General features: G+C 34.5%; 3 protein-coding genes across 9 annotated transcripts in view; 2 read left to right on the forward strand and 1 right to left on the reverse strand.

Annotated features, from left to right (window-relative positions):
- LOC138306152 (uncharacterized) overlaps window positions 1-14,042 on the forward strand; it is a 90,869-nt gene extending 76,827 nt beyond the window's left edge. For 5 of the 6 annotated variants that reach the window (XM_069246539.1, XM_069246541.1, XM_069246542.1 and 2 more), the window contains one exon: window positions 10,885-14,042. In XM_069246539.1, the coding sequence (XP_069102640.1) occupies window positions 11,552-13,240 (1,689 nt within the window). In that variant the 5' untranslated portion in view covers window positions 10,885-11,551 and the 3' untranslated portion in view covers window positions 13,241-14,042. Of the gene's footprint in view, window positions 1-7,003; window positions 7,106-10,884 lie in introns of all 6 variants that reach the window. The other variant, XM_069246537.1, reaches the window with a different exon arrangement.
- A 20,680-nt stretch (window positions 14,043-34,722) lies between these two features.
- LOC138306153 (probable flavin-containing monoamine oxidase A) lies at window positions 34,723-55,857 on the forward strand. Of its 2 annotated transcripts, XM_069246544.1 has the most exons (12): window positions 34,795-34,930; window positions 36,698-36,819; window positions 37,659-37,746; window positions 38,738-38,912; window positions 39,067-39,181; window positions 41,742-41,899; window positions 44,355-44,444; window positions 46,718-46,805; window positions 47,895-47,995; window positions 49,191-49,370; window positions 49,883-50,067; window positions 52,037-55,857. In XM_069246544.1, exons 2-12 carry the CDS (start codon window positions 36,729-36,731, stop codon window positions 52,314-52,316), a joined length of 1,551 nt encoding a protein of 516 aa, XP_069102645.1. In that variant the 5' UTR covers window positions 34,795-34,930; window positions 36,698-36,728; the 3' UTR covers window positions 52,317-55,857. The 2 variants fall into 2 exon arrangements, with proteins under 2 accessions (XP_069102644.1, XP_069102645.1); XM_069246543.1 differs by lacking the exon at window positions 36,698-36,819 and having other exon boundaries at window positions 34,723-34,930.
- A 3,058-nt stretch (window positions 55,858-58,915) lies between these two features.
- LOC138306154 (BTB/POZ domain-containing protein 2-like) lies at window positions 58,916-66,950 on the reverse strand. Its single transcript, XM_069246545.1, has 4 exons — window positions 66,927-66,950; window positions 65,265-65,525; window positions 64,430-64,802; window positions 58,916-61,748 (listed from the first exon to the last, which is right to left on the reverse strand). Exons 2-4 carry the CDS (start codon window positions 65,519-65,521, stop codon window positions 61,095-61,097), a joined length of 1,284 nt encoding a protein of 427 aa, XP_069102646.1. The 5' UTR covers window positions 65,522-65,525; window positions 66,927-66,950; the 3' UTR covers window positions 58,916-61,094.
- Between the last annotated feature and the right edge of the window lie 5,139 nt (window positions 66,951-72,089).

A 72,089-nucleotide genomic window follows, 5' to 3' on the forward strand; every position in this document is an offset into this window, starting at 1 on the left:
GGGGGAAAGCCAAACAAAATGTTAGTAATTATATAATCGTAATCGAGTTTGAATAGAATATTCTTTGAATATAGATATATAATTGTTAAGATCGAAAGAAGGACGCTATATTAATAAACTTATAGGACGTGAATAATATTGTATGTCGTGTAATTGTCATCATGAACCTATAGCAATATTTAGGAATATTAGGAAGCAATAGATTTAGTTAGTTGTTAGACCTGTTAGCAATAACGACGTATGACAGTATTGCATGTAATTACATTTTCACGTGACGATCATTTTAGAAGTGCAACATTTTACAGAACCAAATAGCTGTTAAGTCTGACTATAGCTACGTATCTAGTAAATCTAATATAAATTTCATGATTCCACATATAACTTATTAAATATGTCACATAAAAGGAAATAAAAATGACAGAAACCTCGGATAATTCACATCAGACCATGCTTTAAAACAGAACGTGGACAGGTGTATGCAAAATTATGCAAATACTACTGATGAATTTTAATCAAATGCCATTACTAATTAAAAGCCTATTTATATTCCTGTACACATTTTTGTCATGTAGATGTTACGTATCGAGACATCACACGATACATAACTCACCTGTAGATTTTACCTGTGTATGTTAAATCTTGTTTTATCTTTTCCTAGTCGTAAAGTGTTTTATTTTTATAAAATCAGCCCTTTACTTTGGTATGCGTGAACTTTGACCTTTACATGCTGACTAGTTTACTTGAGGAAGTTATGGCGACCGGTGTACAGAGGTATTTTACATTCCTAGCTCAGAGTTACATAAACTTCATGACTGTGTAGACCACACCCTTATAGGTACTGTATTCGACCCAATAGGCGCTAAGGCCGCTTTAAATAATGAAGCAAATAAGGGGCGCTTAAAAATTGAATTTAGATATAATTCTTGTGATTTAATCATTTCACCACTGAAATTTCATAATGTAACTGCTCTAGTTCTTCAAGTAGAAAACTCCAACTGTGTCGTCAAGGTGAATGAGTTAATTAAAGTCGACTTTAAAATCCAGTATAATAAATATATTCTACAATTTGATAAAAATGTCGGCTTGGGATGTTTGAAAAGTGGCTATGTTCTGTCATTTCACAAGGTCTTTATATAGAAAACTAATAACTGTGTTTGAAATGGAGCTCTGTACACGGTGTCAATACTAAAATATTTGGCCTATATACTTCTGGTGTATCTGTCTATAGGAAATCTAATGTTACATCTGGTACAGTCGGTAGTCAAGTCAATTAAAAACAGATTAAAATATTTTTTTTATTTGTAAAGCCACCAGGGACAGTTGTGTTTGTTGGCTAGAATTAAGATATACGGGGCAAAATGTTGATTAAATTTTATCCGCAATTAACAAGAATGAATTGAATATATATTATTTTACAGATTTAACAGAGATAGATCAATCATATTTGAAATTATTTTCCGAAAGAAAAAACCAAGATTCAGACACCATTTGATTAAAAAGCAATGACAACATCAATAAAAAACATCAGGTAAAGCCGATACAACAATAGTCAAAAGTTATGTTACATGTAACCTGTTTAACAAATTACTCTCTTACTGTACTCTACTCGGACAAAAGATAAATTACCCTGAATAAGAAATTACCCTCAAAATTTGATTTACTCGGACAAAAGATAAATTACCCTGCTTAAGAAATTACTCTCTAACTTTACTTTACTCGGACAAAAGAAAAGTTACCCTGCTTAAGAAATTACCCTCAAAATTTGATTTACTCGGACAAAAGATAAATTACCCTGAATAAGAAATTACTCTCTAACTTTACTTTACTCGGACAAAAGATAAATTACCCTGCTTAAGAAATTACTCTCTAACTTTACTTTACTCGGACAAAAGAAAAGTTACCCTGCTTAAGAAATTACTCTCTAACTTTAATTTACTCGGACAAAAGAAAAGTTACCCTGCTTAAGAAATTACTCTCTAACTTTACTTTACTCAACTAAAAATAAAATTACAATGAAAATTTAATAAGTGTCTAACGTAGTTCCACAAAAAAACCCACCCCAACAACAATAATAGTATATCCGATTAACAAGTAAGTGTAAAAGTCTAACGTTACTTTACCCTTTCAAATGTAAACTAATTAATTGATGCATATGATACTGTTGAGTGGTGTGAATTTACCTTGTTTTATTTGAGTATCGTATATTTCATGGTATTTCTCAGTATGGTCTATAAACAGCCATACAGTGTGTGGATATGGATATTTAATTAATAATTAAGTCATTAAAATATTCCTACGACTGGCTTACTGACTACCGTTAGACTACCGTTAGAAAGTTTTCTTTATTAATCAAATTAGAGGAAATCTTTATATTTTTTTCTCATTTTCCTTTCATCACAAACGTAAACAGCTGTATATCATGTACATAATTATACATATCTTTTACGTTTTAATAGATCTAATGAGTCACAGAACAGAAAGTCACCCGGTTCATAAAACCTTAATACCGACCGAGTTTTATTCTAATGACTGTTTGGAGTGTTGTTTTATTAAACATCTCTATCCGCTTAAAAAGTTCCAATGCCATAATAAAAAATATAAATATTTTCATAATTAGTCATTGTTGAGGTTGTGTCTATGGCCTACACATAAGCATGATAATAAGCCTTAGCTCCGACTGCATGCCTGATTGGTCAGATTTTTACGGGTATAAATCCTTTTGTACACGTGAAAACTTAGTATGTGTTTGGTATTAGTTTAGTATTAATACACAGTATTCTAATAATGTCGGATTTGTAAAGAATGGATTAATCTGACACTTAGGAATGTATTGACTTTATTGCTGCGTGTCCCCGGGGGGAGAGGGTGTTGTGACTTAGGCGTGTCCCTTGGGGAGGGGAAGAAGGACGATGTCAATGTATTCCCTTTCGGTTGGTTTGTTATATTTATAATTTCTAGACATGATGTTAGATTTTTAAATTGAGAATGGAGTGGTGAAGGGGTAATCTTATTTTATGAACACTAGATTAGATTATCTCCCTTAGTGCAATTTTTCAGCGCTTGGCGGCGCTCGTTTATCCACTATCATAACCTTATACTTCTCATTACTTGCTTCTTACACAACTCGTTGAGCCATTCTCGCATCTTATTCCACATGACATCTCGTGTATATTGAATTTTCATCCTATTAATGATTACGAGAATGTCTTTGTGACGTCACCGGTATAGAAGTCGCTTTTGTCCATGACAGGTTAAGCTAGTTAAATGAATTAGATTTCGCTTCAGTGATAGAGTGAGACGATTGCCTGTTTCCAAAAAAGGTCGGGCGCCGGTTAAAATGTAAATGTAATTCAACATATACAGTATATGACGTCATATGACCTTATTGATTGACCGTTTGACCTTTCGCATGTGAGCTGTATGCGAAACAGGCACCAGTTGCGGATAAAGTGGCGTCTTCGACAAACTAAATTTATGGGTTAGAGAATCGATAATTTAATTAGACTTGATAAGGATTACTAGGGTGTCCGCTGGTGATTAATTAGATTTTTATCAAAGCAGAGTCCGAATGTGTTCAGTATACCAAAGGATGGCTTCGTATTTACTTGTCAGAGATGTGTTCAAATGAGGAAGGCGAATGCACTGTTCAGTCTGTTTACAACATGTTGGGTTGAAAGATAATCTTGCATAAAATGTTTGTTGTATTCTTAAAAAGGAGCATATTGATGAAGATTAGCTGAAAAATATAAATGACTTCGGCAATAGAAGCATTAAGAATACGTGCTTCTTTCATCACCATCCCTCTTTCAGAGTGTGTCCTTGCGTTCGCTCTACAATGTTGACAAAACAGGTTCCTTGGGAACACCTCTATTTTCGTGTTGTGTATAACCATTGCTAATTAATGTTGAGACCGATTTGTATCATGTTTCTTACGTCGTCTGTGCACTTGTTAAAAATAGAATAATTATATTTAATGAAATTTGACTTGACAACAAAACCAAAAATAGATTCTACTTGATTTCTATCATCCCAATCATGCTACTTTTATTTATTATTATGTATTATATGTTTTTATCTAATTTGGTATTGAATTGCGTATGCCTTGTAACAGCATGCATACGCATGCGCGTGCACCAAGTACATCATATTCTCCGCAATGATCTCTACTTTAAAAGGAAATATCTTTATTATTGAAATAAGTAATATATCTTCAGCATAGAGTATACATGTCATTTGCGAGCTTCTATTCGCGGAAGTGTGATTATATTGATTTAAACGCGCGAACTCTATGGGGTGTTGTACAGATGTAATAACGACCGGGTTATTTAGGTTAGCAGGATTAAAATAATCACGCCCTCTAAAGACCGTGTGCAGTGACCGGACATTTTCCTTAAAGCGCCACATACGGGATTAAATGTTGGTCCCAATATAGAGACACGATGGCCCACATCGATCAGTCGATATCTCGGGATTATAAGGCTATCGTGGTGTTGACCTAATATCATCCGTTGAAGAGAAAGCCAACACGTTTCAGGCATCTATCGCCTTGTGTTAACTAATGTAAAATTAGCGATTGCAGCGCCGCCTACATGCCATTATTCACCGTTCATTTCCGCTTTACGCAAGCAATTTTCTTAATAATAGAATCAACGCATAAAAGAGTTGAATATGATATAGAAACACTGGTCAGTCAGACGAAGTTCTAGTTCACTTTCTTTGATAATATTGAGTTGTAACTCTTCAGCCAATATTATGGTTTATATTTCTTTTCGTTGTACCACATTTGTAAGACTATAGGGTTTAGGAACGAAGGATATATTTGCTTTAAACATATTTCATTTATATATTACATATATAATCAAATACAAGTTAACGAACCAATGGTCCGTCTTCTCCCGTTGCTTAGAAGGAGATCAGACAAATTCTATGGACAACGCTAGATTCTCTAGAAAAAAAAACCCAACAATGACATTGTTGTACTTTGAATGTCCGACATATTGAAAAGTACCGTTTACATGTTTTATGACATTCTATCAAGAATTTTTGCTTTCTTCAAAAAGCAGATACCAATAAACATATATATAGCAACTGTACGCATTAGGAAAAGTAGACAATTGTTTATAATATGTATAATAGGGATGGTATATATTTTCCGGATAGACTTGTTAAATGTAATAGCTAGTGGTTTTGACGCGACTTACATGCATATTTGCATTTATTATGAATCGATGCGTACCACATTTATAAAACTTGCTGGTTAGAGGGACAAAGTCCTATCAACTGTTATACCATTCCATTGGCATACTAGAATTTCAAAAGTGTCGGCTCTGGTATTGATTCTAACATGTCATAAATAGTCGCTAATCATCCTTGACCTCGGGGACTGCTATTTGACCATCGGGGAAACAGAAAATCGTTGATGAATATGCTGTATGAAATGTCGATCTATAGGAAATGAAGACTGACTGATGAAGCTTCCCCTTTGCTATGATAAAGGGCATGAATGGTGTCGTGGCTGATGATGTTTCAAAGGCGCAAAATTAATGTCAATTCATATATTCTCTCTTAGATATCTGTTGTGTTATTCCGTTATTACTGGGCATCAATATGTTTAGGCAAATACCAATTAGCTATCCTAATATAACATTGATATTGGAAAAATGAGATTTGTGTTGGAAGAGAATCGGCATATCAGAGAAAAACAAACTTTCGCGACACACTTATTTTTAGGCAAGTCAAAATCTCAACCATGTATATCAACCCACTTCATGAGAATTATTTCATGTTCATCCACTTATAAATACAAATCTCATATCTATCCACTTCATTAAGTACATATCTCGTATCTCCACTTCTTGATGTAATTGAATTTTACTGTAGTGATCCATTCATAATCAAATGTAAAATATTACTTACCAAAAATGTAAATAATGCTTGTTCTATCTAGAATCGTTTGTTTTGTTTCACCCTGTACCTTGTTGTTTATCATAGGTCTTCGCAATTTGTCGAATTATTCGGTTTCCAGATATATTTCCAATTCGAATTAGTACAAACATATTCGAGAATGTGTCTCGAAATTACCAGTTGGCTATTTTCCAGATTTATTTCAAGCTTGAGATAAACGGATTTGAGAACATGTTGGGAGATATCGTCACATTTGTCATGAGGGCTAAATATTTTACATCAGTTAAATAAATAATATATTTATGTATTACGTACTCGTATCACGTGGGACGCGCACGTGCATATTTATCAAGGAACACGTCACTTTCACATTGAGGGAACTGTCAACGTACCGTTAAATGGAAATAGAATCCAATATGGAACGCTTATAACATACATTGGTATGCATTGAAAAGACATCCATGAAAATTACGCGAGGGCTTCAGAGGCCGAACAAACGCCGTTACGAATCTATATGTAGATAGTTTCTATTCTATTTGAAATGATTTCTATAGTGACCTGGAGACCGTCGTCTCTGGCCAGAATACTTATTACCCTGAACAATTTAGGTCGTCTAAATCTAGAGACGGTTCAACTAGAACAAATAATCTGGAAATGAATACAATGTCTACTGCATAATTGACGAACAAGAAAACAATATCATTTGATTGTTCAGCATGATAACAGAGTACTGTTTGCATGCTATTGTCTGGATAACTGAATATCATTTTAAAAAGTATTGATAGTTTTACAGATGAAGTAACATAAAACACACAAAGAATATAAATAAACAAGCAAAAAACAAAGAATTTCTAGGATGCACTCATGGATTTATATCGCATTACAATAACTGTTCAAATGGAATGACTTCCACACCGGTCTTGTTATGAATATTGATCATCATTTTAATCATTTATATTAAATTATATTCATATCAATAATCAACAATATGAGTACAAAATGAGGTGTCATAGATACTATTATTTCTCTATTTATAGCATATATTTCAAAAAACCAATCAGCTTTGTCAATTATATATGACGTATTTGGTCAATTTCAGCAGAGCCTTGATATACTCACTATGGCCAGAAGTTAACATTAAGCGCTGGAAGGACTTATTGGCGATAAAAACATCACCTGTCACCATGAGGAAATTTTTATGGTGATAAATGTTTTATTATCTGTTAATGGGGGGAAATTTCATAATAGTTGTTGTTTGCATTTCATGGCCGGTGAACCTATTAATTTATACCCTGGTAGTTTTTGACCGGGGTTAAATAGGGTCACTCAAAACGTAAAATGTTTACATGTTCATAATGGTAGTACATTCATTCAGTCGTAGATGTTTTTAGATAAAATATGTCTGAAGTAATTAATTATATATTTAAAAACCATTTGAATTAAATCACTTTTAATGTAAATAATACTTTGGATTTATTCTTGAAAATTATGATAACCATGCATATATCATATGTGATTTTAATAATGGGGCATTAAGTGTTGATTTTTATGCAGAAAATAAATTTGTATAAATTAATTTTACATATAAGATATTTTGGAAAATTAATAGATAAGCATTAAAAAACATGATTAGAACGAGTTAATGCGCTATAGCTCAAAAACGATTACCCCTTCGTCGGCCCCCGAAGCGTACGCTGCATATTAATGAGGAGTTGAATAGCCATTAAATTTGTATAATAACAAAGTAATTAATCATTATTGCTTTCTAACAACTAGAGCCGCCGCCGGACCGGAATGGTTATGCGCCCCGTAATGGGAATATTATAATGTCGTACGCATAATGATATTAATAACTGACAGTTTATATAAAATATTTTGATTGATAAATGAGGAGATTTACCTTTAGGTGATATGTATACTGCTTCGTGTTTGTGGAGAACTGGCGTCTTTGTGTTATAGTGATTTATGACACTAAAGAGTAAAGACAATTGTATTCATTAACACATTCACATTGGCTTATATAAAATATTTATCTATCGTAACGGGAATTATCTAATTAACAAAAGGATAATTCGTCAAATTAGGTCATCTCTTCCATAATATTACGATGCAGTGCATAGATACACATTGGTTCAAAAGTGAAAATAAGTGGTATGGCCTTATTTTAAAATTGTATCAAGCATAAGAATTGTCTACTTTATCAAAAGGATATAATGCGTGCAAATCTTCCATGTCGTGCTTAATATAACAACTCATTTTAAAGATATTGATTCGTCAGTGAAAACAACACAATGGCAATCACTGAATTAAAAAAAAAATTCTGGTAGAAAGTATCAATACATGTAGTTGTCTGATTTAGTAAAAGCTATTTGTTTAGATCGAAATCGTTCATGTTTACTTTATTAAAATCAACATGAATTTGTGCATTTTCTATAATTTTACAGTAAAATCAGTATATTTCGCATTTTTTATAGTGTTCACTTTGTTAGTGTGAATTAGAAATATCAGTAAAGATCGTAAAATTGTTTGAACAAACCAAAGAAAATGCAATAAAATTATCACATTCTGCGATGATTTAGCGGTGTACGTGCTGTCACGATTAAAAGCTATAAGTTTTGTCACGATTAAAAGCTAAACTAACTTGCTCAATACTCGAGCCATTTGAAGTAGATATTATATGTCCTCTGACTAGTTTGAGTACAGGCTGTGCAATAGTGCCGAGTAACCGATAAGTGTCTGGTGAGTTGTGAGTACGGTTAATTGTCAGATTAAATAAGGATCGGAACAGAAGGTGTCTCTCTTCTGGTGAACATGAAATCAATTTAAGTTTGTGAACTATCAATGATGAATAGAACTACAGTAACATAGCTAAGTCAAGAACATGTTAGATTGGAAAAAACCTGTCTATTCTATAATTATGTTTATGTACCCAAATATGCTTTGAAATGTATACTTTATCTCAAATAAAGATAATTCATATCTTTGATACCAACATCCCCCCATTTTTACATTTTTTAGACATTTTGTTTAAACAGACTTTGAATGGATAATGGGATAAATCCTTTACGTTTGTTTTTCCTGTTTCTAAATAATAGATTATACAGCATACTTAATATTATACAATATGCTCAAATTGCATTATTTACAAATCCTTATTAATTTTATCCCCCTTAGAATGAGTTATATTTCGATTCTTAATTTGAATAGCTTATACGATAAGGTAATTTTCGTATACAATACTTTGGAAAAATATTTACATGCAATTGGGAAGATGCAGCAAAATTCTCTAGGTGAATGGGACCTTTATCAGGTCCCAAATGTACTTGAAAAAATCACTGTGATACATTAATAATCAGTTTTCTTTAGATTTGTCAGCAATTTCGAATGCAGGCCAAACATCTGTGATCATCATGATGTCCAATATTTCGTTCATTCTATTTAATTTAGTATACTCTCTCACAGTTTTAATATATTTTTTGTCATGATTCAATTGTAATTGCCCCTTTTTTACTTTCTTATTTTCTGTCCATACTTTAGTGTACCTTGACAAAGTTTTATTTTTTTTCAGGAATCAATAGTATTTTCCCTTTTTTCACGTTCTCATTTTCTGTCCATGATTGAGCGTACTTTGATACAGTTTATGAATGATTTATTTGACGTATATATAACCCCGCCTAAATATATATTCAAGGCCACAGTTTATATATCACCACAATTAACAAAAACGCACACTTTTCCGGTTTAATTTCCCTTTTACATTTAATGTCATCTTTTCATTTACCTGTATCAATAGACCATTAATCTTATTTATCAAGGTAAATATATATTTGTAATTATCCATGAAGACGTTATTTAATATTTAACTTCGCACACCTGGCGTTTTGATGGATTCAACAGACTTCTGTATCATCTGAACCATGACCCATCGAGCAGGCCAAAGCATGCATGTCAGTGATGTTAATTGAATTTCGAAGAAATCTAAATGATGTTACTTTTTAAAGAAAATGCTATATACAGTAGTTGTATTTTGGAATTTGAAATATTTCTTTTTAACTATGGTTAAAATTCCGTTCAGTTAAACAGAAATGTGACAATCCTTAGTCCCTCTGGGAACTTTCATGTACCATAAATATTAATACACTATCCCAGGATTAAAATTGGTCTATAGCATAAGCCTTACATGTTGTGGTCTCTTATTCATTTTGTATCTGAATGTTTAAATAAACATATAAATGGTTTGTTATGTGAAAGTATTAATGTGTACCTACTGTGCTGTTAGTATATGATATCAAATATACATTGTACAAGATCTAAGTGGATGGATATCTAGGCCCTGCAATGTTGAAACTAATTATATATGTATATACTATTTTACTCATTCGTTCATTGCACATCATGTCGAACCCGAAAATGCCTATCGAAATGAGCAATTTTCATTTCTAGTACATACAAACTAGTTTTCCTTTATGTTTAATATTTGGAGAAAAATAGCATTTGGAATTTTACATAAGTAACCACTTAGTATGTTAAGCTGACAGTTCCTTAATTGTCATCACAATTTAGCTTTCGATGACGAGATGTAAGTTTGCACCTATTATGACATTTAACCATATTCATGTTGTAATTAGACTTTAAGTTGACTAGACTTTCTTTAAATCAATGTTCATTGTGACGCTAAGCTGACCTAACGTTCATGGTCTCTATAGGTTTCTGCTGTAATATTACGTTAAGTTGACCAGACTTTCGTGGGACTCTAAGTCCTTGTTTTGATGTGACGTTAAGTTAACTAGACTTTCTTAGGTCTCTAAGTCCATGTTTTGCTGTGACGTTAAGTTGACTAGACTTCTTAGGTCTCTAAGTCCTTGTTGTGGCGAGTTATTAGGCCCCTAATGTGTATGGCGGTTGTTTACATATGTAATTTGAAGCTTACTGGTATCTCTGTTGTATATCTTTTAACTTAAATTCTTCTTTTCTACTCAGGTACATCACACCGACCTCGCCTCCCCATTGACGAGGGAACACAACCGTCGAAGTGTCGTGCTGAGAATCTCCAGGACGATTAATTTCAAGTTTCAAGTAACTCGACCTGTTTCTATAAGGACAAGTTGATGAGTGTAACAGTGGCCGAATGCGGGTGTCATTTGCCGAACTCATACCAGACAATTTTATTTCGATTTATAAGGAAATCGACACCATGTGACAATCACAAGGAGGTATATATATCCATGAAAGGACTATAGAGTAATGTTTGATACATTTAACAAAGTGTAGTCAGTAGTCAAGAAACTTGGATTTGAATTGCCGACTCTACTCAAGGTACAGAAACTTACACCATGTGACATTACCATAAGGGGTCGATTTCTCTACAAAATACACCGTCGGTCCATCAAGGAACTAAATTCAGGTCACGTTGTGTACGAGAACACCGTGCGGTATAATTAGTTGACCGAATGAAAGGTTAGATGTCCATCATCAGTTCCGCCTGAGTGCATACGACACGGAGGGTCCCCGCAGTTATTTTATCTACCAGAAAATTCATATTTCGAACATCAAAGGGAGCGCTGTTTAAAAGGACATTGACCGGGTCATTGGATATTTGTGTCAGAACAGAAACGTGTTGTGAGTTTTGTTTTTGCTAAAAGACAAGATGGCGGCGTCGTTTAGTCTTGGATTTTTCGTTTTGGTATGTTGGCGATTTTCGGCTGTTATGTCTGCTGACCAAGGATGTGTGTCTAAGGGCCAGCTATACACCAAACTTCCATGGTATGGGTACTTAGTCCAGAAAACCTTTTACCCCAATAACGCTAAGATAGAATACCAGATCTCGTACCCTGTTAGTGAGGGTACGGCCAATTTACTGATTTATTATGATGACCAAGTCCGGAAGTTGAAGGACGAAATGTCTTGCAAAGAGCGGGAAAATATACTTCCGGCGAAAAATAATCAAATCATCCCGTTGAATGAGACCGGGAGGTGTACCGTGTGGCGTGATAGTGGAGAACCTCTCTACGTCTGTGTTGGCGAACGCGTGTTCAATTCAAGCTTTCCAAGGACCTGGTACTTTGCTGTGAGCAAGTGCTCAATGAACGGTTCACAGTCATTGAACATGAACTATTTTTTTAACGTCACGAGGTTTTACGGGGCATGTGAAGTTGACCCTTTATCGAAAACGGTCATTCCTGCACGTGTGGAAGTGGAGCCAGACATCAGCGTTATAGTAGCGCTTGGAGTGGTTTGTGGTGTGACAACGATAGTTGCAATAGTGTTTATGATATTATTCTTCCTTGGACGAAGAAGACGTAAGAGTAAAAAAGGCGGTTCTGTGACATCATCACAGGCCACTATGACACAGGACATATTTTACGTGAATCCATCGTTATCGGACCGTGAACATTCTGATTCGCAATACAGCCACAGTCAGTCAAGTGGCTCGGAAAATTACTATGAGGTCATTCCAGACCGCCGAAGTTACGAAAGTATCAACACACAGCTCGCGCTTCAAGGTCACGCGATAAGGGGTCTAAATTTAAATGCTGCTCACCTTAAAGAACAACGGAATTCAAATATTCCCGCGTATATTCTTGAAGACTACCCGCCACCTCCCTATCAGCCTCCGCGAGGACTCCATAACATCCACGCTACCATGCCAAGCGGTCTGCACCATAGGCAGTCGAGTGCAAATGCAGTACTACAAGGAGGCATAAGCCACTATGCGTCACGTGCAGGGACCCTGTCTGTTCCAAATGGTCACGTGGCCTCCGGTGGACGACCATCCATTCAACAACTCGCCGCAAGTGGTATGCACCCTATGTACCGGCAGAATCGTCCGGTACAGACAACCCAAACTGAGGCTAATGTAGATACACACACTGCGCAGAAGCAGGTTGTCAACGGAAGTGGTAATAGACTAAATGGTACCCCAGTCCACTCTGATATTATTCAACAAGCTTTGAACAGGCAGCCATTGGTTCATGCCACAAGCCAAGCAAGCTCCGTTCAAAGCTCCCCACAGACACGCACGAGTGACGTACCAATGACGTCAGAGAGTGGTACGCAACCAATGACGTCATTTGCCAATGGAGTGCCGTCGTCAAGCACTCAGACAACACCGATACAAAATTCAAACTTTGTAAGGCAGCTGACAAACAGTGGCGCCAAATCCAACCAACAAAACATCCAACTTCAAACATACGGGCAATCAAAACACCAATCACAAGGAAGCGGAAGTGCTAATGGTAACATTCCAAACGGACGTACACCACAATATCCGAACAGTAATGTGGCGAAGTTATTACACGATGCCTATCGGATTCAGCAGTTTGAAACAACGGCGTAACAGTACAAGTTGGTTTGATTGGATGTGTTCTGCTGTATCTACACGTTACAACGTTATCTGCCCTTGTGGATAGGTATTGGTTGTGACGTCATGTGTTTGTGAGCGTAACGTCATACTTTTAGGAGAAAATGACGTGATATACGCTCACAAAATAATGACGTCATAATGGATAACTACCCGCAAGGGAGGTAACATGCAACAACGGAATTTGACGTTTATCTTATTTGAACCTTCTTACTGGATGTACCAAGTATACTATGTACTACGTATATGGTGGTAGTGTGCTTTGTGTACAATCAATTAATGTAAAGGAATTGAGTCAACCAGGACTACTGTATGTTTAACTTACTGAGGATTGTAGCCAGGTCACATGATCCGGAGGATAATCTACACCCGAGAAAACGAGAAGAATAACTCGTTGTTGATTCTGAGTAAGCCATTACCCGATCCTGTACACAGATCAGTGGTGACAATGTTTATAAAGCATGACTTTGTCAGCAGGTAACGTAAAACCAGACAAGGAGGAAAAACAAATTAAATTCTAAAATAAGAGCCACGAGAATATCATTATGACGACGGGGTTCTAGTATTAAAGCTATTACTATAACAAACACATCATGTGCAATCATTTTATCTTAGTTAAAACCAATACCGATGCTATTGACTATTCACTGCGGGACTGCAGTTCAAAATGTCGGTGTCCCATTCAGTGTTGGTAATTTATTGCAATATTCTGTGTTCTGGAGAATCCAGGCACCTCCTACTCTAATTATATAACCAGAATAGTGACGTCATTGTATTGTGTGTACATGTTTGAGTGACCTAGTTAATTTTGTAGTGTTTATTTTGAAAGAAGAGGTAAATGTTTTAGATTTAAAATCTACAAGATTTTTAAGATCAGAACAGCACATTAAAAGTAGATAATCAACTAACACATTGATAACATACAGGTTATTTACTGTGACGGGATTTTTGATGATTTCAAATGTATTGATATTAACATTTCATTAAGGCAAAGCATAGAAAGTGCAATTCATGTCTGGCTAAAGTGCGCATAGACGTGTTAGCAAAACTATTGTTAGCAAACTCTTTTTGACTGATAACAGTCATATATTGTGACCTAGATTTTAAATCTTATCTAAGCTGAGAGTTCGATATTATTATCATCTATTCGCTGCATATTAAGAATTTGTTCTGATTTGTCTTATAATAAAAAATGTTATTTTCGTATTTCACATTTATATTCAATAGTATCATTACCCCCCTAAAGACTCATTTGAACTCGTCTAATTCTCTTAAAGAAATAATTCATTATGATATTTCAGGGGTAAATGAGGTTTACTAAACTACCCAAGACTAGTTCAAATGTTTCGTAAAATATGTTAGAGAATAAAAAACTGACATGCGATAAATCGGGTTTGATAATACCGTTCTTGGCAAAAACTAAGGTGATGTGTGTGTAAACGAGCGCGCATTTTATGCGTGGTCTTGTTTGAGTGGCTGCCATTACAAGGTAACAATGCTTTGACGAAGGATCAATATAAAAATACAAAGTTTAAAACACGAAGTTAGGCAGTAAATTACGTATGTGTAATATATAATTGTATAATAGCTGTACATCGTTACATCAAGTCAGATAAGTTTAGCGATTGCCATATATATATAAAAACAACCTGCTTAATGAAACCACAATTTATCAGGGTCTCAAATGGTAGATTTGGCAGGTGTATACAAACCACTTGGCTGATGTTTTTCTTGGTTCCTTCGATGGTCTTTATAGACATGTGTAACTATATGTATGTATCGAATACTCATCGTGATATTTTCATTTGTAAATTTTATAAAATTCTTGGTAGAATAACATTTGGGACTTTCTACTCCCGTTTAGTGTCCATCGCAGTAGTGGTATTTAGGGTATTACTATGGTTACATTTTTTTAAAACTATGAAAGCAGTTTTTTTAAATCGGTTCAATGTTAGCAAGGATTTTTTTATGTTAGTTTCTTTCGTTTTAGACCAAAATGAATGAGTATGCATCCTACGATTTTTTTTCAAAAGTTATCTATGCATACATGTATGCATTGTTCATATAAATCAGTTCATAAAAGCAAATTTAATTTATATATTGATAAATTGAAAATAGAAAGGAAACAATTGATAACGATTAACAATACAATCAAGGTGAAAACGAAGATACTTCTACAATGGAGATACTTTTTACATTTTACTTTCTCAATTGTGTTATAGTTTATATAGGAGGACATAGCTTCGAAACTACCGATGTTAATATTTAATATAGAAATTATAACAAATATTTCATTTCTAACGGAGATCTAAGCTTCCATTTAGTCGATGGGGTTAGTACTGACATTTTATAAGGACATATAATACATTACTATTTAGACATACAAATGTACATACAAAATTTATTTTGCTCAAATTACACTGTTCATGCTATTCAAAGATACAATACTAATGGCATCAAACAGTCTCATTGTTACTTACATTTGTAAATTATTGATACATCAATGTCCTATCTGAAATGTGTTGTAAAAGTTAATTTAATATGAAGTGTGAGTGGATGTGTTTTGTTATATTGTTGTTTTTGTTATCAAGTTGTGTCCAATATACAATTATTAGATGATTGTAATTATAAATATTATATATATATATACTTTTATCACGTGAGCATCACATGATATTTTTAACATAATTACTATTATGTATTCTAAGGGAATGGTAACTGGTTTGATTTCTAAAAAAGAGGCATTTAGGATATTTGAGAATCTATTTTCGAAACCTAAAACTAGTATATTAAGATAAAAATACCTATATTTATTCATCTTTTTGTGTTCTATATCAAATCAATAGAATGATTGTTAACTTAAATGTTGTCAACTTATTTTTGCTATGATTCAATACAAATCAGCCAGTTACCATTTCCTAATGAATAAAATTACATGTAAATTCATGTGCATTGTGAATTCACGTGATCTTACATTCGACTTTCCCACATCATTGCCAACATTCTTGCATTTTGCAAAAAACACTATATATAACAATAAAACTTAGAAAAGAAAAAAAGAAAAATATTTTTGTTGTTATAATTAATGTAAAATAATTATTGTTTCTTTGTTTTCATTCTTAAATTATAGAGGCATATACGTTTGTTATTGATTTGGAAACATAATTAATTGAACAACCGCTGGAATTGTATTTCACTTTATCAAAAATATAACAAAATGATTATAAGCATTTTGATGTCACTTTTTTCTAATTACATGAGGGTATGCAAGAAAGAAATAGTTGCAAATATTTGTGAGAATCCGCTACAGTTTGCAAACAAAATTGTATTAATATCCCATGAAATTAAAAAGCAGTGACGCCAATTTTAAATGAACAATGATGTTACAATACGGCGGTTTCGAGATCCCAACACGACGTGGGTAAAGTACAATTTACTGTCGATTAGTCTAACCTTTTGTTGATTGTGACGTCATCTTTTGACGTGAATTTTGCGATGTCATAATCACCGGAAAGTGGGACTTATTGACGATAAATTGTATTTTACCAACCTCGTGTTGGAAACCACCGTATTTGGTTACAATCATGCGACCAAAGCCGTCAATGTGCTATATGTAAGAAAATACATTTCAAGTAAAAGAAGAAAACACGTAACGGCGAGTTATTGTAAACAGGTATATATACATGTATAATCATTTTTAGAACTATGGTAATGGATAAGCAGAGAACACCACACGAAGAAAGTTCAGATTCGTTCTTTGGGAACGTCAGAGAAATTAACCCACAGCGGTTCAACTTCGCGCACAACATTGACAGATATATAAAAAGACATTTTATGAAACAAAGAAATTATCCGCAAACATTCAACGTATTGGTTACATAAAGACAGCTTGAGACCTACGGATGTACGCTCGGAATATTTATGATTGTGATATATAATCAATGTAAAGTTGAATATAACATCGAATCAACTCGAAATGGTGGTTCATTTAAGAAATGTTACCTCCTCAACAGAGCGTTTGGTTCGATTAACGTACCATTTGCATGTTTAAGCATTACCACGCCGCGAGCATCCCATTATAACAATAATAGTTGAATAGTTGTATTGTCCCTCGAGCTTTGTCGTTGTTATTCGACCCTGATTGGCCATCAGGATGATAATGGCGGTTAGATATAAAGATACTCCCTTGAGCACGAAGGAAAACAAAAGTGTACTTGTATACAGTTAGAAAATCTCTCGCGGGATCTCGTTTATTTCAGTTCTAATAACAGACTTTTATCCGGACAGGCAGTTCCGGAAGTTTATGTTTCTCTCAGGAGTGAGAAATATTTGTCTCTCATAATTATTTCCTATCCACTCTCAACCGCACGTGCTTTGCGAAGACAAGAGACCTATCCAATTAAATTACAGTTTACAATACTCGCATCCACGTGCGCATTAATGCACATGCTCTGCACAGAAGACGGTAACATCGAACTGTATTTTATTTCTTCACGTACGATTTCCCAATACGTGATCGGGGCTTGGTTTCTTAAATAACCGTCCATTATAGAAATCCATCGAAGTTATTATAAGTTTTAATGCCTACCAAACAAGCCTGTGATGAATCAGACTCGACGTGAGAGCTAACGATGGTCAGGGGAAACGGTCAATATTGAAGTGACCACTCTATTAGTGATGTCCAGCTGCGATAAAAGCCTACGTGTTGTCCATAAGGCCCTGGAGCATAACTGGATCTGAGCGCTGTGGTCAGTGTCCTTAACATTAACGAGATCGCTATTAAGGAGGCCCCAGAAAGGACATTTATTGATGTAAAAAATGAAATGACAACAAAAAACATTAAAAAAATATATAGCAAAATAAATAAATAAAACCCAACAATAATGATAAAAAACCCAACTCTTTTTAAAAATATAATAACCTGCTATGTATGGTGTGGCTCTTTTGACCTTCACGTCTATCAATTTTTAACTAACATTTAGCGTATTTAACAATGATAAAAATGTCAATATAATATGAAAGCACATTAGATACATCTTTACAGAAAATATAAAATTGATCAAAGAAACGCTTTGAGATTCTAGAAACATTGGACAAAATTGACTATTTTTCTTATTTCCGTTATTTATTAGTTTGTAGGATAATAACCATAGTGACTGCAACGGTAGCGATATACAACTATCACACAGGTTGCAACATGGATGTGCTCTGTCTTATATTTTTAATTCAACCATTAATTTGAAATAATAATTGAATTTTTTAAAAGCCCCAAAATGACAAAATTCCCGAAAATACTATCGAAATCATAGTGATACATTAAATATAAATTTGCATGACGGGTAGTCTTGCATTTGAATGCGTTATCCTGATAACTGAGCAGTAGTTATATATCATTACGCCATACGCTGAAAAGCGAAATAAACTTTAAATACTAACAATTATTCTAGAAGGAATCTTTAACGTGTTTGGTGTTGTATGGACGTTCCTACGTTTATTTATTTATTTGTAAAGTTTTGATAAAGTAAGTTCTGTTTTGGAAGCATGGTGGATCTTAAGTAACCTCTAACGATATGAGCCGTCTATAATGTGATTAGCACTACTTTGTTCAGGAATCTACCTTTCAGACTTCGTTGACAATAATAAAAGATTTAATCAATGGATAAGAGCTGCACGGAATTTAAAAAAGGACTAGTAATTAAATCTGGACATAAAGTAATCCCATCAGCTGACCACAAATGCATGGTCGGAATGATAATGCACAATTGACCATTGACGACCTGAGCCAGACACCGTTGCTTTCGCACGTGAACGTGATTCAACGGCCATTCACTATACAGCCCGTTTTCTTCTAATTCAATTTGTTTTGGCCAATAAGGCAAGTTTAATCCATTATTTTCCGAAGAGGAAAGAGTGTTGGTCGTACATTTTGTTAATTAGTTTGCAAAAACGATAAATTATTTTTTAAAGATGTCCAAGCCGCCGACAGAGCTAATAATTTATGTAGTTTTCATGTAAGTAATGACATATAAAATAATCTATTTTCACCTTAAAGTAAGAAAAAAGAAGCTCACACTTCTTCAATGGTGATAATGGTGTAAAGTAAGCAACTTTTGTAACTGAAGAAAATACTTGTTTGTCTGCTCCTGTTTTTGATAGAGGAAAATTCAAATTAACCAGTGGTGTAGCATCTTTCAATATTATAATTAGATCTTTTCTATTCCACAAATACCTAGATGGATGCTATCGTTATTTCTTCATGAATATGATATATTGTCATTGCATATAAGTTTTTGATGATTGGTTTGATTTTTATGGTGCTATTTTACTGAAGCATGCCCCCAAAGACAACCAACAAGTAGACCAACCCGGTGTATAACGGGCGAACCAGTCGTCCCACTCCCTTTATTCTGAACGCTAAGCTGAGCAGAAACTAACACTTATATAGACTAAAGTGAGTATGAGGCAGGGGATAGAACTCTTTTTCACAGGGCCGATAACTTAGAAGTGAGTCAGTGTCAAGGAAAACGATAGGATGAACATAAATAAGGAGGAGGGGAAAAGACAAGATCCCATATCTAGCCACCTTTTGTGATGCAATAAGGGGAGTGCAACTATAAGCTGATTGGGTGAATTCGAAATGATCGAATTCCAAACTGTCCGTGGTTGGTATGCTTAACAGTCATGCAAAGAATCTTCGTGTGTTTTGGAAGGCTGCAGTATGTTGTGTCGTAGGTTCTTGTAAAAGTGTTCACGTCATGTATGTCCATTTTCTACTGCTATATCACTTAACACCATAGCCCTAGCAACATACCTAAAATTATCATATCATACTGATAGCGAACCAATCTAATTAAAATTAGACTTTGTAATTCCGCCCCACGATACGCTTCACTACAAAGTCTAACAACTCTACGTTCGGGGTCACCTCATCATGATCCCTTGGTTAGCCAATCAGCTTGTCGGCTATGAAATCGTCGGTGTGGTCGATTCTTTCGGAAGCATAAACAGCTAACTGGACGTCCCGAAATGTTCCGATTTTAGATCAAGAGTAATGCTGAGGTCACCCCGAAGTTGCATTGTGGAATCTTGTATTGGGGTGTATCATATATCATAGTAGTGGAGCGGGATTACAAGCCTAAGTTTAATTATATTGACTATGGACAAACTAGTCCCCTACCGTTCTTATCGGGTGCAGAACCAACCATTCACCGTTAACTCACGGTTGTTGAATCGAAGAGAAGTCATACCATAAGTATGTGACCACTATTGACGTTTCTTCTTCTACGTCTAGTTGTACTGCTATGACTACCCGGATGGTTTCTGTGCTATAGCATGATGCCGAATACGTACTAGTCTGTATGGTACTAGTTTAAACCAAACAGCTTGTTTGATTATTTAATGTCCTAATAACAGTAAGGTTCATATCAGGACGACGTCCAATATATGCGATGTGTAGTGTGTATGAAGTGCGTCGTGTGTTCTGGAGACTGCGGTATATTCGGGTTTTTATATCACGAAGCATGCCGTCAAAGACACCAAGGAACACAACTCACCCGGTCACATACTACTGACAACGGGCGAGCCAGTCGTCCCACTCCCTTACTATTAAGAGCTTAGCAGGGACAGAAACTGCCAATTTATAGAATTTGGTGTGTCTCGGCTAGGTGACAGAACCCAGAGCCTACATCAAAGGAGCGAGCCAATCGCACAAGATCCTTCAAAGATTATCAATATGCTCTCTTTTCCTTGGCTAGGATAAAAACGGTGATAAATGTACATACACATCGGTATCGCTGAACTTCCTTCACTTATTTCGAATTCACGTTGGGCAGGTGCCTGGGGCTGAACAAATGGTCGGTTATTTTATCTTCGAGTACTCATGTACATGTTTTTCTCCACCACGTCTTAAACCTCCTTTAGTGAACAAAACAATCCGAAAGTATTTTTTTTTAAAAAGTGAATGAACATTCGAATCTTGTAACTACTACCTAAAGTAGAACTGATTTGAGAGATAAGTTATGAGAAATGTAATGGACGATTCTAAAAAAAGTGATAGTTATTGCACTTGCATATTCCGCAATTGCAATAATGTTACCATGTTTACACATTCGGCAGTGTTTTTCAATGGGATAACAGTATACATTAAACAAAGGGTCTGTCCATTACGGCGAACATCGCAGTATTGCATTAAACTCTTAACGATTTCTTAGATTTCAAAAACATAGGTCACTTAAAAATTAAATTGAATGATTTTTATGTTAAGAACTTACATACAAATCTGAGTGCACTCTTAATAAACCGCGAACCTCCGTCAAAAAACATCTATTCAAATTTATCATTGTAATTAATTTCTACTTATTAAGTAAATTATCCTGCCAAAGTCAAATTAATGAGTGATTTTAGGATTCGCATTGTGGTCCTTTTCTTACTGCAAATTGTACGTAATACCTTTTCATTATGCAAAATGAAAAAGATATTTAGAAAAATGTACACTAAGATCAAGATAAAAGTTCAGAACAATTTACTTTGAAATTATTATGTGTTTAAAGGCAAACTTTTCTACATTTCAAACTGAGTGAGGGACCTTTTTCCATTTAATCATTGCGCCAATGTCTCAACAAATCATAACTGACTTATTGACGTTATAAACAAAGAAGCCATGTTTTCTTTATGGACTAATGAACTGAAAAAAAAAGAAATTTGCACACCAATGAAAATGCCCAATACGCACGATTGTGATATTTAATAATAATGTTGATGATCTGACAACACGAGCGAGCAGATAAGGATCATAACACAATGGAAGATATAGATACATAAGACGAAGGTAGAACTACAAGAACGTTGGGTGAATTGGCTCAAAATTAAGACAATTTGAAAATGTTGCTGTTGAGATTCCATAAATGTTCCAAACACTAATTTTGGGAAAGAACGTTTTTCGGTTTGAACTAGGAAGCTTTGAACAGTTATAGTGATATCACGGTTACAAATTCTCCTCTCTCACAATAGACAGGTCTCTTGGGGCCAGATTGGTAAAATGCTTCGGACGCCGACGTACAAATTATCCCGCTTTTCCTGGAAAGAAGACAGCGTGATTTATTGCATAAAAATGACAAATTAGTATTTGCAATACCAAGAGGACGAAAGTGACAAAAGTATTATGTGATATCAAGATTAGCGCGCCATCGTAAATAAATTAGAACGATGTCTGAGGAAGATAATGTCAGCACGCAATCTGATTGGTTGATTTTCGGTTCATCTGCCGCCGGAATCGTGGCTAGTGTTTAGTTATCAGCGGTCTGCGTTTGTCTGGACGGTGATTTTTCTCCTACTCTACTGACATTGTTTGGCTAAATACTAGTGTACTCAAAGCGCCCAATATATTAAAATATGTCTCCTATAACATCCTTCAAGGTCTGAGTACAGCAATTAAATAAAAATATTTATCTGAACATAACTCCTTATTGAGACCAAGTGACTTATTGAACAGTGTGTGTCTTTGGGCATAAACTACTTAAACGTCACAACCGAATATTCTATCATGATTTACAACAACATTCAAGAATATTTCATACCACAGGACAAAAACCAATTAAATTTCAAAATTTATCCTCGCAATCACTAGATTATAATTTACATTGTAATCACTGGAGTGTGGTATATTATAAGTATATGTATACAATCAGGAAAAATTGTATATTTGGCGATTTGATGACTAATTACGTCTATTTATCTGGTATATTAACGAAAAAATAAATCCCTACATTTATTTATATTTGCACTGTACTTACACAATTGTTGGGTATTTGGACATTGATATGGTCACTCTATGGAACTTAATATTTTTCTTCCGACACAATATTTTATGCCATCTTGACAATGGCGACGGCAGTTACAGTGGATTGTTGACCTAGATTACAGAGTCTAGACGCTGAAACTGACACTTACTATAAATCATAGTCCTAAATATATGTCACGGAAAGCTGACGAAAACCCCGCGTACGTCCTGCTGTTTCGGTTAATTAGGGGACGGTAGAATTCCAAGGGTCCAATGACAATCATACTGATATACTATAGGGCTGTATTCTTTAGATTCATCATTGTAAAACATTGAATACGAGTGACTGAATTATTTCATTCAATACCTATGTACTTTTAATTACAAACTTCTTCAAATAATGTGATTAATCAAACATGCTCTTTTGTGTGGATTTGGATTTCATTTTGACAACATAGTTATATTATAGCTTTTATTTGTTTGTATAAACCTATATCTTCGAATTTCCGAATCATGAAACAAGAGTACCTATAAGGTACGCAGACCACAGAACTACTATGCACCTGAATTGCAACATATAACATCGGTAGGCTTATTCAAAATATCTAATCAAACAGAAATTGATGGTCAACAATCAAACATATGGGACCTATTGGTTTATCCGACACAGTTATCAAAACCGTATGCACGGAACTGTATGAATCTTTACACAAAAATTAAGTATGGTCAGGATGTATGATTGCGATCCGTTTGGTCCGTATCAAAGTCAGATATCTGATTGGTCGAAATGTTAATATCTAATCAAGGCGCACCTGTGTGTGTGTGTGTGTGTGTGTGTGTGTGTGTTTAAGGGATGCAGATACCAATAGTACCTTCAAAGATGTCCTTTGCAATTTCAACCAAAGAGAATGAGTATATATATGTCCGATAGCTAGTGTGTTCAGGAAAAAATTCAAGGTCATGGTTTTAAATAATATCATGAAATGGAATTTGATGTAGATATGTGGCAACATGTTCTACATTTTGTATATTCAAGAGGTCGTCAAATATCATTATAGTTGTCTCTGTTTGTGTTTTTTTAATCTAAAGCTTTAGTTATGTTTATTGCAAATTACAACATTCAGCTGCAATACAAACTCTCAATGGTGCAGTGATAAAGCATTGTAAAATTGCAGGCTATTTTCTATCACAAGAACACACAAACTCCAAAACACGCACCTCGCACTTCACACATGCAACAAACCGCTTACAAGCCATAAGATGCCGTCCTTAAATGATCTAAAAGGACATTAAAACTGGTTATTATAATTATCCAAATCAAATGTCAGATATGAAGTGTTGAGTGGCAAATATACCGATTGTTTTAAATGTATTTTGATTTCTACATAAAAGGTAGCATGATAACGTATGATCATTATTTTTTTTACAAAGCAAGTTTCTTTTCTTCATATTGATCACCATACATGGCAACATTGAGATACTTCCTGTATATACTGTATAAATACATATTTTAGCAGTAATGATTTTTAGCGCTTACAGTGTTGTACTAAACAGTGTTGTGCTAAAACGTGATAGCGCTAATCCTATGCTATATATAACGTTAGTAACCCTATTACCAATGCGCTATTTCATTGCTGCGGCAATATTTTCAAAATAAATTTAGCGAAAAAATGATGTCAGACATATTTTTTTCCATATACATGTGCATTAAGGTGCACTACCTTTCCAAAAACTAAAGATAACACAAAAACAAATAATGTCGATGGTTTAAGTGTTATTAGTAAGTGTAAAGCTTTAGCATACATTAGCACAAAAACAAGAATTTTATAATGCATCAATTAAGTGTTGTATTTAATGTTTATAAGGCATCATACACGTTTGTCTATTTGAATGTTTTTTTTTATAAAACATGGTGGTTTTCAATACACTACTGAAGAAAACATAACATGTCAACCTTTTCGCACAGTTACGGCACATTTATCGCGAATAAAACACCCTTTCATACAGAGACTAAAGGCAGTGCATGCAATTACATAATCATAAGGGATGCGTTTTAAGACTTTAAAATCATCTGATTTATTATTTTATCTTATTTGTAATTTTTCTTATTTTCACAAATACATTACAATTTACCGTTCTCGTTAGGGCTGATCCAACTACGATATACACCTTCTCTAAAGTCACTGGACCAGTTTTGATAACACGCACTGTTCCCTTCTTTACATTTACATATAATGTTAAATGATGACATGCGATTCTTCAAAACTTCATCTTATCTTTCGAACGGAGAGACGCTAGTGACGGTTGGTGGTTAGATACGCGACAAATACCACCGTAAAATATGTTTATCACGCCGGGAATAATGATTATCTCTACATGATAGCTGATTATAAAGTTGCACCTTCACCTTCCAACTCAATGTAAATTATTAACTTTTTACTCAGTGCATGTCAAAACCGTAATTGTCGGTCCGGAACTCAGTGGTGCTCTCGTTTATTTCGGTTTTGTAAATTAGAATCGCCCCAGTGATTGTCCCCCTAGCGGCCAAGGTGACAAACTAGGCGGGTAAGGTGTGATTAACGCGCATGACACAATGACATCTCACGCCGAGCGACATCTGTCGTTACCCAGGGTCCATCATTATATTTGAACGGTAAGGTCAGTCATGAGGTCATGCGTCTAGGGAGACGTTATAAAGGTGAAGGTCAGAGGAAATGTCCAGTTAAGCATGTTATTATAGGGACAATGGGGATGGCAAACACCTGTTGATTTTGGTCAATCACAAATCAGCGAATGATGTTTGATTTGTCGTTATAGGCGTTCTGCATTAGATAGCATAGCGATTAATGGCGGCCATCACACAGATCATCATCAATGTCAAAATAGGACCTGGATATAAAACACACCGTGAACAAGTTCTATTTTAGTTCCTCTGCCAAATGAAACCTTGTTCACATATCCAATATAGCGTTTTTAGTTTATTAGCGTAAATAGGCACACGGGGATTTTTTTTAGACAAAATGAAATGGAAAGAAAAGCGGAATGAAACTGACTTCTAATAACACTTAAGAATAAGCTGGTTATATAAACAACAGTTTGAAACGAATATTATTTGGTAATGGTATCAATATACTTACGTTGTATTTAAAATGAACAGTTTACTAGAGTTTTAGTAAACAGTTACCATAAATTATATGGTTTGACACATTCATTTCTTAACGTTTTTTTGGTAAAAGATTGATGCATTGGTTCGCATATTTCTAGTAACTGATATAGTAGTATGTTCATGTATTACAATATGCAGATATTGTAATATGCACCCATAGGACACTATGTACATATATGTATGACATTCTATATTTCCATTGCTATGTACAGTTATTGTAATTTGATATTGTTATCTTCATAATGGAGGTTATTATATATTTTATCATTAACTACATTCTGTACAATGTTCCTGGAGAAAAAAACCAAACAAAAACAACAACCAGCTTCTTCCTAAAAAGTGAAACTTGTATTCCTCCATTTCTGAACTCGATATTGTCTCATAAACCTTATGAAAAATACTCTTTACATTTAAAAGTACATCTGCCGTAATTTTCATACTCACGAATCAAGACGAACGTTTATTTTGTTATTCACAACCAAAAGTAACCATCATTTTACAATATTTACAATACACATGTTCTAATTGTACATGTTCAAATAATAGCTGAAAATGAATTTCAACAGTTCTGTCAAAATCATTATATTTACGTCTATAGTTCGGGGAAAGGAGCACATAAGGTCAAACTATGAAGCCAAGTTATGGTTTTCTATTTCATTTAACATTGATAGAGTGTTATACCTAATTGTAGAGTGACTTCTGCAGATATGTTTCCATTAAACCATGCATACAATATGGCAAGAAGTACTTCTACAGTGAAAAAAGTCTGTGTTATTACTAATGTTTACAATGCATCATACATGTTTGTCTGTCCATTTAAATGAGTCCACAGCTTTTTTCCGTAAAAAGTATTGTTTTAAATAGATTACAGAAGCAAACATAACATAAAAGTTTTTGTCCAGATACGGCACATATAACTTAAAAATTATTGATGTTTCGTATTACAAGCCATACACTTTAATATCCCAATATGAAACCCTATACGTAGATACCGTACACCAGTGATATGACTGACAAAGCCGCGTTGATAGGATTCCTAACATTTCAAACTAATAAATGAGGCGGCTAGCTATTTATCTTGGTTCAGATTCAATTTAAGTTGGTATTTTTATTTTCTTTATTTTTCCCATGAATACTTTAACGACCAGGTGTATCCAGGTATAGTGCCAAGGGAAGAAACACGATCTGGTCAAGACTGACCAGGTGTGGCTTTAGTGGTCACTTTGTCCGAAGCTCTGGTTAACGTCCAGGTATAGTTCAAAATAGGACATGGATCATGTTTCTTCTGTAAACATTTGGTTTTGGTATGTAGATTAGCGTCGTAGTAACATCTAGGGTAATCAAAGAACGTGTAAGGTTTGGTGGAAGAGGAAAGCCGGAGTATCAGGAGAATTACAGCCGACCAGCGATCAGTACTTGACAACTGCCCCATACGGAGTACAAAATCGCAACACAGAAATAGAGGGCTTGTACTTATATGTCGGGAAACCTTAACCACTCGGCAAGCGCAACCCCTACCTCTTTTTGTCAACCAGAAGTCATTCCTTATTTTTGTAGGAGTACTTCATCAATAAAAATACATTTGAGACAATGCTCGTTACACATGTAAGAAGACGAATGTTGAAGTGACGACTGGTTCGCCAGTTGTCAATATATTGTGACTGGATGGGGTGTGTTGCTTGGTGTCTTCGACGGCATGCTTCATTCAGTGATATAGCACTATAAAAGGGCAACAGTTCCACTATACAAGAAGAAGACACAACACGGATATACCGCAGTCTCCAAAAATATGCACCACGCAGTTCATACACGTAACACGCCGCATACATGGAAGGCCGTCCTTACATGGCCCTGTTAATAGGAAGTTAATTAATCAAACAAAGAAATGAAAAAAGAGGTCATATATTCATTGGTTGCCTTTAAAAGAGATAGAACAACGACAGCCATTAATTCAAACACATGAAAATTAAAGCTTTATACAGTAATTGATTTCTTTTGTAAAACTCAGTATAATAAGTTTATCTTTGTCTGAGTCTGATAACTTTATACTCGAGGACACTTTTCGCGGAAAACTCTTGATTATTTGTCATTGCGGTATATCTAAATTTGATTTATATAATTAAAAAACCCACCGAAATGAAATATTCCATGCATACTTAATAACTGAGTGAGTAATTCAAATTAAAGTATACATGAAAACATTTTTCCCAATTGATTAATACTTGTACATTTTTCAGAGTGAAATATAAGGATTTAGGGTGAAAATACATATGATATTTTTCAGTTGAATATCTAACACAATATCTATCAGAACACAGCATTGATCGTGAAATTACGTTTTGGTGGGGATGCATTTTCTTGAAATATCAAACCAAAAAAATATAGGCCATGGGCTAGGAGGGTCCCACCCCCCCCCCCCCCCCCCCCCCCAAAAAAAAAGAAAAAAACCCTGCTGGGGCATAAATAGGTTTTATAATTTTTTTCTTATGTTAATTTACCTTGAAAGGTGTGTCCCATATGTATGACACTAAATTAGTATGTGGTGGAAATCATGACTGATTGAAATACATAGATCTAGAGTAGCTACGTAAAATATAATATTATATATCATATATATATATTATAATATTCCTTGTTTCTTGATGAAGTTATATTTTTTCTCGTGAGGTATGAACTTCGTGCTCGTAAAACATATCAATATTTCCATCCTGTTTCCGATGAAATATAAGGGATAATTAACAAGAAACGGTCAGTGGATGTCCTCTATATACATGTATTTAGGATTTATGAAGAAATAAAAAAAATCGAAAGAAACATCTTTCGCTATTTGTCTCACTTGATAAACCCAAATGAAATCGGGAACAACGCTATCTCTCTATGTATACCATTTCAATATAAAAAGTTCTTTGTTTGTTTGATTAAATTAACGTCCTATTGACAGCCAGGTTCATGTAAGGAAGAAATATGTATGCAGTGTGTTGCATGTATGAAGAATGTGGTGCGTGTTATTAGAGACTGTGGTAAATTCGTGCTGTGTATTGCCCTTTTATAGTGTTATACCACTGAAGTATTCCGCTGAGGACAACAAGCAAAACACCCCATCCGGTTACGTAATACTGACGACGGGCGAACCAGTCGTCCCACTCCCTTTATATTTATATTGTAGATATTTTATATTTTTATGTCGACTTCTTGGAAGACGAGCCTCTGACTCAAAGTGTTATCGACTCTAAATAAAGTCTATTATTATTATTATTTATGCAGAGGAAGAGGAGAAACTACCATTTTTATAAACTTTGGTGTGTCTCGGCCAGTGGGCAGAAGCGCAGAACCCAGAGCCTTCTTCACAGTGGCGAGCATTAATTGACGGCCAAAAGTGACGTGGTGTCAAGGGATACTTTAGGAAGAAGAAAGTAAGTTAGGAAAAAACATAAGATCATAAATTAAGTCGCCTTTTACGCCCTACTTGCTGTGCCACAATATAGAACGGTGACTTCACAAACTCATATTACATCTTTCCTATTTGTGGACAAGTGTCAAATTTTGTCGGAGATTAATATTTTCTTTGTATTTTGTAGTTTATGCCAAGACTTATAATGAGATCATTCCTTCTTGATTTTAGTATGCATTTACGTGACCGAGAAAATGTACTGTTAGATTACCCATTATAATGGCAAGCTATGAAAAAAGTGTGAACTGTTTTATGTCAGTCAGTCAAATGGCTACATGTACGGTATCCTATTAGAAACATTAAAAGTTACATTAATTCTCTGCATCTTTTAAAATTAATTAGTTACCTTTTTTTCTTTTTTGTGCAGTGTCTCATTGTTTTTTTACATGAATGTGCAATACCATGTTTTGAGATTTTCAATAACTGTAGCCAGTTGCCGAATGCATTTTTTTTCAAAACATTTAGACATCTAATGAATTTAGATTATTATACAAGAATTTTATGTCATTACCCATTTGATCCATTTTGAAAATGTGTATTTAATTCGCTTTGATTGGAGCCAATTTTTAAGGATTTTTTGTTACTTCAAGTTTTACTTAAATCATCATTGTGCATGCAGCATGCATAGCTGTATCCTCGATACCCAGGGGTTCTATACCCCTGGACTACATAATAGTAAAATTGGGGGCAACAGAACAGAACAGGTAAATTAGTCATTTGATGCACATCAAAAGAGCCGTATTACGGTTCACCAACTGTGGTTGACTGTTTGGCTTTGAAGATGGGCGTCGCTCGCTTTGTAGTCTTCAGAGGAAATCAGATTTTTCCTCTGAGCTGTCTTCATTTTACTATGGGATAGCCCAGTGGTGTAGTGATCGTAAGGAACTCCCTGGAATTGCAGCTGCAAATTTTTACCAGGTCAATGCAATTGACATATTAAGCATAATTTTGGAAAATATTACAAATGCTAAATGTTGTATCACATATAAGGATGATTTGAGCACTTTTAATATTTTATTCGAAGATACTGAGAAAGTATTTTGGACAAAAAAGTGTGCTTAAAGAACTCCCGTTTTTGGCTTTTCTCCATTGATATGCAAATATTTAGAAAAAGTTTAATACCAGAACTTTTCCTTTGAAAGGTTAAAGCTGGCTAAATGGTTAAAATGGTGCATTTTATAACTGAAAAATAATTAAAAAAGATCAGAGTGTTATTAAGTAAACAGCTATACTATCAAAGATGCAAACCTACCATTATCTTATATGAAAATGAATACATATCAACCATTACTTAGATAAATACATGTATAACTTAAATCTATCGTGATTATAGCCAAAACGACAAAAATACTAGAAAGATCAATATTTCACCAAATAGGTATATTTGGTTTCAATAAATCAACAACGAGTACATGGACATGTTTTTTATCCTGATTTTTTTTTGTATGGTATGATTCCATATCCTCCATTTCGAAAAAAATATTCGGTATTTGCATTTACAGAGTTAACTCCCTTGCGGGTAGATATCAATTATTAAGTCATTATTTTATGAGCGCAATTAACGTCGTTTTCTCCGAAACGTATGACGTTACGCTCGCAAACACATGACGTCACAATCAATACCTACCCTCAAGTGCAGATAACTCTGTAATATGCAAATTCGGAATATGTCAAAGTAATACAAAACATATGTTGACTTCTCAAATATTTCTTATAATGTTCTGTGGAAATCATCAAGGTGGTGTCATTTTTCGATTGACGTTAATTTGCATGGTAATTGTACAGAGACAGATGAGATAGCAAAAATTTTCAATGGTCAAAACTACGACAGTGTAAGCAGAGCTTGACGATCGTTTTGTTATGTATGGACTTTAAGAAGGCCAATGAACGCTTTTAGAATCATTTTCTTTGTTCTACTGTTCACTATAAAAAGTGTAACTAAGTAATTAAATTATAACTATTCTCTCAAAGATTATATATACACATTTTAATGTTGCTATTTGTTTTTTTTCATATTTTATCACTCTCTATAACAACTTAAAATATTATTTAAGGTTATGATATCTGTCATATAGAGCACTCCTGGAAGCTTAAAGATGTTACACTGCCGACGAATTTTATTTTTCTCCATTAAAAACAAGAGCAGACTGGGTATATTTCTTCAGTCACAAAAGTTATTTAATTTACAGCATTACTTCCATTAAAATGTTTGAATTTCTTAATAACTTCAAGATGAAAATATTAAAAATAACTAATTGCGTCTCGAAAAAAAGCCCATGGCACTATACCCTATATGGAATGAACTACTGATTGCGCATCCACCAAAAGCAAAATGAATGATTTTATACGTATTTTTGAGTTATTTAGACATACATTTACATGAGTTAACAACAGTCATCTTTCAGATCATGAGTATCGTTTGTGCTCTGTCGGCATCTTTAAGATTATTCAAATAAAGAAAATTGCACATGCCAAGTGTACTACCATAGAAACAGATATTGTTTATAAATTTTCAATTTGAAATAATAGTGAAATAGTGACTTTTGTGTTATCTTCTGTAAAAAATGTTCTGATTGGAAACCAACGTACACGTTTATTTAATTTGCAAACTAACATTGGCCTCATAGTTCATGCTAGTCCCTTTTTCATGGTTGCCATCGTAACAATATTTTTTTGCTATTTCGTTTTCTTTTCATTATTCTTTGTTCTGGTTAAATTAATTAATTTTATAGCGAAACCTGCACTTCTAGCATTATAAACTGTAAGATTAGAAGAAATTGGAATACAAAAAGAATGTCGCTGAACCTACGGCCTTTGTCAATTTACTGGAATTACGATGAATTTTTAATGTTTCAGTTATCAGAGTACCACGTGTCAACGTTACAATAATGTCTGGAATCTATAATAAACTTAGTTCAATGTGTATTTTGTGAGAGTGCAACCTTCATGTGTTTTATATATGGTGATATGTGTAGTATTTAGCCGAGTTCAGTTTCACTTTGACAAAAAATATTTTGAAAATAAAAATTTCTAAATTGAAAAAATTTACAAAGCGAATGGAAAATACATATCCCTGTATCGGTTTTTGTACTTTCTATTTCTGCTTTTGCGTGGCCCTCAGGATTTTAAGAGAGTGTATGGACTATGTGTATTCTGTGTCTCTGGCAGTATACTGCAGTTCTCTGGTTTGGGCAAAAGGCACTATTATAAAGAGTTTCAGCACCAACATACTGCAGTGTCTCAAAACACAAACGCACTCCATTCACATCATACACTATGCTGGATGCTAATAATGCTATAGTTAGCTATGCAGGATGCTAATAACGCGATAGTTAGCTATGCTGGATACTAATAACGCTATAGTTAGCTATGCTGGATGCTAATAACGCGATAGTTAGCTATGCTGGATACTAATAACGCTATAGTTAGCTATGCTGGGTGCTGGGGTCATCTACATTACATTACGCATGCTAATAACGCTATAGTTAATTATGGACGATGCTAATGACGCTGTGGTTAGCTATTAATGATGATGATAAAGCTATGTATAGCTATTAAGGATGCTAATAAAACTTGGGTTAGCTATGCTGGATGCTGGCAACGATATGGTTAGCTATGCTGATTGCTAACGACGCCATGGTTAATTATACTAGATGCTAATGACGCTGTGATCAGATACGTTGTATGCTGGATGCTTATAAAGCTATTGTTAGCTATGCTGGATGCAAATTATGGTATGGTTAGCTATGCTAGATGCTAACAACGCTTGTTTTGTGATGTTGGATGCTAATAATGCTATAGTTAGCTTTGTTGGATGCTAATAATGCTAAAGTTAGCTATACTTGATGCTAATAACGCTATAGTTAGCTATGTTGAATGCTAATAATGCTATAGTTAGCTATGTTGGATGCTAATAATGCTATAGTTAGCTATGCTGGATGCTAATAAGCTATAGTTAGCTATGTTGGATGCTTATAACGCTAACTTAACTATGACGGACGTTTATAACGATTTGGCTAGGTATAATGTATGTTAATGACGTTATACATTTGTAAATAACTTTGATAGATGTTATTAAGTGATAGATTGTGATCAATTGATAATGGATGGAATTTTTAACTACCGATTTCGTTTGGTTTATAAAGAGAGGTGTTCTCGTATGATATGTATAAAGGGGAATAAATCTTACAAATAATATATTCCTCTTAAGAATGCAAGGGTGACTTCCCTTTGTATAAAAGATAAGTTAAAGACCTACCCGAAACAGCATTTAATAGTTAAAATTGAAATGTAAAACGAGATGGATAATTTTGCAGTGTCGCAAAAATTATAAGCGTACCGTTAATACTACATCTATCATCACTTTTGAACAATTTTCAAATAGTTATCGATATGATGTCTTGTGAAAGCAGCACAAATGTCAATTATTTTTGCCTTTCTATCCAATCATGATAATGAAATTACTACATGTGTTGCAGCCAATAGAATAAGGTTTTTCATTAATCACAAACAATTTTCTTAATTAGATAATCACCTTTATAATTATTTGATTTCTGTTTTAACATAATGTTGAAATATTGAATACAAATAAATAAATAATCAACGTTTTTCCACCGCCGACAGAGCATAAATGATGAATATCATATATATATATGTGTCTAATTAACACAAAAAAATAAAATAAAATAATTTGTTTTGCCTTTGGTGCATGGACAATCAGTACTTCATTCCATATAGGATATAGTGCCGCGGATTTTTTTCGGGATGCAATTAATTATTTTTCATATTTTTAACTTAAAATAAAATTAGAAGTTCAAATATTTCAATGGTGGTAATGGTGTAAAGTTAGTAACTTTTGTAACTGAAGAAAAGTACTAAATTGTCTGCTCCTTTTTTTGATAGTGTAAAAATACCATTTGTCAGCGGTGGAGCATCTTTAGCTGATTTTAAATAATCTTCAGACTGAAAAAATAAAGAATTTTAAAATTCAAGAAAAAAGAAAACAAATTGAAAACCCTTATGTGTACCTCAAAATAAACGTTGACCTTCAAACCGGATGTAAAAACTCGCCGTTACATACATGTATTATGCTACAAGGGTCAATTATGCCGTTTTACTAAATTTTAAACTATATATAACCCACTCCAGTTTAGCGGATGGAGAAACGGGTCGATGTGGTGATTGTTGGGGGAGGGATATCCGGTCTATCGGCCGCTTATCATCTCCATAAAAAAGATCCGTCACTCGACGTGTGTGTATTGGAAGCAAAAGGTAAGAACGTCAAAGTGAATGTGAAAGTACACCATTTACGCAGAATTCCTTGATATGCTATTTAATTTATTCAGCACACACGATGTTTATCTTAGTTGATTGTGAGTTCAATGTATGAAGTAGGTTACGTAGAACATCACATGACAATATCGAACTAAACAATATATCTCAAACTATATTAAGTAGGCCACCGGGTATATGTCAGCGGCTTAGTGTAAACATTAAGCCGGGGGCCCATGAGGGGAAACCATGTGAATATATTACCTGGCCGATTCGTAGACGAAGTATTGAGACGATGGAAAGTATTTTAATTAATTGCGATACCTTGCTGTTTATGTAGCTAATATCACTTTAGGAGCGTCTTTCAAGTTTCAAATTGACTCTTAAAGATGCTAAACCAATGACTAATAGTAAATTATCGCTATCTGAAACAGGTTCGAAGAATCAGTACTTTTCGTCAGTCATAAAATAACTGATTTACACCATCACCACTTTTGAAAAGCTTGAACTTGTTATTTTACTTTATGATACAAAATATCAAAAATATTTAATTGCATCCCGTAAAAAAACCCGCATGACACCATGTCCTATGGAATGATAAACTGATAACGCTTTCACCAAGAGAAAAATAAATCATTTCATATGTACTTTTGTGTTAATTAGACACGTATAGACACAATTAGATAGTGTTAAAGTGATAGGTATCGCTTATTTTATTTTACTTCCAAATACATTATTTATGATTTTATTTTGGTTGTTATAAATGCACTACGTATCCAACGATACTGGTTGATTACTAACAGTTAAAGAGCAACAACATTTATATTCTAAGGTTTTTGAACAGGAGTTTGACGTTCTGTCAATAACATAAAGTATACAAATATTTAAAAAAATATCCTTATATACTTCGGTAAAAGTTCTGTGAAAGTTCTGGGCAATGTCTGCATGTGTCACCGCGCCGGTAATACAATAAGATGTTATTCTTCACATATATAAACAATACCTGTCTAACACTGCTACAGTGGTTATATAATCAGTGTGTACTGTAACTTTATACTTCTACAGATTAGTTTGGTTATGTCTTAATCTTTTCTTTCTGTTTTCCTACTTTCGCTATATCTTTTGTTTTCTACCCCTCTCTCTATATTTTTTATTACAATATAATATTTCATGTGTATGTCGATTTCATCAATTTTGTTATATAATAGTTGTGGAGAGGGCTTTTATAAGTTGTCATAACTTATGCCCAATCCGTTTGTTATAAGCAATAAAATATGTTTAAATCAAAACTAACCTGTCGTTTAATCCCATGTCGTTTTGAATGTTTGGAGATATCACAGCCACTTTGTTTGGTTACCGAATCCATGCGCTGACGTCAAACAGTTCCGCACAAACGAAATTTAATTATTTTCTAAATCCAATTATATAACTGTTAACTCTTAAGTAATTTGTTACTTATAGAATATGTATGCTTATTATATGTCATATACTTTTGTTCGTGAATTAAAAAGATAGTTTTGATGAACATATTTAAAGTTTTAAACAAGGGAAAGCACTCCAAATGGAACATCCTAAAAATCTATTTGGACCGGAATCTGACATGAACGGAAACTAAATGGGTTTCAAAGTTAAAATATTTATGATACGTGTGTTATCTTTATGTTTTTCATAGGAATGAGTATAAATGTCACAGTTATATGAATGTTTAATATAAAAAAATCCAGTCTGGTCGTTTTGATTCAGATTCATACCCAATCATAATTTTAGGAAGTCCCATCCCATGCTGTGACGTCAGCGCATGGATTCGGGAACAAAACAAAGTGGCCGCGAAATCTGCAAACTTTCAAAACGACATGGGATTAAACTTATTGTGATGGGGTTGCAAAGAGGTAAGTGTTGATATATGTGAAGAATAACATCTTATTGTATTATCGGTGCCATGACACATGTAGACATTGCACAGAACAAATTTTACAGACTTTTTACCGAAGGCGGTGAAAAAATTGGTCAGAGATGCATTTCATTCCTGGTGTTTTTATGTATAGTATATAGGGGTATTTTATATACATATATGCTATATATTATTGACAGAACGTATAACTCCTGTGTTTTATGTTAAACACCAAAAAAATTCCAACATTCCATACGTTAGGCCTGTGTTAACATTAAGAACCCATTTCGTTGTTTTGCCGCTTTGTGTATGTAGTGATAGAACAACTGTCACTGGTCCTTAAAATATGACTCTGAAACACTTAACACGACCGGCGGAATCAGACCTTTAAGTTAGACTGTCTATTTAAAATTGTTCAGTAATTTATGATAGTTATGAAAGTTATACTTTCTTCTGTAGAAATCACTATATTTAATATTATAACATATAAACGTATGCTTGATTTATTAAAAAAAAATCTTACTTTTAAGAAATTTATTTTAATCAATTGATCATGGACAATAAACTACTTCATGTACTTGGCATATTAGGAACTTTGTTTAAATAAATTAAGTGACAAATGTAGCATTAACGTTTACCGCGGCGACAATTTTAGTATAGTTGTAATTATTTCGTCATTTTGTCGTCCTATGATTATAAGCCTTGAGCCGTTCGATAGAACGGCGGTAGATTAACTTAACCAAAATCTAGAACTGTATTAATAATTCAGAGAGAAAACATCTTCAATGGCAAATACTTTACCGGTATTACAGATTTTTTAAATTCGTTTTCTCCCAGATCGAGTTGGAGGACGGACCTTGACTCTTCCCCTGCAAGGCAAAGATGGGACAGACTACTGGGACCTGGGCGGACAATGGGTATCTAGGTACAAATCTCTCTCTATATATCTATAAATATGTATAAACTCGGCCTACTTTTAACATAAATAATGTTTAATGTAAACCTGCTGTACATTGAGTGGAAATGACTATATTACGAAGTCGGGTTTGGTCTTCGCGAAATTGTAATGGTATGATATCAGTAGCAAATTTTTGACATTTCAGTATTTTATATATTTTTCTTGTCCAAAACAACTTCAACGACCATTCTTAATATCAGCCATGCCACTCACAAGACGTCAGGTTCACAATTTGTAGACTTTTGTATAATTTTTCTTCAAAAAGACCTTCATATTTATATGTGAAAATTAATGCAAAATAAATTTGATATTTTATTCGATTCAGATTTATTACCTAGTAAATTATTGTTATAAAACAAAGTACGATAAAGTACATAGGAATGTATCAATGGTTTGTATATCCAGTTTTTCTGTTTGTTTAAAGTAACGTCCTATTAACAGATTAACAGCAGGATCATGGGTGTTAATATGACATCAATATAACAAAACAAACAAATAAAAAAAAAAAACAGATTACGCAAACCATTCAAACGTTTGTTTGGATTTTATCGTACTTGTTCTGTAGACATTACTTAGCTACATTAGCAATGACAGGCACCAGCTGTAACTCTAAAGATGACACGATTATCAGATTTTAAAGTCTGTTGAACTACAATATTGCAGTTAAACCAGTATCTGTGTCTTCTATTTCTGTTGCCCAGGAGTAATGTTACACATAGAAATTGGTCCATTTAATTAAAATGGACAGCAATTAATGAATAAATGAATAATTTGAATGTAAGCGGATGTATCGGATAGCTTTCTAAGAAGACAATTATGCGGGTGTTGTATTTAGGGTCCCAATCCTGCCAGTCAATTATATGTATATCATAAAGAAATATCTCTGAAAAAAGGAAAAGTTACGTTGAAGACGCAATTGGTTTAAGACTCTACAATAATGTTCTATTACCTAATACAGATCACAGAAAGATATCATGAACCTACTACAGGAACTTGGATTGGAAACCTACCCACAGTTCACCACAGGGACAAAGTTCATGCAAGTGGAGAGTGCAAAGGTCAAAACCTACACGTCCGATATACCATCACTTTCAGTGTTAGCCCTAGTTGACCTTCAGCTCTTCATTATGAAGGTCAGTTGTGTTTTGTAAAAAATGGTATTTGTATTTGATTACTAGAGTCGATTACCACAGAAAGTGATTTTGAAATGTAAATACATAATTATTTACAGGTTTAATATAAATTAATAGATTTATGAGAAAGTATTGTTTGTTTTGAATGAAACAGGTAGAGAGACTCCAAAAGGAAATCGATCACATGGACCCATACAACTGCAGTAGAGGCGACGAATGGGACAGCAAAAGTTTAGAAACATTCCTAAAGGAATCATTGTGGACTCGAGGTACGTAGACTCCGAAGTACTCCGAAATGATCTTTCAATATACTGTTTAATAAATCTATATGAGGTTGGTCGATTGGTCGAGATTGGTCAATGTTAGCCAGTCTTAACGAAGTAAATTGCAGGACGTCAGATATAGCGTCTTACATATAAAAGATGCTCCACCGCTGACAAATTGTATTTTTTCACTATCAAAAACAGGAGCATACGATTTAGAATTTTTCTTCACTTGCAAAAGTTACTTACTTTATACCATTACCACCATTGAACAGTTTGAGCTTCTAATTTTACTTTAAGTTAAAAATATGAAAAATAATTAATTGCATCCCGAAAAAAATCTGTGTCACTATAACCTATATGGAATGAAGTACTGATTGCGTATGCACCAAAGGCGAAATAAATTAGTTTATATTATTTTTGTGTTGATTATACATCTATATACACGATTAAGCACCAATTATTGTTCAAATGGTGAATATCATTTATGCTCTGTCGGCGGTGGAGCATCTTTAATAAAATGTAATAAGTTTCATCTGTGTTATACCTTTTCCCCCCCCCCCCGAGTACTCCGACCTTACTCCACATGTATACAATACAAAACCTTGAATGACCGTAGTTATTGATATAACACAACAACAACAGCAATTAAAAATCCATCTATACAAATAAAAAATTAATAAATTTTCCACCCATAGTAATAATGTTTCATAAGGGTAACATGATTAGTACAGTACTGATCATACATATGGCCCTCACGACAATAGCAGCTCAATTACATTTGGACACACTCATCCTCAATACTCCAGGGGTTCCGATCACTTATGATCTCTACAACCCTGTACTATCTCATTATAAAACTGAAGGCAGCTCAGAGCAAAAATTCTGAACCAATCACAGGCATGAACAGATTTCCTTTGGAGACTACAGAGAGAGAGCAACTCCGAACTTCATAGCCACACAGTCAATCACAATGTACCGTTATACGGCACTTTTGATGTACATCAAAGGACTAAATTACATGTTCTATTCTGTTGTCTCCAGTTTTACTATGAGATAGTCCAGTGATGTAGCGATCGTTAGAATTCAAATGTTTCACGAATTATTATATGAAGCGTATTACAAATGCATAAATACGAGTAAGTATATTTGATCGCGGATTTGTGTAGTAGCGAAAATACAGTTCATGCAAAAATAAAGTAGTTTTTAGCATTGTGTATGATGGCTTCCCCTGCGAAATGTTGATGAGTAATTCATGAACACTCATGAATAATTCATGAATTATTCACGAATAAAATTCATGAATATTCTTCAATTATTCATGAATATTTTCATGCAAATCATGAACTTAAAACTTCATGAATAATAAATGAAAATGTTTCATGAACTTTCATGAATCCTTTCATTTATGAATTTATGAACGTTCATGAATCTCTTTTACTCACGAACAACCTATTCATGAAAATTCATTTATTTTAAGAATATTCATGAAATTAAAACCATCATGAATGATCATGAATGTTTATTCGTGATAATTCATGAGTTATTCATGAACTACAACTCGCAGCAGTATGCAGAAACAATTCATGAATATTCATGTAAATTCATGAACTGGAACAATTCATGAACATTTATGAGCTTGAGTCGTGTTCATGAAGTTTAATGAATGCAAGTTGGAATCAGCCGCATCAGAATTTCATGAACTCTACTGAAGGTCCAGAATTGAAATTTTCTATCAATCCAATGACAGTTCTATTTGAATCAATTCAATATTTGAAAATCCATATTATTAATATAATTTTTGTATAACATCTGAAAAGTTTAGCATGAAATTACCGGCAGTTAACTGTGTGCATTATATTTTCATACTGCCACAGACAAGTGCTAACAAAATCTATAATCACTACAGCAATATCAGTGTGTAACAATTTCATGTTGAAAAAGAAATGCAGATATATCAAAACTTGCTGAAAGTGTTCATCTGTACTTAAAGAAATCCAGAAATGTAATAATCCGTTCACTAATATGCCAAAACTTCCATTTTAAGATGAATAATGTTTACCAATCCACACACCAGCAGATTCAGCAGCCATTTTGGATTGTGACTGCTTTGTCGGAAAATATATATAGAAGTCATTCGACAAGTCATGTGACTTCAGTGGATATTTATTAAAATTCATCAAAATGAATGAAATAGCATGTCAAGAATCATTTATGAAGTTTTATGCCTTACTGATATTCATTAAAATTCTTAGAAATGAATGAAACATTTTCTTTCATTTTAAATAATTTTAATGAATATCAGCCATGCATAAAACTTCATGGATAATTTTTGACACATTATCATGAACAATCATGAATGTTTCATGGATTCATAAAACTTCATGAAGATTTCATGAGAGTCATTTGATGAATATTCATGAACTTTTTTCATGAACCATAATCTGCTATTATTCTTGAAAGTTCGTGAATCATTCATGAATATGCATTATGTCATGAATACCATCTCGCAGGGGTATACACAGCAATAATACACCAGGGGAGGTAAGCTATTATATACCTTTAGGTGCATATGAGACGATCGCTGCCGCCATTCGGACAACCGTTACCATGGAGCCGGCTCAGATGTCCACGCTTTATTTCCTCAGCTTGGTGGCATCAGCTGGTGGACTGATGAAGCTCGTGGAGGCAAACGAGGAAGCCGCCCAGGGGTTAAAGGTCAAGGTGTGTAGATCAAACTCATACTTTCTACGAAACGAAATGCCCTGCAGGTAGGGCGTTAGAATTGTGCCTGCTGCCCCTATTGCATGATCGTAAAAGGCACCGCCTCACTTTTGGCGTTGAGTTAAGCGTTCGCCCCTGTGAGGAAGGTTCTTGGTTCTGTCCCCTGGCCGAGACACACCAAAGTCTATAAAAGTGGTAGTTTCTGCTCCTGCTTAGCGCTTAGCAAACAGGGAGTGGGACGACTGGTTCGCCCGTTGTCAGTATAATGTGACCGGGTGGGGTGTGTGGCTTGGTGTCTTCGGCCGCATGCTTCAGTGATATAGCACTATAAAAAAGACAATAGTTCCACTATATACAAGAAGACACAACATGAATATACCGCAGTCTCCCAAAACACGCACCTCGCAGAAAATACACGCAACACACCGCATACATGGGAGGCCGTCCTTACATGACCATAGCTGTTAATAGGACGTCAATTAATCAAACAAACAAACAAACAAACGAAATATGTCAAAGAGATTGATTAAGTTAGCGTTAAGGTTATGATATGATACGATAACTAGTTATAAGTATGACCACCATAAAATCGTGGAATCTTTACAGTGCTGACATCAACCGTCTCATGCCATTTTGGTATTTATCTTAAGTTATGTTTAACGGACATTTTAGTTGAACAGTCGGACCCACGTAACGTCCTTGGGGGAATGGGAAATCTCTTATCATTATTCAGAATTCAATAAAACCAAGGAAAAGACAATGTATATATGTGAACAGGGATTATAATTCATTTCAAATTCAGTTGTTTTTTTCAATATAACCATTTTCAAATAAAGGATGTTTTCTTCTGAGGTTTCACTCCCGTTGAAGACTCGTTTCGATATCGGTCAAAGAAGTTATGAGATTTTCAAAAACAATTTATTTAAAGGAATAATTTTATTTTGTTGTTGTTTACTGGCGTGTAAGCTGCAGTTGTTGGACTGATATTTTAAATGACGCGCGTGAGGGCGTCATGTTGAAATATCTGTCCAATAAATGCAGTTTACAGCTGTACACACCAGTAAGCAACAAAAAATAAAAATCATTCCTTATATATCAACGGACTATTTCTTTCAAATTTAATGTTCCGATAAAATCAAACTTCGTTTTTTCAACGTCATATGATTAATGTAACAGCCGGTCAATTGATTGAATCCCGGAACAGCTGACACCGATTTGGTGAGAAATATTGTCAAGCTCAGAAAATACACAAGATATAGTTCCACAATTACACATCTTTTTCATTCCATCGATACAATATTTCTCAAATATTTTGTTTTCTTGAATATAATTTAAGATATTCATTACATTAAAATTGTTTAATTGAAGAATTGATTATACAGAAACAATATAGGCCAAATCTGATGCGCAATAACACTACTTGCGAAAGTTAGTGCTCCGGCGTATGTATACACAATATTGTAAACGATTTCCCAGTTGGTATGGTTATATAACAAAGAGAAATCGGAAATGTAAATATCAATATTTGTAGCAAGTTACAAGATGCAAATTTTGTCAAAAAATTACCTCATTTCTATTCGTAGTATATTTTTAAAAGAGATTTTTAGAAATTACCCATTTGGAGGCCATTTTTGAAATGTGTCGTTATAACATTTTTACTTAAATCATCAATACACCAGCATGTCAAGCTGTATTGAGCTATTTTTTTGCTGTAAATCTTTACAAGGTTCGTGGTAATTATAATGTTGAGCATTATTGTGTGAAATAATACACTTTTGTCACTTTATTTTTACATTTAATAGTTATTTGAATATTTTATTTCTTACTCTGAAATATGGAAAAACTAACAAATATTTAAATGGAGCAAAATAGTAAGCACACGGACCCCTCATTTGTCTGCCTTATTTAGCAACATTTTCTCCTATTGATATGCAAAATATTTACAAAAGTTAAATACCAGATTTTTTTTTCTATAAAGGGTTAAATTTGACAAAAATAGCTGAAAATGGTGCATTTTGTAGCTCAAAATTAAGGAGTATTGGTAGCAGATGTTGCCATTGTGAGAAAAGTATGAGTCTTATAAATTATAACTGGTATTATTTTAAAGCAGAAAAAATTCTACAAACATCCATACGTATCAAACACTTCATTAGGAAATTATGGTTTTAACCTCTCGTGTATACGGTAAAATTTCCATAAATTCCAATATTTTGACAACTAAGTATCTTTGTGTGACAATAGCTAAACAAACGAGCACACGGATATATGCGTTTTCTTCCACTTTCTTCTAACTCCTATTTCCGAAAAAAAAAAACAAAAAAAAACATAGAAAAGAAAGTTTAATACAAAACAAATTTGACTTCTCAGAGTTGTTCAATATTAACTGGGTCCCTCTTTATCTATTATTTCCTTTTTTGTATGATAACTATTGTCTTGAAATGATTGATACTTTTAGGGCGGTACCCAGCAAATCTCAACGATATTAGCCGAGAAAGTAGGCCTGGGGAATGTGCTGTTAAATCATCCCGTCGATGCTGTGATTCAGGTATGTTAGGATCCACTCTAGTTCACATAAATTCGACACGTTCAAATGACGCATATTGTCTGTCATGGCTACCTAAAACTCGACTGTTGAGTAAATCGCCATGGTCGCGTCTTTATGTATTCGCGACTATTTTGAATATAATGATGATTTCATATTAATATACTGGGGAATAAAGTAACTAGCATGCTAAGGATTTTTTGAAATGACCACTATGCTAGCGAAGGGAACCGCACATTTATCGCGGTGACTGGAAAAATGCAGTAGTGAAATATACATACCATGTACATACTACATCTGCTATTAAAATGTTTTCATTGGCTAATACATGGTAACGTGACTTTCAATACATAGAATTTTAACTAGATGTTTCCATTTTTAGAAACACTGAGTCAATATTCCTTTGTGAACTTTATTGGAAAAAACCCAGCATTCTTCAGGGTGCCGTTATTTGATCACCCCTTTTTTATAATTACCATGCACATTAGAGATTGTTTTTGAGATTTTTTGAAGAAACGACATGATAAATTATCTTACAAATTAAGGATCTGCACAATGGTCGTTAATTGATATATATATTATAAGACTCTTTCATATGTGGATATGACGGATAGGGATATTCTACCCGAGGGTCACAAAATGTTGTAAAAACCAAATCATTCTAACAAAATATATTGTTTTATATCTGCCTGGAATGGTATTCAACTGAAATATAAGAACAGAGAGTATGTCGTAACAAAGATATGTTACACTTTGTTAAAATACAATATTTTTATTGTATTGTTTTATAATGTAAAGTATAACAGTCTGCCAAGAATGATAGATGTATTCGGCTGCAATGTAAGAATGGACTGACAGTATATGTTGTAATAGGGTCGTGATATGTGTGCATTAACAATATTCATGATTTTGGTTTTGAAAAATGACATTTGATACTTTAATATACAATGGGACTCATTCACGTACTACGTGATACCCGATAACGTTTGTGCGGGACTATTGTTTCTATTGGTGATGGAATGACGTCAAATGACGTTATCGCGGGATAACGTCATTTCAGCGGGAAGATTACAAAGAGCTATTTTCCATCACCACTGGAGATACTAGTCCCGCACAAACGTTATCGGGTATCACGTGGTACGTGAACAGAGGTTACACAATGAGTGGTTGTTGAATATTCCACACGAGTGAGTTATTTTTTTAAGGTTACAAAAGACACGAACTTTGGCGAGTGTCTTTAGTAACTTTTAAAAAATAACTTACGATTGTGGAATAAATTAAATTTCAAACCACCACGAGTAGTGTGACCTGTTTCTACCACAATAATATTCGTTTTAGCCGATAAAAATACGGCGGGGATACGGTAACGTGTATTTACAGAAATAGGCAAATAAGGTGTAGTGATATTTTCATCGGCAAACTGACACTAATTAATATTCAAAAGTCATCGTTTGATAGAGAATCCATCGATATCAAATTCTTCTTATTGGGAACATATTTAGGGTTAAATAATACTCATTTAACGTCTTATTAAGTTCAAATCTTCATAGTTGCTTCATAATAAAATTCAATTTCGGACTACATGAATACATGTAAAAGCATTCGCACGACACGGCATCGTCTGTTTTCCGATAATCATCAAGTCATTACCATCAAGATTAAGTTCGTTTCATAGACGTTAAATCTACGTAACTCATAAGTGAAATTCTTGTCCGTTAAAATGTATTATTAGTATTTAAAGCCAACTTAACATGTATGAAAACTTAACGTATTTTGACACAACGACCACGACGCATAAGTTTTCCAACAGCAGTTTTGGACGTCAAGCGGCGATCACAACATAGAATGACGTCATTTGATTATTGATGACGTTGACAACGATGACGTGACACTGAGAAATGAGTAGTTCTGTCAAAGTTCACCGTGTCAGCCAATCAGAATGCGTACAGCGTTTATACCACGTGTGGTATTAACAAATATTGTTAATCAACAGCAGCAGTATTTATTTAATGTCCCGGGAGTTGAATAACACCGGCTATTGTGGTAGAAAATATTTTTATTGCATTGTTTTATAATGTAAGGTATAGTATTCTACCTAGAATGATAGAGGTATACGACTGCAATATAAGAATGGACTGAAAGTATTTTGTAAAAGGGCCGTGATATGTGTACATTTACAATATTCATGATTTTGCGTTTGTAAAAAGAATACATATGAAACTTTAATCATATATATAATGTTTTATTGTATTGTTTATAATGTATTTTCTACCTAGAATGATAGAGGTATCCGACTGCAATGTAAGAATGGACTGACCGTATGTTGTAACAGAGCCGTGATATGTGTACCTCCTATGATCGCACGTAAGTAAGAAGAACAAAACAGACAAAGAACAATGTAGGAGTTGTGTCCCTTGTGTCCCTTGACTGTGGCAATTGGTGTGATACTTTTGAGCATTTCATGCAAAGTTTCCTATTTAGAAACCCTACACATCCTTGAACAAACTTTATCTTTATCTCCAAATTGTAGATTTTAGCCACAATACGTGGCTAAATATTCTCAGCAAAATGTTAAAGGTGCTCCACCGCTTACAAATAGTATTTTTTCACTATTAAAAACAGGAGCAGACGAATTAGTATTTTTCTTCAGTTACAAACGTTACTTACTTTACACCATTACCACCAATGAAAAGTTTGAGCTTCTAATTTTACTTCAAGTTAAAACTATGAAAAACAATTAATTGCATCCCGAAAAAATCCGTACCACTATATCCTATATGAAATGAAGTACTGAATGCGCATGTACCAAAGGCAAAATAAATTATTTTATATTATTTTTTGTGTTAATTAGACTATTATATACACGATTAAACACCAATTATTGTTCAAATGATGAATATCATTTTTGGTCTGTCGGCGGTGGAGCATCTTAAAGTTTTTTTCAAGATTCCGTTCTAATGTTTCTCTTTGACAAAAATAAGGGGGGGGGGCATAAAACCCAATAAATCGCAAATTAACTTGAAGTATATTACAATTGGAATATATTTAACGTAGCAATAAAAACGGCTAAATAAGAGACCTACATTTATGAATGTGGTACTTGGGAGCCAAAAAGGACAACAATCTTACACAGTCCTTCATATTTCCACCCCTGCCATCTTGGGAAAAGACAGTGTGTGTTGCAAATGGGCCGGGTTTTTTTGCGAATTGTAGTAAATTGTGCGAGTACATTCTTTGTATATATGTTTTAAAATAGTTCGGATTAAGACAATTTGTGTAGACGAAGTCTTTGGTTGTTTAAAATATACTTTTTGAGGCATATTTCTGAAGACAATTTGGTGACAATACTTAACATTCACCAAATATATTATAATGCAGGAATTTAATGTAGGGATATATGCTAACTTATCTTGCTCTTCATTTATGTAAAATTATTTTATTTTGAATTGAAAGGGAAGATACACTTTGAGCCACAATTGTCTTCGGAGAGACGAGAAATCGAAAAATGGATGCCTTTCGGAAACTACATCAAAGTAATAACAACTTATAGCAAGGTAAATCTTAGATATACCTTACTTAGTTCAGATTATAGTAACGACCGGTCCGCCATAATAAGGCAGATTAGAAGAACAAATACCAAACGCAATATGAAAATATCATGACAAGAATAAAATACATTTATAACAAATTGATTATTTAAAATATCTTTAAAGATGCTCCACCGCTGACAAATGGTATTTTTTTCACTATCAAAAACAGGAGCAGACGATTTAATATTTTTCTTCAGTTACAAAAGTTACTTACTTTACACCATTACCATCGTTGAAAAGTTTGAGCTACAAATTTTACTTTAAGTTAGAAATATGAAAAATAATTAATTGCATCCCCAAAAAATTCCGTTGCACTATATCCTATGTGGAATGATGTACTGATTGCGCATGCAGCAAAGGAAAATTTATTATTTTTTTTACTTATTTTTTTTTGTTAATTAGACATACATATATATTTACATTTTCACTGCAGTCCCACTATATAACCTTACCAAGCGCATTTGGCAGTCATATGGACAAGGAATTTCAAGCGCTTATCATGACGTCATTATCATTGTGACGTCACAATTGTCGTGTCAGCGATCACGAAAGACGGCTGTTCAAATGGTTGTTCCATCTATGACGATAACGAATGATGCATTCATTATAAATGCAACATTCCTTGGGATTTCATCATAAAATTATTACCAAATGTAAATATAAGCATTGAACGTCTTTCAGTTGTCATTCATAGCCAATATGAATACCAACTGAACAGAGGCAAATTCAACATGATGCGCTAGCGCGCTTCATGGAATTTGTCTCTGTCCAGTTTGCATTCATATTGGCTATGAATGACAACTGAAAAACGTTCAATGCTTAAATACACGATACATGATGAATATCATTTATGTTCTGTCGGCGGTGGGGCATCTTTAAACACAGTTGACATTTTACGACAGTTCACGACAGTTCTCGACTATCGTAAATGAGTCATTGTCTTTTCCATTTAGAGTTTTATTGTATGTATTGATAGGTAATTATATGTGCCGTTGTGTAATGGTCTTGGTTTTGTATTTTGTAAACATAATAGAATATGTATCATTGTAGCGTAAGTTTTTTATGTTTGAGGTGATCAATTCAATCTACATTAAGAGATTCTGGTAAGTGAAAATCGTTCTGCCCCCTTTAAATTACTATTAAACATTTGAACTTACAGGCGTTCTGGAGATCGAATGGTCAGTCAGGCGAGGTGGTAACGTATGGTGGACCCAGTGACGTCACCGAATGTGACGTAGGTCCATTATCGATAGTGTTTGATGCCACAACCCCAAAGGGAAGTCCCGCTTTAGTATCATTCCTCTCAGGAGACCAAGCTATACAGTGGAGCAAACAGGATGTAAGTAAATGGGCGAAATCGATAACATTTCTGTGTGAGTTATCCGCTCTTGGTGATCACTTCACCTGGGGAATTTGCATAATATATTGTCTATCATTATTCGCGTTGGTCGTCAAAGCAATGCCGCAATCCTTACATGAATTACTTTTCGTCATAACAATATATAAACGAATCCAACATATCATGGCGTAAAGGAGACGAATTGAGGCTTTCGCAAACAACTGTTCATCACGGGAATAACCAGTCAGGATTTCAATTGCACGTTCTTTTGTGTCATCTGGTTTAACGTATAACAAGTGTGAGCTATGTAACATTTTGATTTTGAAATTTAAGTAATACTACTTACCGCTTATATCACAGGCTTTGTTCGAAATGTTGAAAATACTTTACTCTTATTTGGTGTAAATTTTGCAATTGTTATGTTTTAACAAAACGATATTCTTTTATATGAACCAGTTTACATTTGGATAAGTTAATATATAACACATAGTGAAGCTGTTTTTGTGTTTTAGGAACAAATAAGAAAAACGGCAGTTCTGAAGTCGTTGGCAGACTTTTTCGGACCGGAAGCGGAAGTCTGTTTGGATTACTTTGAGAAAGACTGGAGTGAAGAACAATACATTGAGGGCTGTGTGGCCGCTGTTACTACGGGAGCTATGAGGAACTTCGCTTCTGGTCTCAGGAAACCGCAAGGAAGGTAGCTATATATTTTTTAGGTCATCTGACCCGAAGGGTCAGGATGACCTATTGTCATCATGCACCGTCCGTCGTCGTGCGTCGTGCGCCGTGCGCCGTGCGTAAACTTTTCATTCAAACGACTTCTTCTCAATAACCGGAAGGCCCAGGGTACTCATATTTGGCCTGTAGGTTGCTGGGATGGAGGGCTACCAAGTTTGTTCAAATGAATGACCTTGACCTTCATTCAAGGTCACAGGGGTCAAAAAGGCTAAAATCTTTAAACGACTTCTTCTCAAGAACCAGAAGGCCCAGGGTACTGATATTTAGCCTGTAGGATGCTAGGATAAAGGGTTACCAAGTTTGTTCAAATAAATGACCTTGATCTTCATTGAATGTCACAGGGGTCAAATAGGCTAAAATCTTTAAACAACTTCTTCTCAAAAACCAGACGGCCCAGGGTACTGATATTGGGCCCGTAGGATGCTGGGATGAAAGGCTACCAAGTTTGTTCAAATAAATGACCTTGACCTTCATTCAAGGTCACAGGGGTCAAATAGGCTAAAATCTTTAAACGACTTCTTCTCAAGAACCAGAAGGCCCAGGGTACTGATATTTAGCCTGTAGGTTGCTGGGATGGAGGGCTACCAAGTTTGTTCAAATGAATGACCTTGGCCTTCATTCAAGGTCACAGGGGTCAAAAAGGCTAAAATCTTTAAACGACTTCTTCTCAAGAACCAGAAGGCCCAGGGTACCGATATTTGGCCTGTAGGATGCTGGGATGAAGGGCTACCAAGTTTGTTCAATTAAATGACTTTGATCTTCATTGAAGGTCACAGGGGTCAAATAGGCTAAAATCTTTAAACAACTTCTTCTCAAGAACCAGACGGCCCAGGGTACTGATATTGGGCCCGTAGGATGCTGGGATGAAAGGCTACCAAGTTTGTTCAAATAAATGACCTTGACCGTCATTCAAGGTCACAGGGGTCAAATAGGCTATAACCATTTAAACAATATCTTGTGAGTAATGAAGAGGTTTAGAGACCTGATATTGAGCCTGTGGCATGCTGGGATGAAGGGCTACCAAGTTTGTTCCAATGAATGACCTTGATCTTCATTCAAGGTCACGGGGGTCAAATAGGCTAAAATCTTTAAATGACTTCTTCTCAAGAACTAGAAGGCCAAGGGTACTGATATTGGGCATGTAGCATGCTTGGATGGAGGGCTATCAAGTTTATTCAAATGAATGACCTTGATCTTCATTCAAGGTCACAGGGGTCAGATAGGCTAAAATCTTTAAATGACTTCTTCTCAAGAACTAAATGGCCCAGGATACTCATATTGGGCCTACATCATGCTGGGATGAAGGGCTACCAAGTTTGTTCGAATGAAGGACCTTGACTTTCATTCAAGGTCACAGAGGTCAAATAGGCTAAAATCTTTAAACGACTATGTTGTATTGTACTAATAGTCAGATGACCGTTAAGGCCCATGGGCCTCTTATTTTATTTATCAGTAGAGCTTTCGAACTATTATTGAAGGAGCTTGAATATTTTTTTTCCATTTTCCATTATTTGAAAGTAATTTTGTTTAAATCTGACGTTTCAATTGGACTATTTTTCATACCTAAATGAAAAACAATCGGCGAAAAAACTGACATCACAATAATGAGATTCGCATTACGTAATGGTCAGGGGAAAACATCCAATGATAAATCCTCAGAAGTTTACATGAAACCATGTGTTTTATTTTTTTCAAGTAGTCTGGAAAATAAAAATATAAACAATTATGTCACTATTTGTTAATTTTATCTGGGTATAAAAAAAATCCAACCGCTATGCGGATTCACACACTTGGACACGTTTTTACAATACTCCTTTGAAATAGAAAAAAATAGTGATACTAATTCTTACATAAAAAATAGACAAATCTGAAACCTTTATCTCGTTTTATAAGATTTAACAGAAAATCATCGCTCATTTGTTCATAAGGTTGCATTTTGCTGGATCTGAGAGCGCTTTACAATGGGGCGGCTATATGTCTGGTGGTATCCAGGCTGGGGTCCGTGCAGCTACTGAAATCCTATATCACCTCCGCCCTGGGGCTGTCACCAGCGAGGAACTTCTGGGAACAGCGTACTGTCCTTCATATAAACCGCCTACTCATCTCCGGAAGAAACAAGAGAGTTCCTTGTTGTCTCGAACTTTGACCCTAGCAGTTGTAGTCGGTGTCGTGGCTATTTTGTACCGATTATTTTGGTCCGGAGGTTAATACCGTAAGAGTACATGTACAATTATATGTATGTAGAATTATATAAAATTCTAATAATTGTCTCTGTGAAGGAGCAACCTTGTGATCCCAGGATAAGTAGTTTTTTTCTCAACTGATCGAGCTAAAATTGTCCGTTCGAGCCAATAGGCATGTTGCGATTAGCATATTGGGCAAGGTTATAATACGTTTCTTCTATTTCAGGGAAACAAAACCCAAAGACGGGTTAGTTGGTTATGTTCGAGGGGATGGTATTTTCAAGAGTTCACATGACATGTGGTCGGGATATATCTCTGAGAACTCATTGACTCCTGTAGACCTTTTCAACATTATCTCGATTTAAACCCACTTAAATTCAATTTTTGTTTAGTTAAAGGCGCTACGCCACCGACCAATGGTATCTTTTAAAAACAGGAGCAGAAATATATTTTTATTTCTGAAGTGACATAAGTTACTTTTTTACACTTTATACTCCTAGAAACGTTTAAGTGTCTTATTTTACTTCAGTGTAGCTTATTGCATCCCAAATAAGTCCATGGAAAACTATGCTCTATCTGGAATGAGGTACTGATAAAAGAGAAGACAAATTTTATTTTAGGTATATTTTGTATTTATAAGCGATTAAATATTCATGTTCAAGTGTTAAGTATTGTTGATGCTCTATCGCTTGTAGAGCATCTTCAAAATCGCGAAAGTTTCCATCCACAAAATACCCGTATATACAATCATTTATTCATCGTTCTTAATGTAATCAATATATATCTCGGATATTTTGTTTGATATTTGTCAAAGAAACTACCTGTATGTATCTAATACAAAACTTATTTACCTTTGATGCGGTTCCTATAGTGTTATAACGCCTTGGTAGAATCTAAAATAGTAATATCTGGCTATGCCTTCTATCATTATTCAATCTGCCATGGCGTTATATCACCATATTAACCTCAACAAAAGTCTATGATTGATAATTACATCAATACAATGTACCATGTAACATCATATGTAGACCGAAGCAAAGGTCCATTATTTCATATTAGATATGTTGTTTATTTTGCAATCCATTTCCTATTATGCATGTTGATTACAAGAAAATTGTCGGCCATAGGACGCCACCCTGATAGAATCAACCCGTACGTTCCATTTGCGGATTCATATCAGTTGTACTAAAGTGAAACGGCATCGCCAAAAAAAAAACGCGTTTGGATTTTTCCATGATGGCGACACCCATATAAAAGATATGCTTCGAATATAAAAGCAAAGTATTTTCGGTGTTATCAATAAAATGGATATAGAAATATTACCTTAATAGTTTCGGCATTCATTGAAATAAACAAACCATGAAATTTTATCGAATATAAAGACGCTCTGCCTTGTTTTCAACAAAGAAAACAAACCAATGACAAATGAAAAATCTCGGTCCGCCATCTTGGATACAAGTGGTACGCTTCTGAAAACGAATCACTTGTACGGTACAGTTCTGCTGGTACAGCGCATTCCATTTGAGATACAGCAGGTTCGTATCGATACAACAAGTAAGAATCTGAAAATGGAACGCACGGATAGACTCAGTGTTTCTAAAAATGGAAACACCTAATCGATATGCTATATATAGAACGTAACATAACCATGTAGTAGCCATGAAGAATTGAGAAAAATCAGATCATATCTAACAATATTAGTTACACAGTTTGTTAGTGACCTAATACGGAAAAATGTTGGGTCTAAATTAAACTTGTATCGGGCGAGGCGAAACTGTGTTATGAATTTATCCCGTCGAAGACCCTTTCAATGAAGTAACTGGAAAATGCATTATGTACTGAGTATGGAAACCAAAACGACTCAAAACTTAAAACAATTTTCACCTCATTAAGACTCGAATGCGTTGTCATGGTCCATTTCTGTTAAATAATCCTAAATAAGTGTTGTCGATATCGGTTTGCTTTGAAAGTGGTCATCAGCACTCTTTCATTTACCACGTGACGTCATTATAACCAATAGGAATACAAGATTCTTGAGTGAGGCGGGATAAAAGATTTTTTTGCATTGCTGTTTATTTATCTAGTCATATACTTTATGGAAATCATTAATGGAGACAGACCCTAAGGATCACGAAACAGACTTAAGTCTAAAACGGTCTGAAGTGTAGACTTAGACAACCACAAATGACGATACAAAACGTTACGTCATGTCTGATTGGCTAAGTTAAACTTAAGTCTAAGATTTTTTCATGATCCTGGGGCCGGTCATATATAATCTGTATTTACATATTACAGAGTTATCTTCCCTTGCGGGTACATGTAGGTATTGCTTGGGACGTCATGTGTTTGCGAGCATAACGTCATATTTTCCGTAGAAAACGACATAATGTCGTCACAATGGATACCTACCTGCAAGGGAACTAACTCTGTAATATGCAAAGACTGAATCCTTCCTACTATATAATATTTTTTGCATTGTCAATGTAATTCAATGATGTCTTTTTAAACTAATTTAACTTGTTATTACATATTACACAGACGTGTACACATAGCTCTTTCTTCGTCTATGTTAGGAGTCTCTGCTTTTCTTTATTAGATTTGTTATTAGCCGATTACATGCAATATAACAAAACTTTGCGCAAACATATTCTTTGTTGGATAACCAATGAAATATTTGTCATAATTCACGAGGGCGTAGCCCAAGGAAATATGATTTGCCGCGGGTAAACTAAACGTCATGTCTCCCTACCGTCAGGGTAATAAATTGTTTATTATACCGAACAAATGAAGTTTTTCTCGCGCTAGAATACAAGTCTAACGTATAGTTGTTTGACCAATCAGAAGTTAGACCTACCGTATCTTTCAGCCCAAATCAACCCCTTTCAGCATGGTACACCATATAAACATTACATGGAGTGTAATTGTGTTATCTGTACTCAGTATCCTTTATCATAAGAATATTAATACATTTCCTCGGACGAAAGCGTCGTCTGCCATCCATTTTGTTTGTTATCGGAATACCTCGGAGAGTTCCGTTACAGGAACGACAACTCTTTCCAAACGTACGAGAGGCTCCGCATGAGGGAACATGATTTTTGAACATGACGTTCAGCGGGATACACGATGTTTTGTCGTCGTCAAACATGACGTCTCTTGACCAATCAGTGACTGTGACTCATCGGTGAGGTATAATAATAGGTTTTATAATGAACATAAAAGCGATACACTAATGTTGATATTTTCACTCGCTTTTGACCAATCAGAATGCAGCATTGACAGTGAAAATATCACTTTGATTGTAACCTTACTCGTTTGTGCGCGGAAATGACTTCATATTTTGTATATTGAAATATGACGTGTTATTTACAAAATACAACTAAATAATCACAGGAGCAAGTAACTCTGTAAAAGGCAATGGCGGCATAACCCTTGGCGCAACTAGTAGTGATGATCTTCTGTAAATGGAAGCGAGGAAAATGTAATTAATATAATATTCCTTGTTTCTTGATGAATATAATTAAAATTGCATCTCGTGAGGTGATGTTTTTTTCTTTCTTTTTGGCATATATACTACCAGTATACCTGCGTTAATTTGGTACTGAATTGTAAACATGTCTTAACTCTTACCAATAGCAGAAATACTCTGGACGCCAGTTAATTGTGGGATATGCATGCAGAGATTAATAATACATTTATCAAAGTGCCAAGGCCACTCATAGATGCTGTTAATGAAGGGCTCAAACAAAGGAATAGAGGAATTTGTTTTTCATTTAAATATTGAATTTAGTATACTAAGTGTGCAGTGTTGAATTTTGGAGTTAAACATATATGTATATATATACGGTATACCGTGTTTATTTTATGATATTTAAAGTTGTTTCAAGAACAATAAGTTGAATAACTCATTTTCCTTAAATAACCGAAATGATTTTTACATTAAATTATTTCTAAAATAACGATTTCAACACCAATAAATCCGGTCAGAATCTGAGTAGAACCTATCATTTTTTTATAATTCTTTATTAATTACTAAAATTATCATTTTTAGCAATGTTTCTTAAAAGACAAAAAAATAATAAGTTAACATATCAGGCACTTAATATCTAAGAATATTTTCGGAAAAATATAACATCATAGCCAGATACCTTTGCAAAATGTACATTATTTCGTTACGTATAACACACATATTTCTGTTAAATTGACAAGAACACTAGTCGTTGACATTAAGAAAACTTCATGTAATGCATCGGACTTTAGCAAGTCTACGTAAGCCAAATAGTTATCGTGAAAAACATATTATCGTGATTTTTGCTTTGCCCATTTTTGACTAATAACAAATCATGGTCAGATATTTTTGCCAAATTAAAGCTACATTATTTGGTTACTTATAACACTCAAATTTCTTTTGAATTTATAAGAACGCTATCATCAAGAAAATTTCATGCATTATGCATTATTACATGGCAATATAAGTTCATTTGTCACTTTGAGCTGCCCGTGCATATATAGATCTATATAATCATTATATTTTGCAAGTTGGCTTTTACTGCGCAATAATATCATCAGATATAGTTCGTCAATACAACCGACATAAAAAAACCTTTCTAATATAAGCGTTATAAGAACTTTCTTTTGCAGTTACCTTCGTAACATTTGATCAGAATAATCAATCAGTAGCATGAATTTTGTAAAAATTAAATAAACACACACAATCAAAAATCCACCGAAAGTCTGCCGCGGAGGAAGGCAGCAAATTAAAGAAGGCGATGTTCATGATTTTCGGGACACTACTGATCACGGAGTGATACAAATGTCATAGAGTCCCAACTGAACACTTAAAACACTCCATCCATGGTGTATATGTATGTACAAATTCAATGTCTGTGGTTTTGAATATTGGGGTTTTATTTTTCATACCATCAAGTAATACGTGAAATGAACAAAATAATTTTTAATTTTCATCGCGGAGTGGTTTCATTGTTTTGATGTGCACAGGTTCGCCGAGCGTACCTAAGACTGCTGTTTCACAGCATCAAAAATGTAATTTCTATCATACGCTATGTTCCTGTAGCGTACAGTCATGGTCATTACATAATGAGTTGTACAAGTTTACAATGTAATAAATAATCTTAGGTTCAAACATTTAAATTATTCCGAGATGATAATTGTGATTCCATGTCAGTTTTGTTTTGCTTCTATTGCGGTTGGCAAGTTATAATTTGATTCCGCTATGATTTCTCAATATTTCAACATTTTATACCACTAGGCATAAAACTAAATTTATATACATGTATTATTGAAATTCTGAGACGTTTACCACTTACAGGTAGCTTAAAATATACATAACTACTGTACGTACATGTACATATAAAAGGTATTGTCCTCTGGGCTCTGACTCCATTTCATTTTTTACAAATCTCTAACTTACAAGATAAACATCGCGTGTTCGGTAACAGTTTCAGATCAATACTAACGTCGTTTGACTACGTCAACGAAGATTTCGTGATCGGAAACTAGCTCCGCCCAAATTGTTACGTCGCCTAGTAATTGATGGCGTGATCGGAAGTCCTACCCACCGCGAATCTGATTGGGTGCTGTGCTAGCTTCCAGGGCTGTGTTAGTTTGGAAGACTAACACACAACTGAGCGAGGGTTTTGGAAAAAAGTAGGGAGCTAGTCAATTTAACAATGTAACTTTTATACAGCATACATTGCAAATAAAGTAGAGGCAAATTAAGACTATTATATTATATTAAAACTTCAATCGCTTATTATGACTTCATTATTATTGTGACGTCACAATCACGGAAACGGCTATTCAAATGACTGTTCCATACTTGATGATAATGAATTATTAAGACATTAACTATGCAAAATCCCTTGGTATTTCAATATAAGATTGTAACCAAATGTAAATATAAGCATTGAACGTCTTTCAGTTGGCATTCATGCCAGTATGAATGCTTTATACGCGCTTTGTGGCATTTGCATCTGCCAAGTTGGCATTCATGTTCATGGTTCGTACAGAGAAAAGTATTCAAGGACTTTTCAGGACTTTTCAAAGACTTTTTTGTCATTTTTAAGGCCCCGTTGAAATCAAATTTAGAATCAATCAATACAAAAATAAAATGTTCTGTCGGCTGCAAATTCTGGAACAATAGCTTAATTGATCATTTACCATTACTGATGATTATGAATGAAGAAATAATTTATTAAATAAAGTTCTGGCATATGTCTGAATCAGAACGAGAACATGGTCCAGAGTCCGGAATTAAAAAAAATATGGATTTCAGGTTGATTCCCACAATACTTCTGCCGCAAGTTTGATCAAATTTAATGTTTACGCTATAATATAAATTTTGAATAAGGACTCAAATCTCATTTTAGAACAAATGTATTTTTCAAAGACTTTTCAATGCCTTTTGGTTAATTCGAGAACTTTTCAAGACCAAACTTAAATGTATGGACTTTCAAGGCCAACACATAAATTTAAGGACCTTTCAAGGCCTGTACCCACCATGATATTGGCTATGAATGCGAACCGAAAAACGTTCAACGCTTAAAAGAATATTGGAGCAATTCTTATGACTTATGTGTTATATCAAACAAAAGATCTTTATGTCAATCAAAATTCACTATTTATTGAGATTTAAGTAAAGCTCACACCTTAACCTTGTAATGCCTGGATATATTTATAGAATCAATTGATACCATTACTAATATATAAGATAGACCCTCTCCCCCGTCACTCATGATTCATTCTATGACTGTGATAAATGTCATACACGATAATTAGACCCGTCGATACAGTTTTATATGACAAATTCAGATGACAGAAAACCGAACCAGCATTTCTGGTCATTCACGGGGCCTATATCATTACAATGAAAAATGTGAAGTATATCCAAGACTTGAACGTAAATCTCAAGTCAAATAATATATATATCTCCATCAAAGTTGATTAACCCACCCCGGGGATCTCTTATCAAATATATCTCAGTCAAAAGTGTTACCCCTTCCCGGGATCTCTTATCAAATATATCTCAATCAAAAGTGATTACCCCATCCCGGGATCTCTAATCAAATATATCTCCATCAAAAGTGATTACCCAACCCCCTTGGATCTCTTATCAAATATATCCGACCCCCATGAAATTTGTGGTCCAATTTAACATCGACAAAATAAACTACCCCTGGGATCTCCGATTTTATATAACATTGACAATTACAACCTACCAAAACCTCAGGGCCAAGTTGTTCAAAAACTAATTAAGCTAATCAAAGTTAAATGACTTCAAATAAAAACAAAATAATTTCTCGTAATACAAATTTTATAGAATTATATAAAAATCCTAAGAATCCCATTCTATACTTACTTGGTGTGTTTAGTGATTGGAGATATAATCACAAATTTTGAAGTACATGAGAATATAAATTTCACTAATCATGTGATTAAGCCAATCATACTTTGCACAACTGGACCGAGATGTATATCACCAACATCAGTATAATATCGCCACAACAATAAACTGTTTTATGTTCGCCAATACAAGATTTCTTCTATCCATTTTTTTCAACTTATCCGCGAATACATATGTTCGGAATCTAGAGCTTCTACTGATAAATATAGGATATTACATGAGTATTCATTTCATATGAGATTTTATGAAACGAGTCGAAGAAGTTTTTATTTTTGCGAGCAAAAATTAACTTCCGAGACGAGTTTCATAAAATTGCATATGAAATGAACACCAATTTTAGATACTTTTTATCACATAACTACAAATACCTACGCAATAAAGAATTTCACGTCAACATGTACTCCGAAAATTCAGCAGAGGCCGCCATTTTGTCCCGCCATTTTGTCCTGCCGTCCTTGTAATTATGACGTTATGTCCTTTTCCTGATGTCATTTTATTATTTCTCTTAATGATTCTTTATTATTCTTAATGATGTTTTCCAGTTTCCAGTACATGCTTCTTATGGATCCTCTTTGCTGGACTCACAATGTTATTTAGTTACATATTATGATAATGGTCACGTCCTAGCTGATATTCTATTTATAGTTATTGTTTTTAATTTCCTGCTCGTTCTAGTGTTTGTCCAATCTATTTTTGAAAGTATCCAATGTCTTTGATGTAACGACATGGTCTGGTAGGTTATTCCATATTGTAGCAATCCTAATCGGGAATGAGTTCTTCCTGATCGATGTTTTAGTATGCTGGGGAAATCTTTTCAGTGCGTTTGTCCTATAGCTACATTGAAGATTTCTTTGTTGTGTCGGACCACATCCTTATGAATTGAGTTGTTCCTTTGTCATATCTCCCTGTAACTGCCTTGTATGCTTCTATCATGTCGCCTCGTACACGTCTGTAACTCGGGGTTGGAAGTTTAAACTTCTTTAGCCTCTCAGGATAAGATAAGTTACCATTCCCAGTAGTTGTTTAGTCGCCTTTCTTGGTGCTCCTTTCAACTTATTCCAGATGGGTTCTTCCCAACGATTTAGTAAAGTGGAATAAATAGTTTAGAATCTAGGAAATATGTTTTTCTGCTTCTGTCTAACGTCACAATGAATTTCCAGCCAATGAAAATCGTTCCAGGTCATATTACACTAGTGACATACGCAAAAATATTACATAGGCGAAATCACTGGACACCAGGCGGATTATGAGATAAAAGTGCATTTTATATTATTATTCGTTAAACATAAGAACTTGCGTTCTACCGAACGTTCCGGATTTTTTTCATCTCGCGAAAATTTGGTAGTTTATATTTTCCAAGTATCAGGCGGCTTATATTGTTTACTACCCCGATAGAAGTAAGTATGCAACATGAGCCTTCCAGCTAGATAATGAACTCCTCGGGCTACAACTGATCTCCACGCTGATATGCTGACGAGTTATTTTTAAGGCACACTTTTCGAAATGATGATACACCGGATTATTGGAGTGCTCCAGTAGTGTATACGTTTTTCCAGCGAGAATCTTGATTGGAGTATCAAACATCACATCTCCTATGTTTGGGGCATCAGGATGAGGCTCTGACATCGGTTTCGACGCCTCAACCAGACAATTGTCGCCATCTAATATTTTAAAATCCACGCTACCTTTTTTGTTGGAAAATATGGAGCCAAATCCATACAAGAAGACATCGACTGAAGACCTGAAGCACAAAGCTTCATCCGCTTCATGTGTTTGACCGCCTAACAAAAACGAATTACTAGCCAGATATCCATTCCGATGAAATTTTATCGGGATGACAGATCGTTTTCTCAAATTCAATTTCTCAGGTACAGAGGGATTTTTATTTCGGTTGTGGTTGATGACATCAATGATGTCTTCAGGTGGTACAACTTTGTCCGAGCAAATTCTGCCGAGAAGGTAATCCTCTTCTACATGGAGATACCGTGCGGTGTACACAGTTTTACCGAGAACTTTTCTCTTGTTGTCTGGCGTCGGCTGGAACAGTCATGTGTTTCATTATATATTAGCAGGTATTTGTTAAAGTAATGTACAAAAAATATATACATATAACAAGAGGCCCAAGGGCCTTAACGGTCATCTGACTATCTTGGCAATAGCTGTATAGGAAAATAATTAGATATGGTGTCATGGTAGCCATCTTCAATCTGGGATCAACCAGAGATACAACAACACTTTGACATGATCATATCAGTCGCATTTCATGTTTCAAGTTTCAGTTAAATTGCACTGGTAGAACTTGAGAAGAAGTTCAAATGTGTTTTCAAGACGGCATCTGTGGCAGCCATCTTGGATCATCTGTGGCAGCCATCTTGAATTTTGGATCGACATAAAATATAACAACACTGACTTGGTCGGGACCATGTCAGGATCATTTCATGCAGGTTTCAGCTTAATCACACTGGTAGAACTTGAGAAGAAGTTCAAAATTCAAGATTTTGGAATATTTGACTCTCGTGACCTTGAAAGTAGGTCAAGGTCATCAATTTTCACAACTTTGGTAGCCCTTCATCCCAGCATGCTACAGGCCAAATATGAGTACCCTGAACCTTTCGGTTAGTTAGAAAAAGTCATTCAAAGATTTTAGCTTAATTGACCCCTGTGACCTTGAAAGAAGGTCAAGGTCATTCATTTTTATAACTATGGTAACCCTTCATCCCAGCATGCCACAAGCAAAATATGAGTATCCTGAACTTTTGGGTTAGTTAACAAAAATCGTTCAAAGAATTTAGCCTATTTGACCCCTGTGACCTTGAAAGAACGTCAAGGTCATCAATTTTCACAACTTTGGTAGCCCTTCATCCCAGCATGCTACAGCCCAAATATGAGTACCCTGAACCTTTCAGTTATTTAGAAAAAGTCATTTAAAGATTTAGCCTATTTGACTCCTATGACCTTGAAAGTAGGTCAAGGTCATTCATTTTCACAACTTTGGTAGCCCTTCATCCCAGCATGCTGCAGGCCAAATATGAGTACCCTGGACCTCTCGTTTAGTTAGAAGAAGTCATTCAAATATTTTAGCCTATTTGACCCCTGCGACCTTCAAAGTAGGTCAAGGTCATTTATTTTCACAACTTTGGTAGCCCTTCATCCCAGCATGCTACAAGCCAAATATGATTACCCTGGATCTTTTGGTTAGAAGAAGTCGTTCAAAGATTTTAGCCTATTTAACCCCCGGTGACCTTGACAATACGTCAAGGTCATTAAGTTTCACAACTTTTGTAGCGCTTCATCCCAGCATGCTACAGTTCAAATATGATTACCCTGGACCTTTTGGTTAGTTAGGAGAAGTCGTTCAAAGATTTTAGCCAATTCGACCCCTGTGACCTTGAAAGTAGGTCAAGTTCATCAACTTTCACAACTTTGGTAGCCCTTCATCCCAGCATGCTACAGGCCAAATATGAATACCCTAGACCCTTCGGTTAGTTAGAAGAATTCGTTCAAAGATTTTAGCCTATTTAACCCCCGGTGACCTTGACACGTCAAGGTCATTAATTCTCACAACTTTGATAGCCCTTCATCCCAGTATGCTACAGGCCAAATATGAGTACTTTGGGCCTTACGGTTATTGAGAAGAAGTTGTTTGAATGAAAAGTTTACGCACGGCGCACGGCGGACGACGACGGACGGTGCATGATGACTATAGGTATAGGTATATATGACTTTGGGTCAGATGACCTAATAAATAATATAAGGCTTAGAGAGACATTGTTAAGGACGTACCAGGTTTGTTGGTGGAGGAAAGCTGGAGTACTCGGTGAGATATCACCGACAAGTGGTCAGTACCTGGCAACTGCCCCACAGGTGGAGGGCTTGTGGTAATACATGTATGTCGGAACAACTTAACCCCTCAGCCACCGCGGCCCCTTATTTGCACTGGTTACGTTGAAGTTATCTTTGTTTCGCAAATTGAATATAATAATAAGTGGTACCTGTAGTCTCAAACGAGTTCTTGTTTTAGACATAAAGAATAAAAATCGCCAGTAAGAATTCATATTATTGTCAATAATTTTAACCTAATGAAAACTATGAGGCCATATGTATATTCGCTTGTCAGAATCACTTCATCAACTATTCAAGCCAAGATGTAGTATATGGCGATATAATTGCTATCGAAAATGACCATTATGACGTCACTAATGTAGTTGTGGACACGTTAACAGACCACCGTCAAAAACGCTGTTCCACCTTATGGATTAAATCGTCTTTGATAAACGTTTTCTACGTCTTTTCTCAACCATTTAAAAATAGATATCCCAATATGAGTTAAGGACGTAAATATAAACATATAATACTACTTTAAATGAATTCCATGGCTCATCTAGACGCTTGAGTTTTACAGATGATAAAGATTGCCTACAACGCTCTGGAACAAATAATATTTTTACTAAACAAGATGGTCTAATACTTGATATTATGTTTATGAGATCTATAATTGTGAGCTATACAGATGAGGAAGATTGCCTGCAACGCACTAGCATCTATTTATACCATATATTTCCTACATAAGCTAGTTTAATGCTTGTATATTTTATGAGATAAATGGTCTATAAATATGTCAGAATATTTCAATAAATAAGCTTTTAAAAAGAAAGATAAATAAAATGTTGATAAAACATAAATCTGGGACAGATGTAAGGACTGTACTATCTACCTACCTCAATGTTTTGCCGGGTACATTGTGCCCCAGCCCATCTGATGATGGCTTCGTAGACACATGTCTCTGTGACCCCGAGGTCATCAGACTCCGTCACACTGGTCAGACAATCCAGGCAGAGGTCATTAAAGGTCACCGATTGTAAAACAGCTGCAGCGTTTTGTATCATAAATCGTACACAGATTTCCTGAAGACTTTCTGCCATGAAGAGGTGAGCTTGTTCAAGAAATGAACACGCATTTTCAGGTCTGAGGTTCTTCGTTAAGAATGTTTGGCACGAAGAGATTAGGATGTCTACACAGTATTTTCTGGCCGCGTTAAACACGGGAACCAAATTTCTCTCAGTCAGGTGAATACGATCTGTATATAGATATCTACAACAACGTTAATGTGTCTGTCAAGTGCACAGTGATATTTCAAGTCTTGTGAAAGGTTTTGGCTGGTCAAGTTGACAGATCTATGTTTGAGAATTATTATTCAATATTCTACAGAAAATGTTGTTTAGAACTATCCTTATAAGGTCAACAGCACATTCTCTAATATTTACTTCATAACATAGATTGTATATTATTGAATAAAACATATTATCTTTCATTGAATGAAATATTTCATCTTTCATTGAATAAAACGTATTATATTTTAATGAATAAAACATATTACCTTTGAATTAATTGAATACATTATATTTGATTAAATGAAATATATTATCCTTCATTGAATAAAATGTATATTAGCTTTCTTTGAATTAAATGTATTATCTTTAATTGACTTAAACATTATTTTTCTGCAGATAGGTTTAAATCACCCGAATTCTTTCAGATACACCAGCAGCTAACCTTAAAAATAACTTGAAAGTTTCCGCCGATATATCCGGGATAGTGATCTCCCCTTTCTCAGCCATTGGACCCTCAAACATGGCGAAGAATACAGGACTTCTGCTAAAAAGGACTAGTTTATGGGCTGAAAACCTGGTCTTGTCATCGCCGACAATAAAAGTGACGTCACTTCCTATTCCAGAGGTCAGTAAATGATCTAAGCTTTCAGATAGTGTCTTTCCAACCTGCCAGTCGGAGGGAGGTAAATCAACAGCCATCTTTCTGTAGGAGCAACAAAAATACAATTACATTGATTGTCTGACTATACAAAGAAAGCTATACTAGATTTAGTGCTTGGATCGTTATTTCTTTAATTCCTTGTGAAATAACGCTATTTTCATGACAACAGCTTATTATATCACTTTAACTGATATGTGCTGTAATGCTCATACACACACATCAAGAGCAATACTTCATATGTTTTTCACCACCAAAAGTTACCAATATTTTGACATTTGCGATGCTTAAAATGTTCAGGATTTAATTTTACAACTACTGTGTAAATAATAGAGCTACAAATGATATTGTAGTAGAGCGACATATGCCAAAAAAATGGGAAAATCGAGCATTTTTATGATACAAGCATGCGCATAAGGGCGGGTGCCAGAGCAAAAAGTGCCTACTTCAGGTATTTTTCATTTTCGTGGTGAAACTAAGAAAACTAATGAAATAACAAGCTGTACCTTTTGATAAGAGAATGAAAGTTGGCATGTGAGTAGCTAAGACAACCGAAAATAGGAATTAAACAGGAAGCCATTATAAATGATATCCACTTCTGGTATTTTTCAAGTTGGCCGCCATTTTCGTGGTGAAACCAAGAAATCTAATCAAATAACAAATTGCACCTTTTGATAAGAGAATGAAAGTTGGCATGTCAGTAGCTAAGGCAACCAAAAATATGAATTAAACAGGAAGCCATTATAAAGGGTATTTACTTCAGGTATTTTTCAAGATGGCCGCCATTTTTGTAGGCGAAACTTAGAGAAATAACGGAATAGCCCGTTGCACGTTTTGATAAAAACATAAATCGACTAAGATTTTAAATCGTGAGCCGAAAAAAAAACCCTTACCATTGAAAATAGTACCTACTTCCGCTATTATTCGAGATAATAATAAATGTAAAAAAATCCATCATTTACGCTAAACGTACAGTGCAAGTATCAGTGTAAACGGGGATATATGTCTTGTTTATAGTTGTACAGTGTTAAATGTAGAACGTGTTTATTTATATCATAGTTTAGCATTGATTTAATACAAAAATGACACACACAATAAAACTCTTGTTCCGCCAGAAACATCACGACACGTGTATATCCTCTAGATCTGTTGTAAATAGCAATGGTGACCTGTTTACACACGTACATCACGACACGTGTATATCCTCTGTTGTAAATAGCAATGGTGACCTGTTTACACACGTATACATCGAACTAGCTATATAGTATTCTGTGTGTGACATCTTCCAACTGACCACTATGTATAGTCCAGGAAATTAACGAACGGAACACAACTTATCTAACTAAGTATATGCAAATAAACACAGTTATCATGCGATATTGATATCTGAACGTTCATTATGATAGGGATTAAAATATATACATAGATACAGTATGACCTACGTACCTGGTGCGTCTGTAGTAGTGAAAAAGTGTTTCCGTGATGTGTAAAAGGTTTTCACACCGGAGCGCGGGCTGTCAAGTTCCCAGCTAATTAAGGGGCCCTAGACGGGATTAACAATTTCTGCGGTACTACCACGTATTTTAATAATTCTAAAATCCGCCCAGTTGGCCACCTAGATTTCGAGTTATTGTTCCATTACTGGGTAATTAGAGTTATCCAATTGAGAGTTAATATTGATTATTTCCATTAGTCTATTTATTATGAGCAGCAGTGCTTCTGACTATGGGTTGTTTCTCAAACTATATATTAATATGAATTCCAACACAGTTGCACGTAACACAAGTGCATTTGATATATTTGCTCTAAGAAGACATGTATTTTATTTATTTAACGGCCATAGTGTCATACTTTGAGTCTTCACAATGCAAGAAAGGGCCTCTTTCACGTACAATAGAAATTTGCACACAAACCTATTTTATTAAAACTAAACGTTATATGTAACAACATGGATGCAAACCCTTGAAACGTTTTTTAAAATAATCAAAAGGTCCTAGGGGCCTGTGCTATTGCCAAATTAAAGTTGCCTGGTAAAAGTGTATGACAGAGTTCCCTTTTTGAAACCCAAACAGCAATATTGTATTTATGTCCTTTCCCAGTCACAATACAAATTTGCAGCCAAAATGTAACAAATACAAGACAGATGAGATGTCGAAAGTTTTGTTGGTTTTTTTTTCTTTCAATTATTAACAAATGTGATTCATCCACTTTAGGTTTGAGTGCACCAAAAATATTTTTCTAAAAAAATGGCGGCGAACTTTGAACTACTATTTCATCTGTGCCAATCATATTTTTCAATGTCACCAATAATGAAACGAATCTGAATTGGACTCGAATCTTACAAGAGTATGATGATTATTTGACAGGAGTGTATATATACAGTTGTGTGATCGCACAATGTACCAAAAATAACGTCCACGCATTGCAACGTGCGCATAACTATATGCGATATTTCAGATTGATTTAAAAATCTTTAGAATATTTTAGGGTTTTTACAAAATTTGGTTAGGACATTTTAAAAGAGTACCTACTGTCAAAATGGCCTAAATTTAGTCCCAGTATGATTCACTGTTTTGGGTTGATTAATGATACGAAATCATTAGATGGCGGAATGTCTTAGCGTAAATAGAAAATCCAGTAAATTGCCGGTTATATTAATTCATGCATTCATTCTTGTTAATGCATATGTAATTGTTGTACATATATACATGTACGAATGTCGATAATAAATGTTTATAAGTGGAGACAAACATCGTATAATACATGTACATGTATGCATAGTATATACGTTTACGTAGGCATACCTGTACTGTGCAGACAACAGTTTGTGTACATGATATTTTAAAGTGAATAGTCGGGCAAAGGAAACCAGTCTAAATGCGTTCTTTGGCCTTCCAAAAGTCATTGTATACCATAATGATGGTCAAGTTCTGCTTACGGTGTCCAGTTTTGACCATTGAAATTTTGGGGAAGCCCCGTGTAAATTTAGCACAGTTCTAAATATAAATTCGCCAAACTCTTTGAAAACGAGGCTGCGTTGAAATGTCAACATGGACATGTGTTTCTCAGTCGTGTCGGTTTCGTTTCGTGTGATAAACCACTAATGCGGTATGCAAATTGTTGTTTTGAGATGATACATTTGATGCAAATGAAGTATTCTTACATTAATGACAATGCTTTGTAATAATTTTTCGATAAAAGCATCTTGTACATGGAAATCGACACAAATATTCGGCCGATGCAGAGATGGGGCCCCGGCAAGGGGCAATTATTGCAGCATCGCATTCGTCGTATTTTACATCAACCGAATCATGAAGGTTAAATACAAATAATCGTAACATAATTTCCCATTTAAAACCACACGAAAACGTTCCATAGAACGTCCATGCATGTAGCTGTCAAAGATGTGAAAATAAATTAGCTCATACATAGATATTTTACAAGTACAATATGTGTTCAATTATTCGTGTAGTTTTTTGCAGAGATTTAATTAATTATCTTTGTCTCTGGTTGTTTTTTTTTTTTTTTTTTTTGTAAACAATATTTGAGTTCTGGAGAGAGATGACATGAATATGTCCAGCTGGAAGGAAAGAAACTTTTATGATGTATATGTATCGTACAATGTATATATGTAAACGTACATTCCATGTAGCTGCTATAGAATTACAACTAGGAAATTCTCTCAAACATTGATAATATTTAATTCTTCACATTCATGTAGGCCTATGCTGTGAGAATTAACACATCATATGTATTTCCAGAAAACATATAGGCCTACATGTATGTTACTTTCCTTTTCTGTTGTTTCCTGTTCTTTTTTGTGCTCTGGAGAAAAAGATGATTGAGTTGAAGAAAAGTAATTAATTAAGAGAAATGTGTACCACAGTACTTTGTCTGTAGCCGAGGGGTTCTATACTGTTTTAATAGTCCAGTAATTAATAATTAAATTGAAAATTTCAAAATTAAGATGAAATTGTAAATTACATTTTTGAATGAAGTGGTTCCCCTCCTTTGAGAGTACACAGTGTGTATACCCTTTTTGGTTTTAAGGAATAATACCTGAATAGGAACCTGAAATAACATGACAATCAATCAGGTATGTGTGTGTTGGGGGGGGGGGGGGGGGGGGGGCTAAAAGACAGAAGAATCATGAGGTTGGGAAGTTGTAACTTGAGTGGGGGGTTGAAATATAGAAGAAATAGCTACAGATAACTGGAAGTGGAAGGGTGCTTTATCATTGATCTGGTCATTGCATATTTGGGGTTTACATGTTTTTTTTTTGGTTATTTAGTCTCATTGATTTTGGAGCAACTTTGAATCCATATGGTACTGTATATCTTTCTTTTTTCCATGTGTAGCTATTTCTTCTGTATTTCACCCTCCGCCCAAGTCACAACTTCCCAATAGGTACCACTTTTTTGTTTAGAACTCAAATCAAAGACAGATGTACATAGTACTACATACTACATTTTAGTCTATGTGTTTGTAATCACTGTTACTACAGTATTAATACATAAATGGTCTATGTACAAGTTACACATAGACAATACATGTGAAATTTGGTTCAGACAAAAAGATTTTTAACATTTCAGATAACTTGCTAGTATTATGGTTTTTATTTATATGTTGAGTCTACTCTCTTGTAAAGTAGAATTTAGAAATCCTAAGACAATGGTATCTATATTGCTATATGTAAAAAAAAATCCTTATATTTTAAAAGTAATTGAAAAGCTATCTCACAAGTCCTGACAAACAAATGGGCCGGCATATGGATGCAAGAATTATAATCACTGGATCTAGAGGACTAATATAAACAAATATTTCTACAAAGTTAAACAATGAAAAAGTATTGCATCATAATTTTATTTAATGATTACAGTTGAAAGGAACATTTAATAAATTAATACTGTTAAAATGTTCTGTTCATGATCTTCTAGGTCCATATTGGAAAAGTTTACTTTCAAGAGCACTCATATCAACATTCTTCAGTCTTCATATGATGCTAATTGTATGTATATGTATACATACACTTGTATACAGGTCCAAGGGATGAACTTTCTGTATTCATGTCACTATGCATGCATGGTGCCTGAAAAAAAAAGAACCAACAATTTTTTATATCTGTTGAATATGACAAAAATTGAAATGATCAATTTCAAATATATTTTTCCTGTAGGCCTTTGACTAAGCGTGTCTTCAGGAAGCTATATATTGTCGCTGATTGTGCCTTATACAATAAACTTGAGGTTTCTATTTCCGGACTTCCAAACACTGCACGGGAATCTGTTTTTTATACCCTCGATACTACAGGGGTTACAAAACTGACGTATAACGAGTATAAAGAGGATACGGGTTTTTTTTTTTCAAAATCATATAATTTTTATTAATCTACGTTTAGATTAATTAAGTATTTCTATTGTGATTCTTCATTCAAGACTTTGCCTGGTCGACATAGATTTCAACTAATAGATAACTTTTACTAGGAGTTTTTCTGTGCATGCCCGTGTTTTTTTTGTATATAGCAAGCTACGCCCCTGTGTATAACCAAAGTACTAGACGTTGTAACTGTTACATGTGTCATGGCCTGGAGACATATGCACGACCTAGCCATTTATATTTCTGAGATATGTGCTTGAAGAATATTCACACTGGTCAATCATATCATTAAATTTTATATTATATATATATAGCTTACTTTAAATTAAATCTTTAAATTAAATTTCCATGTCAAGGCATCGTTATGCTACATTCGCCTTATACTCTGCATTCCGTCTTTGCATGTTGTAGAGTTATGTCCCTTGTAGGCAGTTATCGCTTGTGACGTGACTACTTTTGAACACAAACTACGCCATTTTCTGTGAAAAGTCAGTCGTATACACAGCCAATATTTCCTAACCTGAAATTCTGGCCAATTTCTGGTCAATTTCAGGTTAAGGTTCATCAAGCCAGGTTTTTTAAGTGAATTTTCTTTCAAAATTACATGAAAACAATGGCATGTCATACATGTATATCGTTGCTTTTGTCTTGGTCCATACTATTAAAAGTGTAGCTAGATCCAAGTACAATTTTATAGAACAAAAAAAAATATTTAGTTAAAATCGAACATTTCTAAGAAAAAAATGCATCAATTGCAGTTGATGTCCAAAACTGTTTAAAAAGGTAAAACATAATCATGAAGGTACAATGAAGTGCATGCCCTCATTTAAGAATATTATTATGTGCAGGAAAACCACTATAGACAAAAAAATTAAATAAATTAATCAAGTCTAAAAAAACTGAAAGGACCCATTTTGTAACTACTTTCTAAAAAGTATGGGGGCCTTTCATGATCAGACACATTATGTCAATTTTAGCATATTTATTCTGGAGTGGTTTAAAAAAAGGTGTCAATTTAATGTAATTTATAAGATGTTTTAAGGAAAAATATATTTTAAACATTCATTTGACTTCTAAGATTTGGAAATCTGCATTATGGCTGCTGATGGACAAAAAATCCATTCCATATACCGGTATTTGTTTTAAGATACATATGTATAGCTGATCAATGAAGGATTAAATTTATAACTGATACCACATGAGGTACAGATACAGGATACCTCCGGTAGATAT

The sequence above is a fragment of the Argopecten irradians genome, chromosome 13 (assembly GCF_041381155.1).
Source record: "Argopecten irradians isolate NY chromosome 13, Ai_NY, whole genome shotgun sequence".
In the NCBI taxonomy this organism is placed as follows: Eukaryota; Metazoa; Mollusca; class Bivalvia; order Pectinida; family Pectinidae; genus Argopecten; species Argopecten irradians.

What these genes read in the sequence shown, in the direction of transcription:
- LOC138306153 (XM_069246543.1), top strand. Translation starts at nt 34,816, where the DNA reads ATGGAGAAACGGGTCGATGTGGTGATTGTTGGGGGAGGGATATCCGGT. An exon ending in CCGTCGATGCTGTGATTCAG is followed by an intron (nt 44,445 to 46,717) that starts GTATGTTAGGAT and finishes TTTTCTACCTAG; the next exon opens with AATGATAGAGGTATCCGACT. An exon ending in TAATAACAACTTATAGCAAG is followed by an intron (nt 47,996 to 49,190) that starts GTAAATCTTAGA and finishes TTGAACTTACAG; the next exon opens with GCGTTCTGGAGATCGAATGG.
- LOC138306154 (XM_069246545.1), bottom strand. Translation starts at nt 65,521, where the DNA reads ATGGCTGTTGATTTACCTCCCTCCGACTGGCAGGTTGGAAAGACACTA. An exon ending in ACTTTCAAGTTATTTTTAAG is followed by an intron (nt 64,803 to 65,264) that starts GTTAGCTGCTGG and finishes ACGTTGTTGTAG; the next exon opens with ATATCTATATACAGATCGTA. An exon ending in GTACCCGGCAAAACATTGAG is followed by an intron (nt 61,749 to 64,429) that starts GTAGGTAGATAG and finishes TGACTGTTCCAG; the next exon opens with CCGACGCCAGACAACAAGAG.